This window comes from Nicotiana tabacum, chromosome 10, assembly GCF_000715075.1.
Source record: "Nicotiana tabacum cultivar K326 chromosome 10, ASM71507v2, whole genome shotgun sequence".
Taxonomy (NCBI): Eukaryota; Viridiplantae; Streptophyta; class Magnoliopsida; order Solanales; family Solanaceae; genus Nicotiana; species Nicotiana tabacum.
In genome coordinates this window covers 172,874,180-172,946,268 of record NC_134089.1, presented here as the reverse complement: position 1 = coordinate 172,946,268, position 72,089 = coordinate 172,874,180, and the positions used below count along the sequence as shown (strand labels likewise).

The window sequence follows — 72,089 nt, the reverse complement described above, 5'->3', positions numbered from 1 at the left end:
CAAGTGAAGTTTTGCCTGAGGCACTATTGCTCACTTACTACTATTGTGACGACCCAAAGGGTAATCACCGTAGTTCTTCCTTGTTCCGCGCTTTCGAGGCCTTGAAAACCTCGCTTTTAGTTGCCTCAATTTGCGTGCACAGTTCGGGCGCGTAGCCGGAAAGTTTTCATGTTAGAATATGTGAATTATGTGAAAAATTTGATGTCACAACCCGGATTTCCCACCATCGGGTGTCGAGATGGCGCCTACTATCGGAGCTAGGCAAGACAAATATTTAAAACACCTTTCCTGCTTTCTTTCAAACAATATAATAAACGAGACAAAATTTAAGCGGAAGATTTTAAATCTAAAGCAACTGAAAACCAAAAGTGCGGAAGTTTAATACACATCACTACCCAAGGTCTAGTGTCACTAGCTCACGGACTACTACAGAATACTACAAACAATGTCTGAAAGGAAATACATCATGTTTGTCTGATACAAGATGAACAAACGAAAAACATGGAAAGGGACTTTGGCCTGCGAACGCCAGCTAGGCTACCTCGAGAGTCCTTGGACTGAAGATAGCTCCCAGAAGTCCTACTGCTGTGGTCCGTAAGCTGCTCCCTGATCTGTGCACAAAAATGCACAAGTGTAGCATCAGCACAACCAACCCCATGTGCTGGTAAGTGCCTGGCCTAACCCCGGCGAAGTAGTGACATAAGTGGACGGCGTGCCACACGATCCCATAATATCATATAAAAGTGGACGGCGTGCCACACGATCCCATAATATCATATATAAGTGGAAGGCGTGCCACACGATCCCATAATATCATATATAAGTGGACAGAATGCCACACGATCCCATAATATCATATAAAAGTGGACGACGTGCTACACGATCCCATAATATCATATATAAGTGGACGGCTTGCCACACGATCCCATAATATCATATATAAATGGACGGCGTGCCACACGATCCCATAATATAATTCAAAACATCTGATTTTGTAAGGAGAGTCCCATTAGGGGAAAATCAACAACATATCACTCTAACTCGGCAAGGGTACAACTAATAGCCTAAAAATATCCCGACAAGGGAGAGTATATATATCGGTCTATACATCCCGGCAAGGGAGTAATCACAACACATTCTCTTTTTAAATCCCTTCTTCCTCAACTAACACATTCATGTTCGAGCTAACGCTCCAAAAGTACACCAATCACAATTTCACCTCAACCGTTCACATTATATGAAACTCATCAAATAAACAAGGAGATTGTGTCACGTTATTCGAATTAAAAGCAATTAAGACTCACGGTCATGCTAGACTCCGGTGCATAGATAACCGTCACCATGCCTATACACCGTACTCCACATTAGCAAGTAGAAAATAACATCCTAATCCTATTACCTCAAGCCAAAGTTAGAACAAACACTTACCTCGAATGATCCAAACTCAACTCACGCTTCTAGTATAGCTTTACTCTTGATTCCACCACCAATCCGCTCGAATCTAGTCATAAGTTACTTAATCACATTAATAATTACTAAATGAATAACTCCCCATGCATGAAAATAAATTTTACAAGGTTTTCCCCTAAAATGGTCAAAAACACCCCCGGACCCACGTGGTCAAAACTCGAGGTTCGGACCAAAACCCGGTTACCCATTCTCCCACGAATCCAATTATATGATTTGTTTTGAAATCGGACCTCAAATTGAGGTCCAACTTTTCAATTTGTAGAAAACCTAGGTTCTTCGCAAAACACCCAATTTCCCCCATTAAAATCTTTGATTTGAATTTGAAATCATGTTAAAAGATGTCAAGGAATAAAGAAATTAAGCTAGAAATCACTTACCAATTGTTTTGGAGAAGAAAAGTTGTTTGGAAAATCGCCTCTTAGGTTTTGGGTTTTTGAAAAGTGGAAAAATGACTGAAAATTCCGAATATATATATTTTTGCTGGGGGCTGGCACGGACCGCGCAGAAATGCACCGCGGCCGCGTGGCTGCCAGCGCGGAACGCGCGGAAATGTACTGCGGCCGCGCCGAGGGAGGGAAGAAGTGGGCTCTCTGAACCCACCCAGCGCGGACCGCAATGATTTGGTGCGCGGCCGCGCTGGTCGACGTGACTACCGACCCTCTGAACCCCCACCACACAGATCACACAGAAAAGCACCGCGGCCGCGTGGCTGCCAGCGCGGAAACGGCCGCGGTTGCGCTGGGCCTGCTACACCTGAACCTGCATTTATTTTTAAGTCTAAGACCTTCCGGGCCCCACTCAAAACTCACCCGAGCCCTTGGGGCTCCAAACCAAACATACATATGATCTTAAAAACATCTTACGGTCTCATTTGTGCAATCAAATCGCCAAAATAACATCATATACATAGAATCAAGCCTCAAAACACATGATTTTCTTTCAACTTTCATAAAACTCAAATTCCCCATCTTAAGTCCGAAACACGTCATATGACGTCCATTTTTAGCAAAACTTTATAGATAGTGCTTAAAACATATTTAGGACTCGTACCGGGCGTCGGAACCAAAATACGAGCCCAATACCACAGTTTTCTGATCAATTTCCTTCTTTATTTTCCTTAATTAATTTCAGAAAATAATTTCACACAAAAATTCATTTCTCGGGCTTGGGACCTCGGAATTTAATTCCGGGCATAGGCCCAAGTCCTATATTTTTCTACGGACCCTTTGGGACCGTCGAATCACAGGTCCGGGTCCGTTTACCCAAAATGTTGACCGAAGTCAATATTATGCATATTAATATCAAAATTCATCAAATGTTTCACATAATTCACATATTCTAACATAAAAACTTTCCGGCTACGCGCCCGAACTGCGCACGCAAAATCGAGGCAACTAAAAGCGAGGTTTTCAAGGCCTCGGAAGCGCGAAACAAGGAAGAACTACGGTGATGACCCTTTGGGTCGTCACATTCTCCACCTCTAAAACAACCGTTCGTCCTCGAACGGACAAAAGAAAAAAGTACCTGAGTCGGAAAATAAATGAGGATAACGGCCCCGCATATCATACTCGGACTCCCAGGTCGATGCCTTAGGAGGCTGACCTCTCCACTGAACATGCACTGAAGGAAAACTCTTCGACCTCAACTGTCGAACCTGCTAGTCTAGAATAGCCACCGGCTCCTCCTCATATGATAGATCCTTTTCCAATTGGACAGTGCTGAAATCTAACACGTGCAATGGATCTCTGCGATACTTCCGGAGCATAGATACATGAAACACGGGATGCACAACTGACAAGCTAGGTGTCAAGACAAGTCTATAAGCCACCTCTCCCACACGATCAAGAATCTCAAATGGACCAATGAACCTAGGGATGAGCTTGCCCTTCTTCCCAAATCTCATCACGCCCTTCATAGGCGATACACGGAGCAATACCCGCTCCCCAACCATGAAAGCAACATCTCTGACCTTGCGGTCTGCATAACTCTTTTGTCTGGACTGAGCTGTACGAAGTCTATCCTGAATAATCCTGACCTTGTCCAAGGCCTCCTAAACCAGATCCGTACCCAATAATCGAGCCTCTCCCGGCTCAAACCATCCAACTGGAGACTGACATCGCCTACCATATAACGCCTCATACGGAGCCATCTGAATGCTGGACTGGTAGCTGTTGTTGTAGGCGAACTCTGCTAAAGGCAAAAACTGGTCCCACGAGCCTCCAAAATCAATGACACAGGCTCAGAGCATGTCCTCAAGAATCTGAATAGTCCTCTCGGACTGACCGTCCATCTGGGGATGAAATGATGTACTCAACTCTACCTGGGTTCCCAACTCTTGCTGAACCGCTCTCCAGAAATGTGAGGTAAACTGCGTACCCCGATCCGAAATGATAAATAGCGGCACCCCATAAAGACGAACAATCTCCCTAATATAAATCTCGGCTAACCTTTCAGACGAATAGGTGGATGCAACAGGAACAAAATGCGCTGACTTGGTCGGCCTATCAACAATGACCCAAACTGCATCAAACTTCTTTCGAGTCATCAGAAGTCCAGTAACGAAATCCATCGTAATCCTCTCCCACTTCCACTCGGGAAGTGCAATCCTCTGAAATAGACCACTAGGTCTTTGATGCTCGTACTTAACCTGCTGATAATTCAAACACCGAGCCACATGCGCAACGATGTCTTTCTTCATCTTGTGCCACCAATAGTGGTGCCTCAGATCCCGATACATCTTCGTGGCGCCCGGGTGAATAGAATACCGAGAATTGTGGGCCTCTGCAAAGATCAACTCTCGAATCCCATCAATATTGGGCACACAAACTCGCCCCTGCAATCTCAATACGGCATCATCATCTAAGGTTACTTTCTTGGCACCTCCACGCTGCACCGTGTCTCTCAAGACACACAAATGGGGATCATCGAATTGCCGATCACGGATACGCTCCAATAACGAAGAACGAGCGACCGTGCAAGCTAATACTCGACTAGGCTCAGAAATGTCCAACCTCACAAACTGATTGGCCAAAGCCTGAACGTCCAAAGCAAGCGGTCTCTCACCGACCGGAATATAAGCAAGACTGCCCATACTGGCTGACTTCCTACTTAAGGCATCGGCCACCACATTGGCCTTTTCCGGGTGATATAATATAGTGATGTCATAATCTTTCAACAATTCCAACCACCTCCTCTGCCTCAAATTCAACTCCTTTTGCTTGAACAAATACTGAAGACTCTTATGATCCGTGAACACCTCACACGCCACACCATATAGATAGTGCCTCCAAATCTTCAATGCGTGAACAATGGTTGCCAACTCCAAATCATGCACTGAATAGTTCTTCTCATGAACCTTTAACTGCCTTGAAGCATAGGCAATGACCTTGCCATCCTGCATCAACACTGCACCAAGTCCAATACGAGATGCATCACAATAGACTGTATAGGGCCCTGAACCTGTGGGCAAAACCAACACTGGTGCTGTGGTCAGAGCTGCCTTGAGCCTCTGAAAGCTCGCCTCACACTCGTCTGACCATCTGAACAGGGCACCTTTCTGGGTCAATCTGGTCATAGGGGCTGCAATGGATGAAAACCCCTCCACGAACCGACGGTAGTAATCTGCTAACCCTAGGAAACTCCGAATCTCCTTAACTGAAGCTGGTCGAGGCCAGTTCTTGACTGCCTCTATCTTCTTCGGGTCTACCTGAATACCTACTGCTGATACGACATGACCCAGGAATGCGATCGAACTCAACCAAAACTCGCACTTCGAGAACTTAGCATACAACTGACTATCCTTCAGGGTGTGAAGAACCGCTCTGAGGTGCTGCTCATGCTCCTCCTGACTGCGGGAGTATATAAGAATATCGTCAATTAAGACTATCACGAACAAGTCCAAATAAGGTCTGAACACTCGGTTCATCAACTCCATGAACGCTGCTGGGGCATTAGTCAATCCAAATGACATGACTAAAAACTCATAGTGCCCATACCGAGTGCGAAATGCTGTCTTAGGGACATTAGACGCCCTAATCCTCAGCTGGTGTTAGCTAGATCTCAAATCTATCTTTGAAAACACCCTCGCACCCTGAAGCTGGTCCAATAAATCATCGATCCTCGGCAGTGGGTACTTGTTCTTAATCATCACCTGGTTTAATTGTCGGTAATCAATGCACATCCTCATCGAACCATCCTTTTTCTTCACAAATAGCACCGGTGCGCCTCAAGGCGAAACACTGGGTCTAATGAAACACTTCTCAAGCAAATCCTGAAGCTGACCCTTTAACTCTGTCAATTCTGGCAGTGCCATACGATACGGCGGAATGGAAATAGGTTGAGTGCCCGGAGCCAGATCAATACAAAAATCAATATTCCTGTCGGGCGGCATGCCCGGCAGGTCTGAAGGGAAGACCTCGGGAAACTCCCGAACAATAGGAACAGAATCAATAGACGGGACCTCAGTGTTGGCGTTGCGAACATAAGCCAGATAAGCTAGACACCCCTTCTCGACCATGCGTCGAGCCTTCACATAAGAAATAACGCTGCGAGAAGAATGACCAGGAGTCCCTCTCCATTCTAAACGGGGCAAATCCGGTAAGGCTAAGGTCACTGTCTTGGCATGACAATCCAAGATTGCATGATATGGGGACAACCAATCCATCCCTAATATGATGTCGAAATCCACCATATCTAAGAGCAATAAGTCAACACGGGTCTCAAGACCCCTGAATACCACAACACATGAACGATGAACCTGGTCCACCACTATAGAATCCCCCACTGGCGTAGACACATATACAGGAATACTCAAGGCCTGACTAGGCATAACCAAATAGGGTGCAAAATAGGACGACACATATGAATACGTAGATCCGGGATCAAATAACACATAAGCATCCCTATTACAGACCAGAATAGTACCTGTAATCACAGCATCTGATGACTCAGCCTCTAGCCTGGCTAGCAAGGCATAACAACGGGGCTGGGCCCCACCTTCCTGAATCATATCCCTGGGACGATCTACTGCTGGCTGACCCCTACCTCTAGCGGTCTGAGCTCCAGCTCTAAGATCTTTACCTCCACCTCTATGTCCTCTACCCCCGCCTCTAGCTGGCTGGGCAGGCTGTGGGGCAATTGGTGCCTGGATCATCGGGCGAGGACCCTGCTGCTGCGAGCTGCTAGAAGCTCGAGGGCAATATCTGGAAATGTGATTCACATCGCCGCAAGTATAACAAGCCCTCGGCTGCTGAGAATAACGAAGTGGTGGTACACTGATAGGTGCTGATGGTGAACTGAAGAGTTGCTGGTCAGAATACTGCGGCTGAGAACCACGATCACCTGGTGTACCATGAGAAGTCTGGAGAGTTGACTGAAAGGGCCTCGAAGGATGGCCTCTACCATAAGAATCCCTACCTCCAGACGAGGTACCACTGAATCTACCAGAATGACGGGGCCTCTTATCAAACCCATGACCACCTCCTTGAGCAAGTGCCATCTCTATCCGGCGGGCACCATTTGTCGCCTCCTAAAATGAAATCTCACTACCGGCACTCATGGCCATCTGAACACGGATCGGCTGGGCTAACCCATCAATAAACCTCCGCACCCTCTCTATATCGGTGGGGAGTATCACAATGGCATGAGAGCAAGATCAATGAACCAGGTCTCATACTGGGTGACCGTCATAGGACCCTGCTGGAGACGCTCAAACTGCCTGCGAAGAGCATCTTGCTGAGTAACTGGAAGAAACTTCCCCAGAAATAACTCTGAAAACTGATCCCAGGTCAATGATGGCGACCCTGCTGGCCTCGCTAAACAGAAATCCCTCCACCAAGTCTTGGCAGATCCTGCCAGGTAAAAAGTGGCGAAGTCGACCCCATTGGTCTCTACAATGACCATAGTCCGTAGAACCTAATGATAGTTGAATATGAAATCCTGAGCATCCTCTGAGAGGGTGCCACTATATGTGGTTGTGAAGAGCTTGGTGAAACGATCAAGCCTCCGCAAAGCATCCGCGGATATAGCCCCACCATCGTTGGACTGAGCCGCAATACCTGGCTGGACTGCCACGGCTGGCTGAACTGCTAGAACCTGAGCCTGAGGAGCTACCAGCTCTAGAGTACGAGTATCGGGAGTCTGAACTCCTCCCCCAGCCTGAGATGTGGCTGGAGCTACGGGAAGCACACCTGATCTAGAAATGCCCTCCATAAAGCCTACCAGTTGGACCAAAGCGTCCTGAAGCACGGGAGTGGCTATGAAACCCTCTAGGACTTGAGCTGGGCCCACCGGAGCTGCTGGAGCTGGAACTCCTTCATCGTAGTCAATATGAGGCTCCACCTCTGGGACTGCCGCTCGGGGCTGAGCTCTACCCCGGCCTCGGCCTCTGGCACGGCCTCAGCCTCGCCCCTACCCCTAATAAGAGCTCCTGCTGGGGGCTCGGGCTGCTGCGCGGTAGAAGAGGAAGCACGTGTCCTCGCCATCTGCGAAAGAACATAGTGGAAAGACAATCAGTACTTGAGAAACAGAATTGCACTACAAGAATGAACAAGGTGAAGTTTTCCTAACTCAGTAGCCTCTGCGGGATAAATATAGATGTCTCCGTACCGATCCCTCAGACTCTATCGAGCTGTCCGTGAGTTGTGAGACCTAAGTAACCCAGGGCTCTGATACCAACTTGTTACGACCGGGATTTCCCACCATCGAGTGTCGTGATGGCGCCTACTATCGGAGCTAGGCAAGCCAAATATTTAAAACACCTTTCCTGCTTTCTTTCAAACAATATAATAAACGAGACAAAATTTAAGTGGAAGACTTTAAATCTAAAGCAACTGAAAACCAAAAGTGCGGAAGTTTAATACACATCACTACCCAAGGTATGGTGTCACTAGCTCACGGACTACTACAGAATACTACAAACAATGTCTGAAAGGAAATACATCATGTTTGTTTGATACAAGATGAACAAACGAAAAACATGGAAAGGGACTTCGACCTGCGAATGCCAGCTAGGCTACCTCGAGAGTCCGTGGACTGAAGATAGCTCCCAGAAGTCCTACTGCTGTGGTCTGTAAGCTGCTCCCTGATCTGTGCACAAAAATGCACAGAGTGTAGCATCAGCACAACCGACCCCATGTGCTGGTAAGTGCCTGGCCTAACCCCGGCGAAGTAGTGACGAGGCTAGACAGGACGAACCACAATTAACCTGTACAGATATATATATATATACAAGTACAAGAAAATAATAACAAGATAATACAAAGTAAAGCTAGGAGGGGACATGCTATCGGGGAGTAACAGATAAAAATGAAATATCAGAAATAAACAAAAGAAACTCCGGTTCCCATGATATATATATATATATATATATATATATATATATATATATATATAGTGGACGGCGTGCCACACGATCCCATAATATCATATATAAGTGGACGACGTGCCACACGATCCCAATTTTCATATACCACGTGGTAGGCGTACCACTCGTTCCCATTTCATCTTTATCACAGTGCGCAATATGTCACCGGCAACGGAGGCCAATAACCAATAATCACTCTAATTTGTGGTAGGCGTACCACTCGATCCCATTTCGTAAAATCATACGTGGACGGCGTGCCACACGATCCCATAATATCATATATAAGTGGACGGCGTGCCACACGATCCCATAATATCATATAAAAGTGGACGGCGTGCCACACGATCCCATAATATAATATATAAGTGGAAGGCGTGCCACACGATCCCATAATATCATATATAAGTGGACGACGTGCCACACGATCCCATAATATCATATAAAAGTGGACGGCGTGCCACACGATCCCATAATATCATATATAAGTGGACGACATGCCACATGATCCCATAATATCATATATAAGTGGACGGCGTGTCACACGATCCCATAATATCATATATAAGTGGACGGCGTGCCACACGATCCCATAATATAATTCGAAATATCTGATTTTGTAAGGAGAGTCCCATTAGGGGAAAATCAACAACATATCACTCTAACCCATCAAGGGTACAACTAATAGCCCAAAAATATCGCGACAAGGGAAAGTATATATATCGGTCTACACATCCCGGCAATGGAGTAATCACAACACATTTTCTTTTTAAATCCCTTCTTCCTCAACTAACACATTCATGTTCGAGCTAACGCTCCAAAAGTACACCAATCACAATTTTACCTCAACCGTTCACATTATATGAAACTCATCAAATAAACAAGGAGATTGTGTCACGTTATTCGAATTAAAAGCAATTAAGACTCATGGTCATGCTAGACTCCGGTGCATAGATAACCGTCACCATGCCTATACACCGTACTCCACATTAGCAAGTAGCAAATAACATCCTAATCCTATTCCCTCAAGCCAAAGTTAGAACAAACACATACCTCGAATGCTCCAAACTCAACTCACGCTTCTAGTATAGCTTTACCTCTTGATTCCACCACCAATCCGCTCGAATCTAGTCATAAGTTACTTAATCACATTAATAATTACTAAATGAATCACTCCCCATGCATGAAAATAAATTTTACAAGGTTTTTTCCCAAAAATGGTCAAAGACACCCCCGGACCCACGTGGTCGAAACTCGAGGTTTGGACCAAAACCTGGTTACCCATTCTCCCACGAATCCAATAATATGATTTGTTTTGAAATCGGACCTCAAATTGAGGTCCAACTTCTCAATTTGTAGAAAACCTAGGTTCTACCCAAAACACCCAATTTCCCCCATGAAAATTTGAATTTGAAATCATGTTAAAAGATGTCAAAGAATAAAGAAATTAAGTTAGAAATCACTTACCAATCGTTTTGGAGAAGAAAAGTTGTTTGGAAAATCGCCTCTTAGGTTTTGGGTTTTTGAAAAGTGGAAAAATGACTGAAAATCCCGAATATATATATTTTTGCTGGGGGCTGGCATGGACCGCGCAGAAATGCACCGCGACCGCATGGCTACCAGCGCGGACCGCGCGGAAATGTACCGCGACCGCGCCGAGGGAGGGAAGAAGTGGGCTCTCTGAACCCACCCAGCGCGGACCACACTGATTTGGTGCGCGGCCGCGCTGGTCGACGTGGATACCGACCCTCTGATCCCCCACCATGCGGATCACACAGAAAAGCACCGCGGCCGCGTGACTGCCAGTGCGGACCGAGTGGAAATGGCCGCGGCCGCGCTGGGCCTGCAACACCTGAACCTGCATTTTTTTATTTATTTATTTAAGTCTAAGACCTCCCGGGCCCCACTCAAAACTCACCCGAGCCCTCGGGGCTCCAAACAAAACATACATATGATCTTAAAAATATTTTACGGTCTCATTTGTGCGATCAAATCGCCAAAATAACATCATATACATAGAATCACGCCTCAGAACACATGATTTTCTTTCAACTTTCATAAAACTCAAATTCCCCATCTTAAGTCCGAAACACATCATATGACGTCCGTTTTTAGCCAAACTTTACAAATAGTGCTTAAAACATATTTAAGACTCGTACCGGGCTTCAGAACCAAAATACGAGCCCGATACCACTGTTTTCTGATCAATTTCCTTCTTCATTTTCCTTAATTAATTTCCGAAAACAATTTCACACAAAAATTCATTTCTCGGGCTTGGGACCTCAGAATTTATTCCGGACACACGCCCAAGTCCCATATTTTTCTACGGACTCTCCGGGACCGTCGAATCACAGCTCCGGGTCCGTTTACCCAAAATGTTGACCGAAGTCAATAATATGCATATTAATATCAAAATTCATCAATTATTTCACATAATTCACATATTCTAACATAAAAACTTTCCGGCTACGCGCCCGAACTGTGCACGCAAATTGAGGCAACAAAAAGCGAGGTTTTTAAGGCCTCGGAAGTGCGGAACAAGGAAGAACTACGGTGATGACCCTTTGGGTCGTCACAACTATTTACACAAAAACAAAAAGAAAAACAGACTCAAACCCTTAAGAAGGTTGTCATGCAATCCATCACTGGGAAGAACCACCCGGTTCACACAAACTCCACCGTTGGAAAGAACCGTAGCATTAATAAAACTAAAGGCTTATTGATCATTGCAACTTGTAAAATAAGAAGCTACGAACCGAAAAAGAAGCTATTAAATGAAATAAGAAGCTATACTATTAAGGGAAATTGCAAAAGAATTTATGAAGTAAAATTCAGAAAGTAAAATAAATATGTACAATAAGGGATTTAGATGAATATACATAAGAGGGAATGAATATATACATGAGAGAGTGACTTTACATACAGACCAAGATTGAAAAATAGCGAAAAGGGAATTAATTTGTACAATTTTATACATACCAAAAGTGAAAAATAAGCATAAAAAAAATAGTATCATCATTATTAACCAACTACCAAATCATCAAAGTAGGACCACCCCTCAAATGAAAACTAGCATTGTCCTCAATGCTAACTGACCAAAAATAAGATCAAAAAGAAGGGTAGAGAGTAAAGAAAACTCCCTATGGGTCCTGTGGCTGCATGGGGTACTGTGGCTGGGTTCCTGGATCACCTGGCTCGGGGGCCTGTGGCTAGCCAGAGGCCCCCCTCAGTCTCCTCCAGCTCAATCTCTACATCATCAACCCGGGGCACCACTCTCCTCCTCCTAGGCTCTCCCCCAGTCTGCTGCTCCTGAACATGCTCTGTCTGAGCTACTAGAAGCTAGTCCTGTAATAGTAGCTCCAATGGCAAATCACCAGCTGACTTCATCTTCTCGACCTCTCCCCTAAATTGCTTCACCAACTCCTTTGAGGCCCGAGTCTTTTTCAGCTTCTTTGTCTGCTTGCTCAGCTCCTTAAGTGTTTTTCTTGAACTGCAAGAGCATCCATAATAAGCTTTTGGTTCTCCAGGAGATTCTTCTGGTTGTCCAGAAGCTCCTTGAAAGACTCATCTCCTGAAGCTGGGACCTGTGGTTATGCGGGAACTGACTGGGCTGCCACTAAACTGGATAGCATAGACAGCTTAGAAGTTGCTACCTATATCCAGTTGTTGAGGCTGGAGAGTATTTGCTTCAACCTGTGAGTAGTCAATGGGTTTGCTGAGGAAGATAGCAATGCGGACGACATGAAAGTAGATGGTACTGAGGCAAGATCCGGTATGGCAGTGGGAGGCTGTGAAGTTGTGACTACCACTACTGGCTCTTCAGATTGGCCAGTAGAAGTAGAAGATTTGCCCTTGGATCCCTTGGATTTGGGCTTGCCTGGCCCTTAAGGCTGTACCATGAAAAGGGCATCTTGGGCTTTACCTTGACATCAAAATTTCTTTTCTCCACCTCCTGATCCTCCAAGTACATGGTGAGGAAGTTCGGGAAGAGGTAAGATCTATCACTCTTGTTGACCACTCTGGTGATCACCCTAGACATGATATTCCCGACATTGATCGACAACCCCGCCATAATAGCTACCACTATAATTGCCCGGGAGACCGACAAGGTGTTGTTGTGAATAGTGGGGTCTAGCCTACTGCACACAAAGGTCTCCCAACCCTTTGCCTCAAAGTTCAGGGTGTTCCTCAAGATAGGAACCCCTGTTGCCAACCACGCTGGAGTAGTATCCGGGAGAGCCAGAAGTGATGCCAACCACATGCGGCCTGCCTCATCCATCACCACCTTCTCTAAGTACAATGTCTCATCTTCATCATTGAAGCCCAGGTAATCATTAATTGTTTTCCCATCAAACATGACCTTCAGGTTCCGCACCTTAGTCACTTATGTGTCCTTCTTGATGTGGGAGGCATTGGCGTAGAATTTCTTGACTAGGTGCTCATTAGCCTCTGACACCTTGCTAGTGAAGTACTCCCATCCTACTCGTTCATAGAAGTGCTACTTCACATTAGGGTTGTGAGGCAGAATATCCCGCTCTATGAATTGACGCTCGTGAATTAGGGACTTCTGAAGCCTCCATTCCATGAATTTATGATATGCCAGCTCACTGACAAATCTCTGTTGCCAAACCTCTGGGTTTCTTGTTCTCTCTACACCTCCGGTCTGGATGGAACTAACTCTCTCATCATCTGGTACCTCAACATCTAAATCTATGGGGTCTTGTGCTAGTGACGAAGATGTAGATGAGGCTGAAGCTGAGGACTCACCACTCTTTGTTGAGCCATCAGACGACTCAGAAGAAGCATGAGAAGTGGGAGAAGCTGGAGGTGTAGGATCATCTCTCAAACGAAATCTTCCGGGGAAGTTTGGAACACGTGCAGTCACTGAGTCAGTCTCTGAGGCCTCTCGGGAGGGCACATACTCACTCCCCTTGGAGTAGGAAGCAGCTCTGTCTGTAGTTCTGATGTTCTTCCTCATTTCCCCAATTGATTTCCGAATTGCTGGGGTCAACTTTATTTGTCATTGTCCCTTACCCCGAGAGGACTCTGCTCTACCCTTTTATTTCTCACCACCGCCTCTAGATTTAACCATTGTCTGCAAAGATAATCAGTGGCACATTGTTAGTTGCTAGAAGTAGTAAAGAAAAATAGCGGAACAATTCACAGTGCATGGAAAAAATGCAGACTGTGCACTGCAGAAAAAGGAGCGCGATCGCAGAGGCTACACCACAGACCGCAGAAAATGCATCGCGTCCACAGAGGTGTGGGAATCAAACTATCCACCCTCTAATTATATTGCACCGCTGAGTGCGATAAGTGAGTGCAGCCGCGGTGGTTGCACCGCTGTCCGTAAAAAATAGACCGTGGCCACGAACCCTTATTTATACCTCCCTAAAGTTGAGCACCGCGGAAAATTAATCGCGGCCGCGGAGAGGTACCGTTGTCAGTGAAATTGCCACCGCTAACCGCAGTTATCATGACTTCCAATTATTAGATAAAACATATGAACGCAGACCGCAGAAAATCAACCGCGGCCGCGGAAGTCAATATCGGGCTCAGCAAACCTAGGGTTTCAGTTGCTCATGCATTTAGCAATCTCCTCTACATTTTCAAACCCCACTATGTATTCATTAACAACTCCTAATTATTTTAAGCCTAACCTAATTAACATTAAACTGCATTTGGTGAAAATTAAAAGAAAAGAAGAAATAAAAACAAAACTAACAGTTAAAATAAAAAACAAGTTCAAAATTGAAGAATAATAAGGGAATGTATTTACTAGATATGAAATGTGCGATGAAAATGGACTCTAAGTCTTGTGTTTGTGCAGCTTAGGGCATGGATGAACAATGGTGATTTTAGTTTGAAAGTGAAATGGGCAAAAATGGTAAAAGGCCTTATGACCGCCTATTCATAGAAAACACCCAGGGGCCCACTAAAACTTACCTAGTGCGTCTGCGGTAAATCACTGCCGTCCACGCTTGTGAAGTACAAAAGGGCTGCATGATTGAAATGACTGCGGAGAGCAAAAACTCTATCGCGGCCGCGGTGAGGCACTGCTGACCGCAATAAAAGAACTGTGACACGGTGGAAACTTTACAGAAGTTTCATTTTTAAACTTTTCAATCATGCGTCTGCCATCAAATTCCGCCTCCGCGATTAGGCCACTACTGACCGCGAAAAATGGAGCGCTGTCAGCGGTCCAACTTCAGAGAGTGCCAAATTTTTCTAGCTTTGTCCTGCACTGCATCAAACATCCCTACACGCATCTCACAACCAGTTAGTTCAAAAACAAATCCTACACTAAGAAGAAAATCAAAAATAAGAAAAACACATGGGTTGCCTCCTAAGAAGTGCCTGATTTAACGTCGTGGCACGACGCAGGTTACCATCAATCACTTGAGATGGATTATTGCCACCACATGTCTATCATCAAACTTGCCAAGATAGTGCTTCACTCTGTACCCATTAACTCTAAAGATTTCACCATTTTTGTTTTTCAAATAAAGAGCACCAAACAGAGTCACAAGCACCACCTCAAAAGTTCCACTCCATTTTGACTTGAGCTTTCCCGGAAACAATCGTAACCGGGAGTTGAATAAGACAACTAGGTCACCTTCCTTGAATTCCTTGCTACGTGCATACTTGTCATGTAAGTACTTCATCTTGTCCTTATAAAATAGGCATGAAACCGAAACTCATCAAGCTCATTGAGTTGCTCCACCCGGAGATTTGCTGTAACATCCCATTCAAGATTCAACTTTCTCAAGGCCCACATAACCTTGTGCTCTAACTCAACCGGGAGATGGCAAGCTTTCCCAAACACCAACCGGTATAGAGACATACCAATCAGAGTCTTGTAAGCAGTGATGTAGGCCTACAAAGCATCATCTAGTTTCTTTGACTAGTCAGTCCTATTTGCATTAACCGTCTTTAACAATATGCTCTTAATCTCCCTGTTGGAGACCTCAACTTGCCCACTAGCCTGAGGATGGTAAGGGGTTGAGACCTTGTGATTAACATCATACTTTGCAAGCAAAGTGTCAAATGCCTTATTGCAGAAATGAGAACCCCCATCACTGATGATCGCTCTAGGAGTGCCAAACCTAGTAAAGATGTTCTTCTTGAGAAAATCCACCACACTCAGGGCCTCGTTGTTGGATAAAGCCACGGCCTCAACCCACTTGGAAACATAATCAACGGCCACCAGAATGTATGTGTTGCCACATGAACTCACAAAAGGTCTCATGAAATCAATGCCCCACACATCAAATATGTCAACCTCAAGAATAGTGGTGAGAGGCATCTCATCCTTCTTTGAGATTCCACCTGTTCTCTGACACTCATCACATCTCTTCACAAGTTCACTCACATCCTTGTACAATGTAGGCCAATAAAAACCACAGCTAAGCACCTTTGAAACTGTCCTCTCCCCACCATGATGAACACCGTATGGGAGAGGAATGACAAGCATCTAGAATACTCATTTGCTCATCTTCCTGAACACATCTCTGGATCACACCATCATTACAGATTTTGAACAAGTAGGGCTCATCCGAGTAGTAGTCCAAGCTATCCCGTTTAAGCTTCTTCCTTTGGTTAGAAGAGAGCTCACACGGAACAATACCGGTCACAAGAAAGTTGGCAACATCCGCGAACCAAGGCATTATATTCACAGATACGGAGAGGAGTTGCTCATCAGGGAATGAATCATTAATTTCGAGGCCATCACGGGGCCTCCCCTCCTCCTCCAAGTGGGACAAGTGGTCCGCCACTTGGTTTTCATACCCTTTTTGATCAACAATCTCAAGATCAAACTCTTGAATCAATAGAATCCATCTCATCAACCGAGCCTTTGAATCTTTCTTTGTCATCAAGTAGCGGAGTGCTGCATGGTTAGTATGAACTATCACCTTTGCACCCATGATATAAGGTCTAAAATTCTCCATTGAAAACACAATTTCTAGCAACTCTTTTTCCGTCACCGTGTAATTCACTTGAGCATCATTCATTGTTTTGCTTGCGTAATACACCAGATGAAACATCTTATTCACTCTTTGACCCAAAACCGCTTCTATCGCAACATCACTTGCGTCACACATGAGCTCAAAAGGTAAGCTCCAATTGGGTGCGGTAATAATGGGAGTGGTTGTCAATTTATACTTGAGAAGTTCAAAAACTTTCATACATTCCTCATTAAACACGAACTTGGCATCCTTTTTCAATAATTTGCACAAAGGACTCACTACCTTAGAAAAGTCTTTGATGAATCTTCGTTAGAACCCCGCATGCCCAAGAAAACTCCTAACCCCCTTGACTGAAGTAGGAGGAGGAAGCTTTGAGATCACTTCAATTTTAGCCTTGTCCACCTCTATATCATGATTTGAGATCTTATTTCCAAGGACAATGCCCTCCTCGACCATAAAGTGGCATTTTCCCAGTTAAGCACAAGATTGGTCTCTTCACATCGGGCCAACACCTTGTCAAGATTCTTCTAACATTCATCAAAAGAGTCACCCACAACACTGAAATCATCCATGAACACTTCCAAGAAGTCCTCCACTATGTCGGTAAATATAGCCATCATAGATCGCTGGAATGTGGCTGGTGCATTACATAAACCAAATGGCATCCTAGAAAATGCAAAGGTGCCATACAGACACGTGAAGATGGTTTTATCCTGATCTTTTGGAGCAACCAAAATCTGGTGTAACTTGAGTACCCATCCAAAAAATAGTAGAAGGCGCACCCAACAAGTCTATCTAGCATATGGTCAAGAACGGGCAATGAAAAATGATCCTTGTGGGTCACGTTATTCAACTTGCGGTAGTCCATGCACAACCTCCATCCGGTGACAATCCTGGTGGGAATAAACTCATTTTACTCATTGGTAACCACAGTCATACCACTCTTCTTTGGCACATATTGCACCGGTGAAGTCCAAGAACTATTCGAGATGGGGTACACAACCCCTGCATCTAACCACTTGATCACCTCCTTTTTGACAACCTCTTTCTTAGCCTCGTTCAACCTCCTTTGATGTTCTACGGAGGGCTTGACATCATCTTGTGCATGCAAAAGGCGGGGCTTATCCCCCGAATATCAGCTAGAGTCCATCCAATTGTCTTCTTCCATTTTTGGAGCACCATCAATGTGGCATCTACCTGCATGTTAGTAAGACAAGAGGAAAGAATAACATGCAAAGTTGAACTAGGGCCCAAGAATTCATACCTGAGGTGTGAGGGTAATGGCTTCAACTCCAACATGGGAGGTTCCTCAATTGAGGGCTTTGTTGGTGGAGTCTTTCTATTCTCAAGATCAAAAGAGAGCTTTCGAGGCTCATAGGAGTAAGAGCCCATTCCATGCAAAGCATTGACACATTCCACCCGACCTTCATCCTCATTTATATCAAGGTTCAACAATACCACTGCTAAAGGATCCTCCACATTGATCATTGCACCAGTATCATCAATTATCACCTATGTGACAAGATTCGCAAAAGAGCACACTTCAATACTATTCGGCTGCTTCATTGATTTACACACGTGAAAGACCACTTTTTCAACCCGGAAGGTGAACTCTCCTGCTTCCACATCAACCAATGCCTTCCCAGTTGCAAGGAAAGGGCTTCCAATATTATCAGAACCTCATAGTCGACCTCGCAGTCCAAAATCACAAAGTCAGCAGGCAAAATAAACTTGTCCACCCGAACAAGAACATCATCAATAATACTAAGCGGCCTCTTCATTGTTCTATCTGCCATTTGCAACCTCATTGAAGTAGCTCTCGGTTGACCAATTCCCAAACTTTTGAACATGTAGTAAGGCATAAAATTGATACTTGCTCCCAAATCACACAATGCCTTTGCAAAATCCGTACTCCCAATGGTACATGGAATGGTGAAAGCGCCGTGATCTTCAAGCTTTGGAGCTATCGAGTGCACAATTGCATTTACTTGATGAGTCATTTTGATGGTCTCACAATCCATGGATCTCTTTTTATCACCAAGTCTTTCATGAACTTGGCGTAACCCGGCATTTGCTCAAGAGCTTCCACCAAAGGAACATTGATTGACAAGCTTTTCATCATCTCAATAAACTTCTTAAATTTTTTTTCATTCTTTTGCTTCGCAAGACTTTGAGGGTACGGTGGAGGAGGCCTTGGCAAGGGAGCCTTAGCCTTGGGCACAACCATTTTGGCATGTCTATTACGTGTTCCCTAGACGGGTTCACATCATCTTGAATCTCCACCTCATTATCATGAACATCAATCCTCACTTCCGCATTCAAATTCTCTTCACTCACTTGCTCATCAACTATAGGAACATCATCATCTTGCACTTCAACCTCATCACTCACAATTTCGTTTTGCTTGGAGGTATTCACATCACCACCTTGTCCGCTTCTAGTAATCACCGCCATTACATGCCCAATGTTGTTCCCACCTTTCGAGTTTACTACCATATCACTAGGTAGAGCCCCCTTAGGGAGAGTATTCAAAGATTACGAAATCTGGCCAAGTTGAACCTCCAAATTTCGAATTGAACTATTGTGGGATGCCAACTGGGCATCAGAGTCGGTGTTCTTTTTCATCATTTGTTCAAATATCATCTCGATCCTTCCCATCTCATTGTTTGACGAGCTAGGACCTTGAGATGGAAATGGAGGTGGGTTGTTTGGTTGTTGATACATCGAAGGCCTTTGAAAGCCTTGCCCCCAATTCCCTTGATTGCTATTATTCCAACCCCCTAGGTTGTTGTTTCCTCCCTAATTGTTGTTGTTTCCACTCCAGTTTCCCTGGTGGTTCTGATTACCCCAATTTTGATTGTTGTTCCCCCAGTTGCTATTTCCTTGTTGGTTTTGATTCCCCCAGTTGATACGCTCAAATTACACTTTAATTAAATAGTGTAAGGCGGTCGATGTTAAATATAATAACCCAACAAGGTTGGGGTCGAATTCCACAGGGAATAGACGTGAAAAGGTTACTCAAGTAGTGTGTTACTTGACACAAGTCGTAATTCTATTTGGTTAATTGTTACAAGAGTATGATAAGATTGTGATTTGAAGAAATAACTAATTGTAACGTTGAGAATGTAAACAATTTGATTAAGGAAACCAAGGTTGTGTCCCCTTCAATGAAATGTAATGCTATCGGTGTTAATATGATATATTTCTAATGGAAGGTTCTTTAGATACGCAAATGATGTCTAAATGACTACCCAATATTTTCCAATAGTTGAGTAGTATTTCCTCTTTGTGATTAATCCAAATATAAAAGAGTTGCAATTAAGAACAATCAATATATGCCAAATAAAACCCACTTATTCCTAAGCGATTCTATTAAATAAGGTTTAAAGCCTTGAGTCTTTGATATTTACTTCTACCAAACTCTAACTCACTTTTCCAAGTAAAGAAAGATTTTAATGGCACTTGTTAATGTTTGCAACCACCAATAATAAATGAAGAATGAGAAATAAATATATATCAACCAACCATTATACATATATTCAATGTTAAACACCCATTAACATAACACCCATTTAGGGTTTACATCCTTAGTATTTAAAGTTAGTTACACATGCTAAAATACAAAAAGATGAGAATATTAAATGCCATAAAGCTTACAAAGTGCAAGATTCTTCACTGAAAAGCTTCCAAAAGAGAGGAATATTAAATACTTGTAATGTAGCTCAAAAACAAGACAAGATACCCCCACAAAACTCCAATAAATCTATTTATAGTGGGTCAAAACTCGGGACAAATTTCGGACAAACATACCCTTTCAGGTCAATTATGCAACTGCATATCTGTCACATAACAGACATGCGGTCCGCATTCTCTTCAAGGCCATCACATTTTCAAACCCTAGTTTCCAGGCATTCGTCACATTTAGGTTATACGGTTCGCATTGGTGATTTGTGATCATAATTGTCACTGCATTTTTCGCCTTCAACAACCTCTACAATGAGTTTGCGATCCATTATGCGGCCCGCAAACTTGTTATGCGGTCGCATATTGGACTGCATTTTTTGCACCTAACATTGGCCAGCAAACTGTTGGACTCTACGATTTCTTTGAGCATTATGCGGTCCACATGTTGGATTTGCGGCCCGCATCTTCACATCTGCAATCACATTTTGCTCTTTTCTTGTCCTTTTTTCGGTTTTTGATTTCATTTCCATGTTCTTAGGTTCATAAACCTCATACATTGCAAAAACATTAAAATTACATAAGTATAGAAGATAATTGCATTTAAAACAAGCTAAAATCTGAGCAATTTGTATTAAATGTGCCGAAATTCTCCGGCACATCAACACCCCAAACTTAAACTCTTGCTTGTCCTCAAGCAACTAAAACGACACTATCCTATTCTAGACTCCATCTAAACAATATGAAGCAATAGTGACCGCATACGGTGTTAGTTGTCAGTACTACAAGCATGCACTTTCGTTTATTTACCCAACCTAAACCATTATTGTTACTGACAGAGAAAACTAATCAACTTGTGAAACTTTGAGCCTCGACCAATTTGACAAAATGTTACTCTTAGCTGAGTGCAATTGCATTCGACTTCAAGAACTCAACTTCTGTCCAACCTTACAATTCATGTGCCCTCACTAGAAAGAAAGTCCCAAACTCACAATATTTACAATGACAACAAAAGGGACGGATTCACAAAGACACTCACTCTCAAAAAGAGTTTCAAGTGTTATAACATGCCATACCATAAGCTTGCCCTTATTTTAATTCATCACTTTATTCTAAGAACGTTTGGTTGGAGATCCCATAAGGACTTTTTTAAGCTTGTAATGTAGGTTTAGGAAAGGAGCATTTGGGTACAACTGACTACACCCTCCTGGAACACTACTCACATTTTTCTTTCTTGTTGCTCTTTGCTTCTTTTCAAACCACATAGTCGTTATTAGCTCCTGCTTTCCAACATTGAGCCACCTTAAATACCTCTCTAATTTTCTTCGAGACTCCATATTTATATATATACATACATCTCTTTTCTTCTTTTCTCTTGCAATTTTTTTTTCTTTGGGAGCTTGAATAGTTTCATATCTTGAGGTATACTCTTTACAACCTTGCCAATTTCCGGCTTGACACTACCCCCCAACTTAGGCTTTTAGCCTCATTCTCGATGTTCAAGGAGGGACGGGTTCAAAAGAGGGAATTATTTTACAAAAGGGGAATGGTTTGTAATGAGGTGGCCAAAGAAAAGATTAAAGGCTCAAGTGGGGTAACTAATGATAATATCTGTACAATGGGTAGCTTGAAAGGTTAACTGGTTCTCCAAAATCACAAAGACTGCCTATGGTCATTTCTCCAACCAAATATAATTATCCTAAGCATTGAAAGACCAACCGAGCAAGTTCTAGATAGCAGAAGTAAACACAAGAATTATTTATACAGAGACTCACACGCATGGCACACGAACTGTTTGACTCAACATAGTTTTATCCCTCGAGTCAACACTTGGCAAACTCGAAGGTTTCATCATATTTACATGTATAACTCTAGGTAAACATAGAGTCAAAGAGCGTGCCTCAAATTTATAGGGTTGATTTCTTTTTCTTTTTTTATATTAATGAAAGGGTATATGCTATTTACAGGCACACATGCTTGAAACTAGACAATTACACCAAACCGGTCAAAATGTTTCGTTCTACTGCCCTGGTTCTACTATTACACCCTTGGAAAAGAACCCGACGAAGAAAAACCAAAGGGGATTTATTGCTAATTACTAAACATGAACATACAACTATCTACTTGTTTTTATTTTTTTTATATACAAAGATAACCTATGTACAAAAACCACACAACACAAATATATACAGAATCACAACACAAGTATGTACAGAAACCACAGAAGTTATATAACACAAAAACATGTACAACAGTTTAATTCACACAAAAAAAACGTTTTTACAAGGCTATCCTACCCCCCCACTGAAAAGGATGCATTGTCCCCAATGCATAAGAATGTAAAACAGAGTCTAGGGGCTCCCTGAGGTGCACTAAGTTCTATGGGAGTCGGAAGCCGGCTAAATGATAGTAGGGTCACCCTCTGATGCTGATGCTGGGACCGATGAGATCTCGGCCGGAGGAGTGACCTCCACTGATGGAGGAGGGATCTCTGGTTGGCTCGACACTGGAGCTGGGGCTTGTGATCTGCTAGCCTCGCCTGCTCATAGCTAAGTAGTCGATAGATTGGCTTGGGCAACCATGTCTGCTAGCGAATGTTCTATTGCCTTCTAAACAACTGCTTGTTCCTCCTCTGCAACTGTAGGGACAGCAATCTGCTTGCCTTTCTCCTGAGGACTCTCATCCTCCTCAAACCATGACTCCTCATAAGTATCTCCCTCGTCTACCTCCCCACCTTCGGACTCTACAGAGTTTCCGGAATCTCCCTCAGAAGGAATTTCAATATGTGCAGGGGAAGCTGGAGGTTGGGAAGCCCCGACAATCTGAGGTACATGGGCTGCCATCAAAGTGGAGAAATCAAGGTCTTATTTGGCCATGGCCGTGCCTGCTCCCTGCTCTCCTTCCTTTGGCATGAAGGAGGATAGATCTAACTCCAGAGTTTGCATTTTGTGGAGCTTAGTCTTCATTGTGGCAACCTCATCACAGAGCTTTGGCAAGTCACCAACCTCACCCCACTCTATCTTTTCAACCCACACCTCAAGCTGCTTCAGGCGATCCCCATAAGATGTTTGTTGCTATTGAAGGGCCGTCACTGAGGATTGGACAGAGGTCAAAGCCTTCCTAATGAGTGTGGGGAGGTTCTTCAGAAGCTGGTCTACCTTAGTATTTGCATGCTGATCTAAGAGACCGAGCCTTGAAATGGTTGGCAGTGCAGTAGAAGGTTGTGCAATGGTGGTCTAAGAGGTGGCTGTGGAGGTAATAGTAGCCTGAGGAGAAATAGGAGTCTGGGAATCTGAGGGCTCTGTATCAGCAGGAATCTAGGTCTGAACCTCTGGGCGAGCAACATCTACTGCATCACTAATGCGCGTGATATCAATATCCTTCAGCACTTTCCCCGTCTTGTCAGTGTGTGGCATTGAAGGGACGTCCACAGCCTTACAAGGGATGTGATCAAGCACGGGAATGGAAGTGACTTAACTGTCTGGTTGGCCCAGATCCCTAACTCTCGTAAGATGAAGTCACCCACATCAATCTTTATCCCAGTCATAATGCATGCAATAAGAAGAGCTTTCTCAATGCTTATGTCAGTTTCATTGCGGGATGGTATCAATCGAGAGGTGACAAAACTGAGCTAGAATCGACCTTCTCGTGTGATATCTTCCTTGAAGATTTTATGCAGAGGGTCAATCCAAGTAGGGGTCCCCTTGGCTATCACTAACGCTATCCAACTACGCTTATTATCTCTGTTGGCCCATTTGGTGTCATATTCCGCTGTGCCTGATCTCCAGTTGGGGAAGTATAACTCATTTATGGTGTCACTACTACAAAACACCTGCTTCCCCCGAACCAAGACAGTATCACAGAAAACTTTGTTTATTGCGCTTGTGGTGAGGGGTCCTGGAGGCTCCATAGGATGCATAAAATTCACGGGAAATTATTTCATTGTAGTCATCCGAAAACTCAGTGAAGCATTCCAGTTTCTAGCTTTGATGTTCTCCAGTATGTGAGGGTACTGCTCTTGTAGCCCATTCAGACTCAGTAGTTTCTCGACAAGTATTTTTCGTTTTGTGAGCCCTTCTCTATACAGCTCCCTAGAGCCGTCGACCCCAAACCTGAGTTGGAAGTCATCTCCTCCTTTTCTTCTTGCCTCAGCTTGTAGGTCAACTGAAGGCAAGGTCTCCTCCTCGTCAGACTGGGAGGGAAGTGCAGCAGTAGGGTCCGGTCGTGAATATTTGGCTTGTTGTGCTTGGCGACTGGTGAAGGCCCTTTTTTGGAAGAAGATATATGTTTCTTAGGATCCATATCTACAAAGAAATGATGTGTGAGCAACATAGCAGACAACAGGAGAAAAAAATACAAAGAATTTCAAGTATGCGACACCGCATAACCACTATGCGGACCACAAACATGTCGCAAACTTTATGTCTACTGAAAGGATATAGTTATGCAATGTGTTATGCGATCACATATCCATTATGCGGTTCACATAACCATCGCATACTTAAATGCATAGAAAACATAATCACAAAATGCGATCGCAAAGTCCACCGCAAAGTTGGATATGCAATCATAGAATTGCCGCAAACAACATGCTACAAAAGCCAAGAAACTATTTCAATATACGTTGACTGTGCGGTCCGTATATCACTTATGCGATCACAAAGTCACTGCATTTGGTCATCTTCTTCAGGCCACCTAGGGTTCATTCTGCGTCAACAATGCGGACCGCAAATCGACTATGTGGTCCGCAGAACTCATCGTTCTCAACATTTTGAACTCAACCCTCAACAATGGCAAACCTAATTTCATTACCCAGCACCCAAACCTAACTACTTATCCAAGAACCCCCTCACATTATGAACAGATACCCACATACGAAGAGGAAAAAGGAATAAAAACTAAAGGAAACAAAAATAGGAAAAACACAACAAAATTTAAACTAAAATTTATAAGGATGGAATCGGGAAAGGAGAAAATACCAGTGATGGAGAAATGAGCACACTTGGGAGATGAAGTCAACATGTGTTGTTTACTCTCTTGATTCAACTAGCCGTTTTCCCTTCTCTTTTTTTCATTTTGTTTTGTGTTCTTTCAGATAAAAAAAATTCTTTTGTTTTACAAATGTTTGAATGCCGGTAATATGCGAGGGGTACTTACCTATGAAGATCGCGGTGGATAAGTCACCGGCGATTGCATAAGTATTATACGGTGGGTTCAACTTGAGTTGCTCGAGGACACAATGCGATGCACTTGTGCGATCGCATAATTGAAATGCGGTCCGCAAAGTGCACCTCCTCACCACATTTTACCACCAAATTTTGCCAAACAAACTGTCTAGGTCTGCGACCACTTTGTGGTCCGCATAGTTAAAATGCGACCGCATATGTGTAGCAGACTTCCCATGGTGACTATTCTTACCTCTCACATGCAATTTTACCCAGTGTTATGATCTTTTGAATCACCTGAACTCTAACACACACTTTAAATTGCTCAATTAAATCTATCTAACAAATGTTAAAATTTAAAGGACAAAAAGGCTATTACCACACATGAGTTGCCTCCCATGAAGCGCTTGATTTAACGTCGCAACACGACATAGTTGGCCTTTCTTTGGGTTCACTCATTGGTCGGGCACAAACCATCTTTGAGAGCCAACTGTTCCACCAAATGTTTTTCTCCATTTGTGCCCAAGTAGTGCTGGACTCGCTGGCCATTTACTTTGAAGGTTCGAAGCCCATCCTCCGATTCTAATTCCACAGCTCCAAAAGCGGATACATTGACCACCTTGAACAGACCAGACCATTTCGATTTGAGCTTGCCCAGATACAATTTGAGCCTTGAGTTGAAGAGCAAAACCCAGTCACCTGAGTTGAACTCCCTTTTCAAGATCTTTTTGTCTTAGACGAACTTCATCTTTTCTTTGTACACAGTTGCACTTTCATATGCATGGAAACGGAATTCCTCAATTTCATTGAGTTGTGTTAACCTCAAATTTGCAGCTTCTGCCCAGTCCAAGTTCAACCTTTTAAAGCCCACATGGCTTTGTGCTCAAGTTCTATGGGTAGATGACAAGCCTTGCCGAAGACTAACCGATAAGGAGAAGTGCCAATAGGGGTTTTGTACGCCATGCGGTATGCCCACAATGCGTCATCTAGCTTCCTTGACCAATCAGTCCTATTTGCATTAACAATCTTTGCTAGAATGTTCTTTATCTCCCGATTGGAAACTTCAACTTGGCCACTTCATTGGGGATGATAAGGTGTGGCCACCTTATGCTTGACGCCATATTTCTCTAGTATCCCCTTGAAAGCCTTGTTACAGAAATGAGACTCACCATCACTAAGAATGACTCTGGGAGTGCCAAACCGCGTGAATATGTTTTTCTTTAAGAATGTGGTCACACTCCTTGCCTCGTTTTTGGTAAGGAAATTGCTTCAACCCATTTGGACACATAATCCACAGCCACCAAGATATATTTCATACCATAAGAGCTTACAAAGGATCCCATAAAATCAATTCCCCACACATCAAAGATCTCTATCTCCATCACAAAGTGCATTGGCATTTCATGCCTCTTGGAGATTGATCCTTGACTTTGACATTAATCACAAGCCTTGACCATTTAATTGGCATCATGATAAATCGATGGCCAGTAATAACCACATTTAAGTACCTTTGCCGCCATACGATTGCCTCCATGGTGACCCCCGACTGGTGAGTCGTGGCATGCCTTTAGAATTGGCATAATCTCCTCTTCTGGAACACACCTTCTGATGATGTTATCAGCACAAACATAGAACAAGAATGGTTCTTCCTAATAGTATTGCCAACAATCTCTCAAAAACTTCTTCTTCTGATAAGATTCCAATCCATTCGGAATAAGGTCACTAACCAAGTAGTTAGCATTATCGGCATACCAAGGAGCAAAAGTGTTAGATAATGCCAATATGTGTTCATCCGGGAAAGCATCGTTGATTTCAAGATCTTCCTTTGGTCTCCCTGCCTCTTCAAGCCTTGATAAATGATCTGCCACTTGATTTTCCGTCCCTTTTCTATCATTGACTTCGAAGTCAAACTCTTGCAACAACAGGACCCACCGAATCAACCTAGGCTTTACATCCTTCTTTTCCATAAGATAGCGAAGAGCAGCATGATCTATGTACACTATCACATTAGATCCCAACAAGTAAGCCCGAAATTTCTCAAAGGCATAGACAATGGCAAGAAGTTCTTGCTCAGTCACCGTGTAATTCATTTTCACTCCATTGAGTGTCTTTATTGCATAATAGATCGGGTGAAGAACCTTGTTGTGACATTGGGAAAGTACTACTCCAATAGCTACACCACTGGCGTCACACATGAGTTCTAATGGAAGAGACCAATCGGGTATGACAATAATAGGTGCTGTGGTGAGCTTTTGTTTCAATTCCTCAAAGGCTTTGAGGTATTTCTCGTCAAACAAAATTTTTGCATCTTTCTCAAGGAGTTTGCACATGGGATTTGCAATCTTGGAAAAATCCTTGATGAAACACCTATAAAATTCGGCATTCGGACACCTTTAACTGAAGTAGGTGGAGGGAGTTTGGAAATGATCTCGATCTTTGCCCGGTCAAACTCTATGCCATGCTTTGAAATTTTATACCCCAATACAATGCCTTCATCCACCATGAAATTGCAATTTTCCCAGTTAAGCACAAGGTTGGTCTCCTCACATCTCTTAAGCACTTGTCTATGATTGTTAAGACAATGCTCAAAAGAGTTACCTACCACCGAAAAGTCTTCCATGAAAACCTCTAGAAAATCCTCCACCATGTCAGAGAAGATGGACATCATGCATCTTTGAAAAGTATCCGGAGCGTTGTACAAACCAAACAGCATCCAACTAAAGGCAAAAGTTCCATAAGAGCAAGTGATTTGTCTTCTCTTGGTCCTCCAATGCTATGTTGATTTGGTTGTAACCGGAATATCCATCAAGAAAGCAATAGAATGACCTTCCCGCTAGCCGATCAAGCATTTGATCAATAAAAGGCATAGGAAAATGGTCTTTGCACGTGGCACTATTGAGCTTCCGATAATCCATACACACCCTCAATCCGGTTACCGTTCTTGTTGGGATGAGCTTATTTTTTTCATTTTCAATCACGGTCATGCCTCCATTTTTTGGCACACATTGCACCGAGCTCACCTAAAAACTATCGGCAATGGGGTAGACTACCCCGACATCCAACCACTTGATGATTTCTTTCTTTACCACCTCTTGCATGGACGGGTTCAACCGTCGTTGGTGCTCCTCCACACTTGGTTTAGTCTCATTCTCCATTTGGATCTTGTGTTCGCAAATTCTGCCGGGAATCCCTCGGATGTCCGCAATTGTCCATCCAATAGCTTGCCTATGCTTCTTCAAGGCATCCAACAATTGTTCTACCTGCACATCATTCAACAAAGAAGAAATGATTACCGATAAAGTATCATTTGAGCCAAAAAATTTATACCTCAAGTGTGGTGGAAGTGGTTTGATCTCTAGTTGTGGTGGCTCAATAATAGAAGGCTTTGCGGGAGATCTATTCTCCAAGTCGAGAGAGAGCTTTGCCGGAGCATAAGTGTAGGACCCAAGCCCCTCCAATGCATTGACTGATTCCATATACCCCTCCATATCTTCACCATCGAAGTTCACCAAAATAGCCGCCAATGCCTCACCAAGGCATTGTTCTTCCATCTTCATTTCAACCGCATCTTCCACCTCATCAACAACATCAATCACTGAGATGCTTTCATATTCATGTGGTAGTTTCATACCCTTGTTTGCTTGGAATGTAACCTCTTCATTATTCACACATAATTTGATCTCATTTTGTTTCGAATCCATTAGTGCTCTTCCAGTGACAAGGAATAGTCTCCTCAAAGTGATAGGGGTCTCTCTGTCAACCGCACAATCAAGGATTACGAAATCGGCGGGTAAATGAAACTTTCCCACATTAACAAGCACATCATCGACAATTCCCAACGGTCTCTTCATGGAATGATCGGCCATTTGCAATCTCATACTTATGGGCCTTGGTATACCTAAACCTGCTTGCTTGTAAATGGCAAGAGGCATTAAGTTAATGCTAGCCCCATTATCACAAAGGGCTCTTGCAAAATCATGTGCCCCAATAGTACATGGAATAGTGAAAGCTCCTGGGTCTTCTTTCTTTTGAACGGTGGATGTTGAAATGATGGAACTAACTCGGTGAGTAACATTCATCTCTTCATTCTTGGTGGTTCTCTTCTTGGTAATCAATTCTTTCAAATATTTAGCAAAACCCGACATCTCTTGAAATACTTCCATAAATAGAATATTTACCGATAACTGCTTGAGAATGTCATAGAACTTTTCGAGTTTGCTATCATCAACCTTCCTACCAAGTCTTTGAGGGAATGGAGGAAGAGGTCTAGGAATAGGTGGTAGAGTTTTTGGTGTCTCTTTTACCTTTCCTTTATCTCTTCCTGGTTCTCTTCTTGCACTTTCAACTCTTCCGGAACCTTTTCAACTTCAAAAACACTTGGCTCTTCAACCTCAACCTCATGTTCGGACTCTTCTACTTCAACCACTTTTTCACTCCCTCCTTGTAGTACCTTCCCACTCCGAGTAGTAATTGGCATGATATGAGAAATTGGACCACTCCTACTACCCTTTGGGTTCGCAATTGTGTCACTTGGAAGTGTCCCTTTTTGCTTTGGATTTTGTTCCCTAGTGAGGTCTCCCATTTGCATCTCCAATTTTTGAATGGATGCGGTATGAGAGCCAACAAGTTCAGTCATATTCCTCATAGAAGTGTCGGACTTCTCTTGATTATGCAATACCCGTTCAAGCATGCTTTCCAACTTGGAATCACTTGAGGAAACTTGATTGGAATATTGACCCTTTGGAGGAACATACGGGTTTGAACTCTGATATGAGAAGTTGTTGTTGTGGTTATTCCAATTTCCTTGATTTGAGCCACCTTGGTCATTTCACCACTATTGGCTGCCTTGTCCTTGCGGGTTAGGCTTCCATTGATTTTGTTGTCCTTGACCTTGGTATTGATGCCTTTGATATCCTCCTTGAGAGTTGTTGACATAGTTTGCCTCCTCAAAGTCTTCACTTGATATGGGTTGCACATCTTCCACCATATTTACCTTCTTCATTTGTCTTTCAGTGAACATCTTTGTTAACACATTGACATTAGTGGCAAGACTTGCGATCACTTGATCTCTCTCTTGATTTTCCTTGATCATGGTGGTCAAGGAAGGAGAACCATATGCAATTCCACCTGTGGTGTCCTCTGAGTGCCAAGCTTGGTTATGTTTTGCCATTTCGTCAAGTATTTGTGTGACCCTTGCGAATGGTTTGTCCATAAAAGGTCCATCAGCTGCATTCTTGGCTATAGATTGGTTCATAGGATCTAAACCCATATAGAATTTCTCCAATAAGATAGAATCCGGAAAACCATGATTGGGAGACCTCACCAAATATAACTTGAATCAATCCCATGCCTCATGTAGGTGTTCTCCCGGTACTTGCTTGAAAAAGAAAATTTTATCCCGGAGCTCAGACTTCTTACTTTGCGGGAAACCTTTAGCTAAGAATGCTCGGACAAGTTCAGGCCAATAATGAATGGAGTTTGGTGGCATATTTTGAAGCCATTTCCTTGCGTACCCAGCTAGTGAGTACTTGAACACCCTCAACCTTAGGGAATCATTAGAGATGTTGTTCTACTTATGCATCACACACACACCCAAGAAGTTTATAAGATGTTGTGTCAGATCATCATCAGTGGAATTCCTGAAAAACCCCTCCACTTTGAGCATAAGGATTAAACCATGTTCCACCTTGAAAGTTGCAGCACCAACAACCGGAGGTACAATAACATTTGTATCCTCAATGTACTCATCTATGTCCGTGAAAGGATTTTCTTCCATTTGTTCCTCCATTTCTTTTTCATATTCGGCCATGTTTTCCTATCAACACCAAGCAAAACAAGCAAAGTGTGATGAAATAGAATAAGACGTAAAGTAAAGCACACACTAATTAGTAATTTCAAAACCGTATTCCCCAGCAACGGCGCCAAAATTTGATACGCTCAAATTACACTTTAATTAAATAGTGTAAGGTGGTCAGTGTCAAATATAATAGCCCAACAAGGTTGGGGTCGAATCCCACATGGAATATGCGTGAAAAGGTTACTCGAGTAGTGTGTTACTTGACTTAAGTCATAATTCTATTCGGTTAATTGTAACAAGAGTATGATAAGATTGTGATTTGAAAAAATAACTAATTCTAACGTTGAGAATGTAAATAATTTGATTAAGGAAACCAAGGTTGTGTCCCCTTTAATGAAATATAATGCTATTGGTGTTAATATGATATATTTCTAATGGAAGATTCTTTAGATATGCTAATGATGTCTAAATGACTACCCAATATTTTCCAATAGTTGAGTAGTATTTCCTCTTTATGATTTTTTCAAATATAAAGAGTTGCAATTAAGAACAATCAATATATGCCAAATAAAATCCACTTATTCCCAAGCGATTCTATTAAACAAGGTTTAAAGCCTTGAGTCTTTGATATTTACTTCTACCAAACTCTAACTCACTTTTCCAAGTAAAGAAAGATTTTAATGGCACTTGTTAATGTTTGCAACCACCAACAATAAATGAAGAATGATAAATAAACATATATCAACCAACCATTATACATATATTCAATGGTAAACACCCATTAACATAACACCCATTTATGGTCCATAACCTTAATATTTAAAGTTAGCTACACATGCTAAAATACAAAAGGATGAGAATATTAAATGCCATAAAGCTTACAAAGTGCAAGATTCTTCACTCAAAAGCTTCCAAAAGAGAGGAATATTAAAGACTTGGAATGTAGCACAAAAACAATACAAGATGCCCCCACAAAACTCCAATAAATCTATTAATAGTGGGTCAAAACTCAGGACAAATTTCGGATAAAAATACCCTTTCAGATCAATTATGCGACCGCATATCTGTCGCATAACAGACAGGCGGTCCGCATTCTCTTCAAGGCCATCACATTTTCAAACCCTAGTTTCCAAGCATTCGTCGCATTTAGGTTATGCGGTTCGCATTGGTAATTTGCGATCCTTTTTTATCATTGTATTTTCCGCCTTCAGCAACTTCTACAACGAGTTTGCGATCCATTATGCGGCTCGCAAACCTGTTATGCGGTCGCATATTGGACAACATTTTTTGTACCTAACTTTGGCCAGCATACTATTGGACTTCTGTGATTTCTTTGAGCATTATGCGGTCCGCATGTTGGATTTGCGGCCCGCATCTTCACATCTGCAATCACATTTTGCTCTTTTCTTGTCCTTTTTGGCTTTTTGATTTCATTTCCAGGTTCTTAGGTCCTTAAACCTCATACACTACAAAAACATTAAAATTACATAAGTATAGAAGATAATTGCATTTAAAACAAGCTAAAATCTAAGCAATTTGTAAATGTGCCAAAATTCTCCAACACATCACCAGTTTCCTTGGGATCTCCACTATTGTTGTTGGTTAGGATCATTGCCCCTTTGTCCTTGGTAATTGTTCACATACTGCATTTCTTCAATTTGCTCATCATAACCATCATCTTGATTGAAACCACCACTACCTTTCTCATATTGATCCAGACTACCTTGACCTTGTTGATCTCTTTGTCGCCTCTTGTTGACAAACATGTTGACACCTTCCATAGCATTTACTTGTCTCGCCGCTTGAACTTGTTGCAATTGAGCTTTTGCCAACTGGTTCATTGTTGTAGTTAACTTTGCTATTGCCTGTTCATGATCATGGAGCTCTTTGTGCAAATGGATGACAGTGGGGTCACCCTTTGGCACATTCGCTCGTCTTTGCCAAGCTGAGGAAGTATCTGCCATCTCATCCAATATATCACATGCCTCAGTATAAGGTGTGTTCATAAAATTTCCCCCTGCTAGCTGGTTCACTACACACTAATTGTTCGTATTAATGCCACGGTAGAATGTCTTCTGGATCATTGCTTCGACCATGTTATTATTCGGACATTCTTTCACCATTGTCTGATATCTCTCCCAGATCTCGTGAAGTGGTTCATTAGGTTCCTGTTTGAAGGCTAAAATCTCATCTCGCAAAGTCTCCATGTTCCTTGGCGAGAAAAACTTAGCTATAAATTTGTCTGCCAACTCATCCCACGTAGTAATGTAATGGTTGGGAAGCCTTTCGAGCCAGTCCAAAGCTTTCCCTCTAAGTGAAAAAGGGAATAATCTAAATCTCAATGCATCCTCCGACACATGGTCTGTTTGCTTCCCCAACAGGTATCCACAAAGCCTTTAAGATGTTTATATGCGTTCTGATGGGGAGAACTAGTGAAATACCCTCGCTGCTCTAATAAAGTCAACATCACATTTGTAATTTTGAAATTGCCCGCCCGGATCCGGGGTGGGACAATTCCACTAGTGTATCTTTCATTTGTAAGCACCCGAGGAGCCACTCTTGGAGGAGGTGGGGGAGGTTCTGGAATATTTTCATTGGCCTGGCGGCCTCTTCCTTGTCCTTGAAGTACTAGAGGCACCTCATCTTCACCATTATCGTCTACCTCCTCCCCTGGGATAACGTTTCCAAGAGGATCATTGTTTTCCATTTTGTACCTGAATTAACGACACACACAATTTAGTATCACAGAAGGAAAGAAAAACAACACGCAAAACTAGTTAGGTTGATAGCCAAAACCATTTAGCTTCCCTGGCAATAGCACCAAAAAGTGATCAGTTCCAACCCTACGCCACTATAGAGTGGCAAGAGCGAACGATGCAACTTTTACCCGAAAAGGTCGAGATCGAATCCACAAGGAGGTAAGATATGTTTGAAGTTTGATTCCTATCTAATCTAGCAATGTGCAGTGTTCTTGATTGCACTTCCAATCATTCTTTGTTTGTTCACTACTCTAATTTAATACTAATGATGTAGTAAATTAAACTAAGTATGATATTTTTGTATGAGATTTTCTTAATTAGTCTAAAGGCACTAGGGAAGTGACTTGCACCTAGGTGGGTATTACGTAAACTTAGGGAAAATTTGTTATAGTTGGGATCATGATATAGCCATTGCACGTAACTACTCACTCTATACCTCTCGGTAGTTTGAGTGACTTTGCCCTAATTGGATTTCTCAAGCCCAATTGGGTGTTCGAACAACAAGCAAAATTGGCTCAAGTCGAGTATTACTATCTATAGGTTTAACCCTTTAATTGGGGCTATCAATCTCTTGAATGCACCCCAATTCCTTGTTGGCTTGAATTTCTTAGACTTAGTCTCTCTTTCTCAAGAAGAGCCTAAGTCAAAAAGGCACAAATCAGTGTTTGCAACCACCAATTTAACATTTAAAGCATAAATCAGACCAAATTCAATCACCCATAAACATTTAAGCCCTAAAATAAAAGACCCATTAAATACCCACACTAGGGTTGAGCCACAACCCTAGATAATGGGTTTAGCTACCATAATCAAAGAAGAAATCATAGATTGAGATGAAATAGAAGCCATAAAAAATAATTATAAGATAAGAATCTAAGATTAACTATTAAAAAAGGTCTACAATTACTCAATAGGTAAAAAGAGGTGGTTCACGTGCTCAGCTAAACAACACATGACCTAAAAATCTGAAAAAGAACTATTTATATACAGCTAAAGTTTTCAGACAAAAATGCCCATACAGAGGTACCACTAACAGTAGAAAATGGACCGCTGCAGCGCTGAGACTACCGCGACCGCATAAAAACAAGCGGGGACCGCAGTCTTTAACTTTTAGCTCCATTCTTGGTCCTCTAAATCTGGCTTCCGCTGAGGGCGGTAAATGCACCGCGACCGCGTTGAAGCCACCGCTGCCGCGCAAAATCACCGCGAGCAGCAATGTCTTGTTAAGCCCCAAATTGTATCTCTCTGAACCTTGCCACCATGGACCGCGAGATCAAGACCGCCTCAGTGGTTGAACCCTTGCTTCCGCAGTTGATTTTCCGCTGTCAGCGGTCATTTGACCAAGCTTTGACTTGTGCAGGTTTCACTCCTTTTTGAGTTGGTTTTGACTTTCTTGTCTCTTTTTGAACAAACACTGCAAACAAGCACAATAAGTTAGCTTTTGGGAATACTTATACACACTTTTAATCCAAAACTTAAGCAAAAATGAGCATAAAGTAGACTAGAATCCCTAGTTATTAGACGCCCCTCAAGTCGTACTCTTTTTCCCTCACCCGGGTTTCTTCCCAATCGGGTTTTCTCGGGGAGGTTTTTAACGAGGCGACAAAGGGGACGTGTCAAAGTTCAAAGTATAATTCATTGCCCCGCCTGCCGACAACCTCTCCAGGCCGAATGATGAAGGGACTAGATACATGGAAACTTCTCCAACATATGTATGAAACAGATATGTATAGTACTCCAGTAAATGGAATAAAGCAGCATTTTGTACTCCATCAAGATACATTTTGTACTCCATCAAGTTATTCTCCAACGAAGTGAAATAAAGCAACATTTTATTCTCTATCATTCTTTTGCATCTTAACATTCGACCTCGCTCGAGTTACAACAGGTTAACATTTCGACCCTAACTCGAAATAACACTCCTACGGCCAAAGGCCATCGCCAAAAGAAAATATTCGACCTTGCTCGAGTTACAACAGGTTAACACTTCGACCCTAACTCGAAATAACACTCCTGCGGCCAAAGGTCATCACCAAAAGAAAACATTCAACCTCGATCGAATTAATTTGCTTAACATTCATCCTCGCTCGAATTGATTAATATTCGACCTCGCTCGAATTACTTAAACACTTGATCTCGCCTGGCAATCCCCTCACAACAAATAAATAACAATCTGGAAGTGCACGACAAAAAGGTAATCATTCCATTACAACTGTTGTATTACAAAAACATTTTACAAAGGGCTCAAAGACGCCCTCACAAAAACAGCAAAGCAAAACAAAATAAATACAACAGCCCTACGCCGCGTCATCCCCTGCGGCATACTCCTCGTTATACCAAGAATCGGAGCGAGCTTGTCCGCATCATCATCATCGACAATATCCCCGCCGGGTGTACCGGGATCATAACCACAGGCTTCACGGGCTGCACGTGCTTTAACACGAACAATCTCGAGCTCCGCCTTGGAAATCTTCCCTTAGCATACAAGGACTTGTACACATTAAGCTGGGCCTCGGCATGGACCCACATCTCATACAACTACCGCAACACGACGAGATCAACTGAAGTATGAGACGTGGAGGGTTGCGATTGCCGCTGCACCTCCTCCGCCATCAAAGAAACAACCTGTTCATTCAACATGGACAACTCCGCCTCTAGATCTTGGATCCATTCCTCTAACCTCGCTATCTTGAGCGCCGACGTCTCCATCTCATTGTCACACTCAAAATTATAAGCACGAAGGGCATCTTCCAGAGCTGCTGCCTCATATACGGCAGTCACCATGCCCTTTTCAGCACAAGCCAATTCATCAGCCTTAACGCTCAGTTCGCCCCTTAGATCGATAGCCTCCGCCTCTATTTGACCAAGCTCAGCAGTCAAGGTAACCAAATGCACCTAAAGGTCATCGTTCTCAGAAATCACCCCCTTGCCCACCTCAAACTCATCCTCCTTGGCCTTAAGAGCCGCCTCAAGTTCACTACATCAGCCAATGGCCTTCATCAGCTCTTCATCCTGCTCTTCAACCTTCTGCGCCAACTCTTTCTCCTTCTGCTTAAGCCCGTCATGAAACAACTGAAAATTGTTGTCTTGAGTGAAGACATCGGTCAATGCACGATGCTTGGTGTGGTACTCTTTGTACTTAGAGGCCACCTTCCCAAAAACAGTCATCCTTCGCCTATCCCTCCGGTCGCGCTCGATCTCTATGATGAGAGTCTGACATGCAAAGGAAAGAATGTCATCTTAAGTAGATTACGCATACAAAACAAATCCGAAAATGAAAAGAAGAGAGAAAACACTTACCCACAAAGCCATGCTAGAAATACTCCGCGATAGCTCCACGTCACTCATCGCCTGAAGCGCTATGCTCTCGGAAGAAGCGCACAAAGGGGCAAATGCCGACTCTGCATTCTCGGAGTTCGCCCAAAGATCGTAATCCAGGAGAATGACTACGTGTCATTAGGACCTCCGTCCTCACTTCCATGCAGGTATGTCAATCCAAGAAAGCTCGCATATCTTCGGGATCGATGTCTGAGCCTGAACCATCATCCTCCGCATGCATCGCTCTGTCTCCTCTAGTAGCAGATGACGCGCTGCCTTCAGCAGATCGTACAGGTTCCCTACCTTGACATACCTCTTCGGCCATAGGGGAACTCCCCGCCAAAATGGCGTCCGCCATAAAAATGGCCCATGTGCCTGACCTAGGTGAAGACGCCACTCTCAAAGCAACAATTTTTCTCTTTTCAAGATCGGTGGCAACGACCTTCCCAAGCTCCACCCTCCCCCTCTTTCTCGATGGCGATTCATCCCCGTTAGAAGACTTATCTACGAGATGGTAGGTAGGCCGAGAAGAGATCTCATCCCATACAGCGACGTCCTGAGGAGGATCCCTTGTTGGTACAGTCTGAGTACGACCTCAGCGGATGGACTGAGCTAGAGTAAAATGCATCCCCACCGATGCAACAGACTGGAGAAATGCCGGGACTGGAGCCTTATTTTTGGAAATCTGTTGACCTGTCACCACAAATAGGTCGTATCAATAGACAACAGCAAACAACCGAAGGTTAGAGCAAAAGAAACACTTACCAGACAGAACCTTCGGTCCAAAGCGTTTGAGGAAAGCAGCCCAATCTCGAGTCCCCACCATATGAGGTACACGAGCTACCCAACCCTCAATACCAACGACGGGAAAGGGTGCACGTCTCTCAGCTATACAGAAACGTCACAGGTGAATAAGAATCAGAGAGAACAAAAGCAGATAACAAGCGTACATCACCGACACATACGGTTATGATTCCACTGCTTTGGAAATCCAGCGAGGTTTGACACCAAGTGCTCCGTTTTGATGAAGAAATACTTGTGCCAAAACTTCCGGCTCGCTCTGTCATCCGTTCCAACCACAAATCCCCTAGTCCCGTGATGTCGCAGATGTAGCATGGTACACCTATGAAAGCTCAGAGAAAATAAATGCCAACCTCACACCCAGCCAACTCCGCATACTTCATCAGCACCAGAAAGATTTTATACAAGTACGGAGACAACTGTGCCGGGCAGACTTCGTAAAACCGATATAACTCATCCGCCAGCGGAAGAAGAGGGAGGGTATGACTAATCACAAAAGGATACACGTAAAAAGCACAATATCCTGGTCTGTGGACCTCCACGATATCCCTCCCAGCCAGAACCATCTCGACATGAGGAGGAATATTGTACATAGGTGGGAGTTCATTTATCTGAGACGGCCCAGTTTAAGAGATAACCTGAGTTGGAGAAGGAGCAGTTTCCTTGTGGAAATCATTACTGGACATAGGGTTTCTGGGGAATATCTCTTCTATGGTAGGGAAACTCTCACCCTCCTCAGCCACAATATCCTCACCACTGGAAGGAGGGGCCACTAAAAATGGAGTGGCGTCAGAAACTTCATCGTGTATATGGAAGGTTCAAGGCATCTTGGTAATAGAGGGTGTGCTAGTACACCTAAAAGGAGGAACAGTGACTGAATGGAAAGATGGGAACCAAATCATCGGAACAGAGCTAAAAATTGAAGAAGATGATCAAAGGAGAATAATGTATACACAAGGAAGGAAAAGGCAAAAAAATTCGGAAAAAATGAAACCCTCACCTATTTATAGGGCTGGGTGGTACGAGAATCGAAGTAGAAGACTGCCAATGGCACTAAAACCAAAGCGACAAGCACTCAAACATTTGGGAAGATGCGTAATAATGACACGTGTGTGAATGACATCACATATTGATAACCACATCAATCAGGATCGCGCAGGACGTGCCGCTCTCTCTATATTGGTCAACTCAGCAAAATTTAATATCCAAAATTCTTCCATAACAGAGACGAATGATGATCGCTTATCAAGGACGTGCAGGGCTACGACCTCAACAAGCGGAGGGACTAACTGTATAGGTCCAAATTTGGCAACTATAGTAGCAGACAAACATGATGTAGGGCGGGGTCGACCACGACGCAGCGGCTGACGGTCATCGTGATAAGGCCGACGACTAGGAGCGGGCAACTGAGATAAGATAATGGCGGTAACTTAAGCTTAGAAAGAGACATGAAGAATATTCCTTTAAATATTCTTTATGTTGTACTTTTTAGGATTTTTTGGGGAATGTCCCTTATAAATAGGAGGGGATAGTGAACTATGGGGGGATCTGCCTATTTGAGAAAAAAGAAACACATTGTAAAGTTAAGAGAAGAATATACGAAAGAGTTGTCTTACCCACTTTATTCAAGTATATGTTATTCAACCTTCATCCTTAAATCTAAAGATTCCATGTTCATATCAACTGCATACCGTTTCACGTCATCAGAGAGAAAAGGCACCCAATCACATAATCATTGGGTGACAGTTCCTCTACACTACAACCATTGTCGTTTCTTGCATCATTGCACATTTATGATATTACATATTTTGTCAATCTTAGTATATTGAATTCACTAATTAATGCTCCTAAGCTCTTCTCACTATACAAGAGTTTCGTCCTATTTGATTGTCATAACCCTAAACCGGACCCGGTGATGATGGCGCCTATCGTGAAACAAGGACAGCCGACACAAACCCTCAAACCAATTAAACAGTTATAATATTTCATTTTAAGTCATAAATAAAATATAAATCCCAAAATATAGAGTAAAATAGAACAATTGCGGAAACAACACAACCCAACATCGGGGTGACACCAGTCATGAGCATCTAAACATCTGTCTAAGAGTATGAAAAAGACTACACAGTCTATTACAGAGCTAGTACAAAGGAAAGTAAAGATAGGAAGGAGAAACATTGGGTTGCGAACGCCGAGCAGCTACCTAGTCAACTCCGTACAGCATGCTGGAAGCAATCAGACCTTGCTAGCGTGACCCGAGACTCCTGAATCCGCACACAGGCTGTAGGGAGTAATGTGAGTTCGCCAACTCATTAAGTAATAAAAGTAAAGGCAGTTGAGCAATAAGAAAAGACGTAAAACACAACAAAATGCTGCAACGAGGTAGTATAAAACTAGAACAAGGCAATAATCAGTAAAAACTCGTAGAAGCACCTTAGTTTAGTAAAAACTTCTTTAAAACATCTTTTAGCAGTTAAACGAGTGAATGAAAAGCAGTGAGAAAAGATAGACACATAAAATTAGCCCCTCAGGCAAAATACCAACAGAATCAGCTCCTCGGGCTATCTCACAATCACTCGTACTAGCCCCTCGGGCTATAATATGGAACAACATCAGCCCCTCGGGCTATATCACATCACAAATTGGGTACCCACGCTCACTGGGGATGTACAGACTCAGGGAGGGGAACCTTACAGCCCAAGCGCAATAACAAGCCATCTCATGGCTTAATCAAACAGGCTCTCGGCCTCATATCAAGCCACCTCGTGGTGTAACAAATCAGGCCCTCTGCCTCATAATCATGAATCAGTATAACACTGCTGCGGCGTGCAGCCCGATCCCATAATAACCTCATAACACAGGCCCTTGGCCCCACTCAGTCAGAAATCACTCAAAGCCACTCAGTCACAGTAAAATATGATGCTCAACCCAAAATATCATTTAAGATGTAAAAACAGAGTAAATATGGCTGAGTTGTGAAAACAGTAGAATACATCATGACTGAGTACAAATATAAAGTCAAAACAGTGAGGAATAGTAGTGAGAATCCCCTAAGGGTCCAAAACAGTTGGTACGAGGCCCAAGTATGACATTCAGCCCAAAACATGATGATAGCAAATAATTTTCAATCAAATACACGGTTAAATAGTCGTACGGGACGAACTAAGTCACAATCTCCAATGATGCGCGACCCCACACTCATCATCTAGCATGTCTGTCACCTCATAGCAACACAACAATGTGAATTCTGGGGTTTCATACCCTCATGACAGCATTTACAATCTTTACTTACCTCTATCCAGTCCAAACTCTAGCCCGCGATGCCCTTGCCTCTCGAATCGGCCTCCGGATGCTCCAAATCTAACCTAAATCAGTATATAATCATCAAAACATGCTAAGGGAACAACGCCCACTCAAAAATAATCAAATTACAATACAAATCCTGAAATTTACCAAACCCGACCCCCGGGCCCACGTCTCGAAATCTGACAAAATTTACATCAATGAAATCCTTATCACTCCACGAATTCTTTCATATCAAAAGCACCAAAATTCAACCACAAATGACCCCTCAAACCCTTACTCAAAGGTTTCCAATCTCAAGCCCTAGTTTCTTCAATAATTACCCACAAATTTCCATAAATTTCAAGCCTAATCAATGAAATAATAGCATAAGAACGAGTTTTATGTTTAAATATATTACCTCAAAGAATTTCCCTTGGATTCCCTCTTCAAAATCCCCCAAAAAGCTTCAAAATCAATTTAAAAATTGTGAAGAAAGGCTGAAAATCGCGAAGGAGGGTTTATATACTTTTTGGCCCCGCAAAACTGCATTTGTGGTTAAATGGTCGCACCTGCGTACCCGCACCTGGGTCCCAGGTACGCACCTGCGAAAATGACTTAAATCCTCAGGACCGCACCTGCGGTCACTCTCTCGCACCTGCGCCATCGCAGGTGCGCCCAAATGTGTGCTTTTGCGGGTCCGCCTGACCTTCCTCTTGGCCGCATCTGCGGCTTGCCTTCCGCTTCAGCGGGCATCCCACCTGCGGCCTTCCAACTACAGGTGCGGTTATGACAGCAATAATAAAATTCAGCTGCCAACCTCAACTCCAAAATCTCTCAACCATTCGAAATCACCCCGAGGCCCCCAGGACCTCAACCAAAAGCACAAATAAGTCATATACCACTATCCAAACTTATAGCAATCTTCAAACACCTCAAACAACATCGAATCAACCAAATAACATCAGATTCAGGCCTAAGGTTCCAAAAATCTTTCGAATTTCGCTTTTGATCAAAACGTCTAACAAACCACGTCCGAATGACCTGAAATTTTGCACACATATCCCAAATGACACAACGGACCTACTGCAACTCCCGAAATTCCATTCTGACCCCTATATAAAATCTCACCTACCAACCGGAAAAATGCCAAAACTCCAATTTCGCCAATTCAAGCCTAAATCCACTCTGGACCTCCAAAACACATTCCGATCACGCTCCTAAGTCCCAAATCACCTACCAAAGCTATCCGAAGTATCGAATATCACATCCGAGCCCTTTTTCACATAAGTCAATATCTGGTTGACTTTTCTAACTTAAGGTTACTCAAAAGAGACTAAGTGTCTCAAACCTTACTAAAACCTCTCCGAACCCGAGCCAACCAACCCGATAACACATAATACAACTGAACAGGACAATAAGAAGCAGAAATAAAGGAAACAGAGTGGCAATTCATGAAACGACCGACGAGTCATTACATCGATCTAGGATTTATTACGCTCAACTGAAATTCACCCCATTAACCTGTTACTAATTAGTTTAGCATATATTCGCTCAAACAGTTACCTTCTCCTTTATTTATCCAATTATAAATAGTCAATTAACCTTATTGGAACTAAGCAAAATCTTTTATATATATATATATATCTGGGTCTTGGCAAGGCTTATGTGGCATCCTCATAGATCAGGAACCATATTTATTTTTTCCCCTAATTTTTTGCCCTTTTTCGCAATATTTCATAATTTGACGAGCTTAAGAAAATTCAAAGGTCATGTCTCATAATAACCACTTTGTAACCTCCGTATCTTAATTGTATAGCGTCTGTTCCATTTCTTAGTGTCTATTTTTCCCTCTAATATATTAATCCTCCATGAAATTTGCTGGAGAGAACATCCCTCCGTACAACGCCGGCAGATACTCTCCTTTTACACCTGAGTTCATCGTTCAAGAACGCTATTTTCACTTGCATTTCGGGGAAGATGCATCGACTTGGGACCTACGTCAAGATGTGAACTCTATAAGAATGGTCTACCATGTCTTGATAAAGAACACCCAGGTGATATTATCCATAATATTTTAATGTTTTAGGTACTAATGTAACCCTCACTTTTGTTTAACCTCTTAATTAGGGATTCTTGTGTAAGATTTATGTTTTCAACTTCAATATTTTTTTATTTTTTCCTCATTTTTTGATTCGAAGTAGCACGGAAGTTTGCATCTCTTGGTTGTTTTGTTGTCATCGTGAATTTAATATTTTGTGTTGATATGATTCGTCTGCTTCTTAATTTTGCACAAGCCGTCAGATACGAATACAACAATGACTCTGGTTGTTTATAGTGAATTCCATGGTGGTGTAAAAATCAATTGAATTTATCTAAGAATTTAGTTACCTATTGTGTCTTATGTTTTGATTTCTCTGTAAATCGAGTGAAAGATTATCACTGATTTTTTCTATTTGGCGTAATCTGTTAGAAGGATTGACACACTGGTTGACGTCGATTTATAAAAAAATTGCTCTGGAGTTTGCTATGCCAGTCATTTTTCTCTAATCATCTTTGTTTTATTTTGATCCACTTATTTTGTTGGGCAAATGTTATTTAGCACTAATCCTTCTTCTCCAAGTGAACATAGAATTTCTTTTTAAAATATAAGTTTGTGAAATTATATATGGAGTTCTGCTGTTGTTTTCCTTCATCCATGTTTGTGAATTTATCATCTCATATTATGCACTTAGTTTATCTTTATAAATATAAATGACAATCTTATTTGTTTTGTTTCTATGACAGATATCGTGGATAGTCTATGATACGCACAATTAAGTAAGCGCTCCACTTATGATGAGTACATCCGAACTGTTATTTCCTTGTATCTGTTATCAACCTGTTCCTTTCTCTAATGATCTTTAAGACTGGTACCATTTAATAAAATATTTTTTTCATTTGAACTCGGAATCCTTGACTTGTATCTATTTTGGCATTCTAGGAAAGATGAGTTCTATTCCAATGCTTAGTTTCCACTACTTACTGCTCCAGAAAGGACTTCAAAACTAATCATATTTTTTCCAACTTATCTGGGTACAAGACTCGTGAAAATCTTCCTAAATGTGAAAATAGATGTATCCATTCAAATATATGAATTGATTCTTAGCATTGAGCAACAATTTATTACTGAAAAATAATGTTCCTTGCCACATTCAAATATATGAATTCTAAGATGATGAGGGATTTTTAGTAACTGCTATCATATTTGGGTGGTCATATCGAATTTGAATAATGGAATTCTTATTTTGAAGTTCTTAGTTTTTTCTTAATTCCTTTGTTTGAGTGTTTGGTAAATATTTGTTTTAATCAAAGTCATCCTTTTGATTCTCTGTGAGTAAATGACTTTTTATTTGCTCTTATTTGCTTCATATAGGCAAGTTATTATGCAGGTGAAAAGAATTAAAACCTTTTCCGTTCCTCCTATTAATTTATAGATTTTTTTTTGGATTGTTTGGTTTTTGGTCTGACTGCAAAATAATAGAAAGTTTCACTTCCTTCCGTCTCCCTTCGTTTTGTATTTCCTTTTAATAAATTCAATTTCTAATAGTGGGGCTATTGATGCCATCATCACTACTCTACTTGAAGAGGGAACTAATGTAAACACTACTCGATTGATTTGGATGGCTTATGTATGTAATCTTGCAAACAACTTTTCTTTTGGGTAGTTTTTCGATCAAATAAGGTATTAAAGAAAACTTCTATTTTCAGAATAAGTATCTAAAGTCTTGGTAGCTACATAACTGCAAACATCAAACATGTGTAACCATAAGTTACATGCTACCAAATACATCCATTTTATTGACAATAGGCATTAGTTTCCACACATTCAGAGGCGGAGCTAGCATACGTTTTAGAGTTCGACTGAACTCAATAGCTTTGGTCCAAACTATATATTTGTCTTAAATTTTTTACTGAATATGTACAAATTATTAATTTAGAATCCATTAACCTAAATAAACTACAATCCAGAAACCATAAACTTCAAATCCTGACTCTGCATCCGCAAATATCATAGTCACATACACAAGAAAAGAAAACTAAGCATTTTGAAGGGGAAAACACTGAACACAACAAAAATTCGGTAACAGATTAGTTATACAAACATTCGACTATAATTTATTATTTCTTAAATGGGTCCAAAAGGAAAAAGAAATCTCCTTTTCTTTTGCTCCAATGAAAAATTAAATACAAGCACACTACAAACTATAGAAATGCCACGGCCCCAAAACCAACCCGGTCGTGACGATGCCTATAGTGGGACTAGGCCAGCTGACACAATCCCAAAACCCATAAGTATTTTCATTCTTAGGATAAAATCAAAGCTATTTAACAATAGACGTTTATAAAGTGTTCAAAACAAAACAACACTGCGGAAAAAAAGCCTGACATCGAGGTGTCACTAGTCATGAGTATCTACTATAACTGTCTAACAACATTAAGACCAACATGGCCGAGAAAATCACAGAATACCCCTAAGGGAGAATAAGGAGGGCGGAAAGCAGGGATGCGATTGCCAGGCAGCTACCTTGCTAACCACGATGAACCTGCCACTGAGTAATGAACATCCGCCACCGAGTTCATAAATACCTAAATCTACACACAAGGTGCATGGAGTAATGTGAGTACGCCAACTCAGTAAGTAATAAAGGTAAATAAAGACTGAGTGCAGTGACGAGCATTTAAAAATCATATACATCTCATAACATAAAGCCTTTGTGGAAATAACTAGGTTCAAATCAACAGTTAAATTCCGAACATCTCGTAAAAATTTCAGTTTCAATGAAAGTTGTTTAAAATATTTGTTCAATATTTTCATTAGAGGTTCAGTGTAAAAGAAGAGTGAAAATAGTAATTTCATAAAAACAAGCCCCTCAAGCAAAGTATCACTCATATATATATTTAGCCCTTCGAGCAAGCCTCTCAGTCACTCGTGACTCAACTCTCATCAATCAGTGCTCACACTTAGCACTCACACTCAATAGGTACCTTATAATAACTGTTGCGCCGTGCAACCCGATCCATAAATATATGTTCAACTGCGCTTACTAGGGGTGTGCAGACTTTGAAAGGCTTCTACAGTCCGAGCACTATATCGCTGTAGCATGCAACTCGATCTAACATATCGCTGTGGCATGCAGCCCGATCCATATATCATTGCGGTATGCAGCCTGATCCATAATTATATAATCCTCACCAACAGGCCCTCGGTCTCTCTCAGTCATCAACCTCACAAGCCTCTCGGACATTTCAGTGAAAAATCAAGGAACTCAACACTTTTATATATTTAAAAACAGAGTAATGAAACTGAATCAGACAATAAACAGGTAAAAATCATGACTGAGAATATGCTTTCGAGTCAAAACAGTGTGAGGATAGTAGTAAAATACCCCTGAGGGTCCAAACAGTACGGCACAAGGCCCCAAACATGGCATTCAGCCTAAGTTAACAGAGTCATTTCTAAAACACATAGATATCATATAGAGTTTATCAAAACATGCAACTTTACAGTTGCTATGGGACGGACCGGGTCACAATCCCTACTGGTGCACGCCCACACGCCCGTCACCTAGCATGTGCGTCACCTCATTTATCAAAATAGTAAGAAATTTTGGGTTTTATACCCTCAGGACTAGATTTACAATCATTACTTACCTCAAACAGGACGAAAATCTAGATCGCGATGCTCTTGCCTCTCGACTCGGCCTCAAATCGCCCGAATCTATCCAAAATCAGAATCATATTATCAATACATGCCAAACGGAACAAAACCCACACGAAAATTATTAAATTAACTCAAAAATCCTGAAATTGGTCAAACCCGACTTCCGGGACCACATCTTGGAATCTGATAAAAATCACAAAACTAGAAACTCCTTTCACTCCCGAGTCTATACATACCAAAATCATCAAAATCGGACCTCAAATGGCCCCTTAAATCCCCAATTTAAACTCTCCAATTTCAAGCCCTAATCTCCCAATTTCTTCTCAACTTTTCCACTAATATCATGATTAAACAATGGAATAATCGCCATAAACACAAGATACAAGGCCCAAGTAGCTTACCTATCTGAAAACACTTGATTCCCTCTTGAAATCACAGCTTGAAGATCCAAAATCGACCAAACATGGTGGAAAATGGCCAAAATTCGCGAAGGGGAGTTTATATACTTTCTGCCCCAGGGATTTCGCGCCTGCGATCCCATAAGCGCACCTGCGCTTCTGCTTCTGCGGAAAATATCCGCTTTTGCGGATTTTACTTAACATCACAACCCTCACATCTGCGATTGCCTTACCGCTTTTGCGGCATGGCAGATGCAGTTTACCAAGCCGCATTTGTGGTCATCCATACACCTACGCCTCTTTTTCGCTCCTGCGGAGCTTGCACCTACGGTCCCCAATCCGTAGGTGCGGATATGACAATAGCAGCAACACCAGCTTCAATTTCTCAAGTTCCAACTTTCCGAAAACTATCCGAAATCATCCCGAGGCCCCCGAGACCTCAACAATAAATACAAACAAGTCACCTATCACCATTCAAACTTATTCCAACCTTCGGAACGCTCAATACAACATCAAAACACCAAATCACCCTCGAATTCAAGCCTAAGGATTTCCAAACTTCTGATTTCCGCAAACGATACAAAAATCCATCAAACCTCATCCGAATGACCTGAAATTTTGCACACACGTTACAAATGAAAAAATGGACCTACTCAAATTTCCGGAATTTCATCCCGACCCCGATATCTAGATTTCCACTGCCGACCGGAAAATACCAAAATTTCAATTTTGCCAATTCAAGCCTAATTCTACCATGAGCCTCCAATTTACTTTCCGAACACGCTCCTAAGTCCAAAATCACCCAACGGAGCTAACCAAATCATAAAAATTCAAATCCGAGATGGAATACTAAAAAGTCGAGACTGGGTCAAACCTTTCAAATTTAAAGCTTCAAGCTGAGAATCATTTTTCATATCTATTCCGATTAACCTGAAAATCAAAACCGACGATTTATATAAGTCATAATACATCATAAGGGACTAGTCATGCCCGAGAACTAGCGAGCGAAGTGCAAATGCTCAAAACGACCGATCAAGTCGTTACATCCTCCCCCACTCAAACATACGTTCGTCCTCGAATGTGCTCAGAGTTGTTCCAAATGCCAACAAATCACTGTATAACCTTACTATGCACATACCCAGGGGTGATCCCACATCACCCCATCCCATATAGGCCCAATAGCACAACATAACTGAAATTTCACAATCCAACCTAGCCCATTAGCCTTAGAACCAAATTTCGACTTCCGAAATTATCTATAAGGTTAGAACCTCACATATATACTCTGAATAAGTCCAAACCAGCTGTAACAAACCATATTTGTAACCCTAGATGTAATTACATGATATACCACATAACTCACACACTCGTAGTGATAACTTCTAATCACAGCAGCTGCTCAAAATAACCGAATACCGATAATAAACCTTTTATCAAATAAATCCTCATTCCAACACTATTTGTATACTGCCAATGCTGAATGAAACATGCAGAAATTATAACCATTCCTCAGATCAACCAGTCATGGAGTTCCCTCTCCTTCGGTATGAACCTTAGTAAATTTCTAAGCCAAAATCCAATATTATCCTTCCAGCATGCTGAAATCGAATCTGATAGTATTCATTCTAGATCCCAATGACCTTATCTCACCCAACACGACTACTCTAGTGACATAATACATCAATACAATCTAAAGCCACAACCCGTGCAATCCGCATGCCAACAAGCAACAATCCAAATGTACTCAAATCATGGAAAATAACTCAAATGAGAGCTATACCGCAAGCTCACCAACACCACCATAACACGATGCTAAGAACCCATCGCACACCATAGAACCAGAACATACGAATCTAACCCGAACGATCATACCTCCACATAACTTCGCTGCAATGCGTGACCCTATCCAAACACTGGTCCACATGAAACACCTCAAATCACCATGCCCAAAATCAACTACCACGCGCAATTTGATGTCTAGTACCAAAAGTGAATCACCATAATCACAGAGAAATAAATAACACAATGCCATACAAGTCCAAAAGACCATATCCAATGCGCAATCAATCATGCAACACCCAAATACCCGTCTCATTCAAATTCTGCTACAAAGCCCCAAATAGAACCCAATCACTTGCGCATAAAATCAACGAATCACAAATCATCGCAGCACGGAAAGGTAACCCATAGATCACTAATAAGCTCAATGACAATCGAATGACACATCCCTCAACAATAGCAATTCGGAATCAACAAAGCCGACTCGATACAAAACACACATCAATTTTGGCATACCAATGAACCTCTTATTAAGGAGTTCCTGAAGCTGCTCCTTCAAATCTTTTAACTCCGCCGGTGCCATACGATACAGTAGAATAGAAATGGCTGAGTGCCCAACACTAAATCAGTACCGAAATCAATATCCTTGTCCGGCGGCAGGCCTACAGGAAACACATCCGGAAAATCCCTCACCACCGGGACTGAAGCAATGGTAGGAGTATCTGTACTGGCACCCCTCAAAGGACAAATAAGAAAGACAACCCTTCCCAACCATCCACTGGGCCTTCAAAAATGAAATCACTCTACTGTGAACATAACTCATCAAACCTCGCCACTCAACCTGTGGCATCCCCGGCATAGCCAACGTTGTCGTCTTAGCATAACAATCCAGAATAACAGACACGGAGACAACTAGTCCATACCCAATATCACATCAAAATCTACCATACTAAGCAACAAAGATCCACTCGGGTCTCCAAACCCCCAATAGCCACCACACAAGACCGATATACACGGTCCACAACCATGACATAACCTATTTATGAGAACTCCTAGTCTCCAAATCCATAAAGCACTTGAATCACTATATTCGACCCCAACTCCACCGTCTGAACAGCTCACGTACCTCTAATACTCAATCATTCCATGAGGGATACTCCTATAATCATTTTGTGCCACTAAGCAACCTCGAATATCAGCCATCGATCAAACCAGAGAGTGCCAGAATACTAATGAAGTATCCTTAACTCAAACATATTGCCCTTTCTGAAAATATATACCCTCATCAAGCAACTCCAACTAGTAATATCTTTTACCTAGTCATCTAAAACTATCCATGCTGCCTAAGAATTCATGACCTTCCTTTCGGAACTGAACCGTGACCTTACACATGCAATTCTCAATCCTACACAACATACCGCATATACTATGCCATCCCATGATAAATATGAGAACTTCATAATCCATTTCGAGCCATAAGCAACTATGTACTCAACTATCCAAGAACTTTCCATTTGATCCCATCTAGAAGAAAATCACTATACATCACATGCTCCTTACGCTAGTAGAAAATATACATCTCTAGTCGTGGTAGAAACCATTAAGAACTCTTTGAATCCTATTTGCACAAAATCAAACCATCAGGGCTGAATCTTTTTAACTCAACCAAGTTACGCACGTCACCAAAAACCCAAGAGCATTGCCATGAAACACCTGTAGAAACTCATTACCTCATAAGCACCCAAAGAACTAATCATATCCCTTACCATGCCGATCCGACCTACTACAAAGCAATCCTATTTATCCAAGTTCCTTCTAAATTACCTTCAATTTGATACTTCTTCTCGCCATAATACCACAATCCTCAACTCAGACTCACCACATGGGACCCCATCATAAAACTACACCGTTTAAAGGCTCAAAAGTCGCTGAATACTCTCTTAAATATCCCCAAAACGGAACTACATCCAAAATACTTACTCTGAAGAGACTTCCTGTGAATCTAAAGCCATTACCTTCACCTTACTAATACTGATATGTAGAATCCATAATAATATAGAAATGCCACAAGTCTTGACATCCTCTATTTACCATAAAAATGGTAATAACAATTAAATTTATTGATGGGACTCTAAAAATATGTGATCTATTTATGGTAGTTGTTAGAGCAGTGGATGCTAGATATAAGAAGATAAAGGTGAAATGCGAGCTAAAATAGCGTTACAATCAAATCGATGAGTTAACTGTCCGGGCCTCGGGCTAACCGATAAAGGGCCTCGAGGTCGATGCATGGGACTCGGGCTTGAGCTATCGGGGTAACCGGGAAGGGACTAACAGTTAGAATATAATTAAAGGAGGCTCTTTACGCCGATATCTGGCAATACATGAAGAACAAGTGTGAAAGCAATAAATGAAAGAGGTAGTCTCGAGCGAGTAAGTTAGAGAGTAAAGAGAGAGAGTTGTTATTGATCTTGTGTAGAATAGTTGGAGCAACAACATCCCATTACAAAGTGATGAGGATCCCCTTTATATAGGAGGGGAATGCCATTATAGTACAAAATATATTAATTATAAAGGCATGGAGATGGGACGGCTAGACGTGACACCTTGATACAGGCTTCGGGTAGGTCGGCTTTGTCAGACTTAGCAGTGTGCCTTGGGAACCCCCTATTTTACTCTAGCCTCGATCTATATCCTCCTTAAGTCGGACCATGACGAGCTCTGAGGGAGGGAACTCGATCACAGCTTCATGTCCTCGAGGTCTCGAGGTGTTATTCTAAAGTGAATCCATAGCAAGAAATCAGACCTTCTGATTTTGCCACATACAGATAGTCTCCGCATTTCTCAGAGCGAAGCGATGGGAAATAATTATGATACCTGACTCCTCGGGCTTCCTGTGATGTTATCATACTGATAATGCAATCTATGGTGTAAATTTTTGAGATGAGCGGGACATTCCATGGACTTGTATTTTCGGTGCCATTCAATGCGCTACCGATTCCCATTCTTCAAAGTGGCAGTACCACCATCGATTTAGTTCTTCAAGAATGCAGTAATTGCGCCCGCTGGTAAGTCGTCCAAAGGCCTCGATGACCGTGTCATTATCTCCTATAAATGGGAGTGTTCTGGCATTATTTTTCTATCCAAGTGCCTTCATTTGCTCATTCATCCCTTTATTCTTGCTATCTTCCTCTATTGTTGATCACTATGTTTGAAGCTCACGGCCTTAAGGTTGTTTGGCAGCATTCCCATAGGCCGTGTTGTGGCATTTTGCTTGAGCTCCCCTTTATCGAACATGATTATACCGTTCTGTCGCTGTTGTTGTCGTTGTTACATATGCTATTGCTGTCCTTATTGGCTCGAGATGATGATATACAAGGGTTGACTTTCCTCGCTTTAGAAAATTATTTGGACTATATACCGCTGCTGTTGCTCCCAAATGCACACGCAAGTATACGTGGTCGACAAGTAATATAATGATAAGTGGAGTGTCGAACCCACAGAGACTTGTGTAAACTACTCACTAAATCACTAAATTTGTTATTCAATCCAGCTAAAATAAAAGTCCAATAATATGATTATATTATACTACAATTCTAAGTAATAACTAAGTTATAAAGTAACGAGTTGATTGTTGTGTATTCAGTAGAGATAAATATTCCAGGGTTATGATCGATTCACCATTCGTATTGTATTTTAATAAACTCTCCCTTTCTTATAATTCACTCAGGGTTGCTAATTAATCGATAAATACTCTCATAGCCTTCTCCCGAAGTACTACTCACCTATTCTCAATAGATTAACGCCTATATTCCTCTGAAATCAATCTATTAAGAACGCATTAAGATCGCGATATTTAATTAAACACGGTGACTAGGTATATTCCTATCCTAACCATAAATCCGCTCCCCCTAAGGGTTAAGATCATGCTCTCTTCAATTCTTCTCTAATCTAAACATGGCTTTCCCAAGCGTAGCATAGATAGTAAATAGAACCTAACTGCTGGCCAGACAATTAAGCAATTAGACACAGAATTGAAGAAACAACCATATATTGGTGAATTATAATCAAGGTCAAGTCAATGTTAAACAACAATATTCATGGCTAAATCACAACCCTAGAACAATGGGTGTTTAGCCACTCATGATGTAATCAAACAATTGCATATGTTTTGATTAATTGAAAAATACTAGAAAAGATGAAGAATTCTGAGATGTTCTTGCTCCTCAATGTTTCTTGTGTGTCTCCTTGCTCCAAGGTGCGTCTCCCCCCTCAAATATAGGTTTAGTCTTGCTTTTATACGTGTTGGGTAGGTCTAGGGCCGAAATAACCTTGTCCCGGGTGAAATATGAGAATTTTCACATCACCAGTGCCCAGCCCGGCGCCAGGCGCCCTCCATAGCGCCCCCAAATTTGTGCATACTATTTTCGGCGCCACAGGTGGCGCCAGGCGCTGCCTGTGGCGCCCAACTGGCTTCTATTTCCGATTTTGTTCGTTTTAGCTTCAAATCTTGCACGTTTCGCGCCCAATTGCTCCCGAATCATTCCTACACATAAAAACACATCAAATTAACACAAATCAACACATTTAACATCCCAAATTCACGAAACAAAAGTAAAATACAAGGCGATATACATAGAAATATATATGCTCTAAGCTAAACATCAACACCCCACACTTAGACTCCTGCTCATCCTCGAGCAATGGGACTATCTAATAAACCCCCCAACTACGTACAAGTATCAATTATAGAGGACCACTTTAACTTTTAACCACACACTATACCCTTGAGTATGATCAATACCGGCACACAAGAATGAACACACAAAAATTCACATTCTTCCTATTTAAGCATACCCAAGTATAATATTTCAATTCAATAAATTCCAACAACCTATTCGTCACCACCCAACCTCAACAATCGACTTGCATCCACTAAGCTCCCTCAATTCGTGCACTTACCCAACAAGAAAGTTTACAACATTACCAATCATTCATGAGATCATGTGCCCTTACCAACAAATAAAAGAGTGAATATAGTATTCCACACATTCAAATATACTTTTGAATATAGATTAAGGACATCGCACAATTGAACAAAATTCGCTCACTCTCACAAAGAATTCATATGCATCCCGTGGTCGTACCATAAGCTTGCCCGTAGTATACATCTCCACTAATTTAAGCTAGCCAAATCGAGGATCAATTAGGACATTTAGGTTGTAATGTAGGCTAAGGGACGAGTAGGATATATTTAGAAATAGTGACTCACCCTCCTAAGCACTTTAATACACTACATTTACAATCCAAGCTCATATTCTTCTCAACCAATTCACTTGCCCCATATAACATAGCCCTCTTTTCAATTAAGCACTTCTCTATTTTTCACTAGCACAAATCAATAAGAATTGGAGGTGTTTTATTTTCTACATACATTCACACTATCATTTTTCTTCTCTTTTCTCTTTTTTTCACACACTCCATACAATAAAGTTCATCGGCTAGTGACCTTTGATTTCAACTTTAGTGCACCAACATGCCCTTCTATGGTTCCACTCAAAAGATACTCCCCAATCTCTAACCTTACTCCTTTTAGCGACTAAGTGCCTTAGAAGGTAAAGGTTCAATCAATATCAAATTAAGAATCGAATAGGGTATGGCTTGTAATGTGGGTTCCAAAAGAAAGGTCTATAGGCTCAAAGGGGATAGAAACGGAAAACTTTACTTTTATGTGACAAGCACATCTATGATCAAGCAAGAAAATGCCTACGTCATCTCCTAGATATAGCACAACTTACAATTTTGCTTCAATTAACACACGGGGCAAGTTCTAGACTACACAGGATAGCAAAGAAAATCACAAATCCTCACACACATGTTGCACATGACTCAATCAAGATGGTTTTGTTCAACTCTCAAGTCAAGGAAGTACAATTAAATGAGAAATTTAAGCAACATTGCACTATGTGGTATACAAGTCAAACAACTGAGAAACGACGTCACAAAATAGGCTATTTACTTTACTTAGGCTTCACAAGTCAAACCAAATACACGGGAAAACAGAATGTATGTCATAGCCTAATGTGCCAGCATCAATCCATGTCAATGCGTATCTCAGAATGACTCAGTTTCTTCCTAAACTACTCTTAAAAAGAAATTAAAGTGCCCGGTTCGAGCTACATCCTTGGAAAAGAACCGGTGCCCAAAGAAAATCCAAGGAATACTACCTAGCTATTCAAAAAATTTTTTTTGGTGTTTTTAAATCGGACTTTAATCCCTCAAGAAAATTGTCCAAAAGATCCATCGTCGGGAAAAGTTCGATCTTTTTCAAATAATTTTTTTTACTTTTATTTTTTTATTTAAAGCAACTGATACTAAACTAGACTGACTACACTAGAACTACGGAAAGAAACGAAACAAAACAAGTTAATACAAAATATACAACTACAACACAAGTAGTATTCCTCCCACCCCACACTTGAACTATGCATAGCCCTCGATGCAAGTAAAAATAAAAAACAAAGTAGGGTGAAAATAAAAACTCCCTGTCAGTCAGAGTCCACTTACCCAGCAGTGCTGGGGTCATTATCATCCGGTCCGAAAGGCACCAAAGTCATGGGCCCCGTAGCACCATTGCCATCGTCATCCTCAATATTCGAGCCTTTTGCAGAGTTGATGTCCTCAGACGGGTGAACGGGGCTGCCCGGTGCAATCCCTAACATCTCCTTGGACGTGCTGGACAAGTCATCGCGTAAATGCATATGCTCCTCGTCTGTAATGCCAGCCCTGCTCATGAGCAAGTTCAAAGTGTTATAAATGTACATGTTGAAGTTCTCCTCTCGCTCTATCCGAGCAGCGAGGGTGAGTTTGGACGATGCCTCCACCACATATGTGATGTCCATAAGCCCTGACGGCACCTCCACCACCTCATCATGTCCGAGGTACTCTGGCACTCCGCAAAACATCATATACTGAGTAAGTAAATTGCCAAAGAAGAACCTCCAAATCTGTCGCCCAAACCTTGTGCGGGCCATCTCATTGAGCATGATGTCAGCTACATTAATTGGTCGGCCTATCATCAAGGAGAATATGAGACACACTCTAGCTCGAGTGCAGTCACTACTATGCTCCGCCGGTATTAGTCTCGCCTGCATAAAGTTCTTCCACACTTTGGCAGTGTTGTTGAAGTAGCGGACCATAGAGAGGTGAATGTTGCCTTGCTTCCGTATCCACTTAGCATTGGACTCTATGCCACAAAGAGTGTGACGGATTTACTCATATTTTGACTTTCGGATCAAGCATTGGAGTCTCCTCTGGTCTACATTCTCAACCCCCAAATAGTCACACAAATACTCCCTGCCCAGTGGCACATCCTTTCCTCGTACACGTGAAGTGTTTCTTCGATAATCCTAGTTAGCATACAGTTCTCGGACCATGCTCAAGTTTGCAAGCCCCGGGCATTCCAAGAACTTGTCCATCTTTAGAGATTGCAACCTGTCAAGTATCTCTGGGAATTTCTTCTCTATGGCTATGATATTAATCCCCATATCAGAAACGTACCGACCAGACGGCACGAAGTCTCTATGCCAAGCTATAGCAGCAGCATCAGCCAAGTCCAAACGAGGCCTCGGCCTCAATGGCACTTGCTGAGATCCCTCGACGACCTGTTTCCCCTTGGATTGCCGTGAAGACCTTTCTCCCTGCTTGCGCTTTTTGGTCGCCGTAGAGGTGGTGGAGGACTTTCTAATGCCTTTGCCTTTGCTAGTGCTATCACGAGCCATAGTATCTTGACCCCCAGCTGGGCACCTGGCGCCCTGCCTGGCGCTGGGGTTTACTAGGCACACTAGTTCGGGTGCCCCAGGCAGCGCTGGGCGCTGGCCTGGGCATTGTTCACGCTGTTTTTATTTTTTGTAAAACATCCCGATTCCCCGAGCCTTATATATACCCAATTTACACGTCCTACACCATTACATCTAAAGTTCTATACCTATAAAGAAATTGCAAAACTCTACCTATCTTAAAAAGAAAAAGTAAGAATTTAAACTAGGAAAGCAAATAAAAATTGGGTTGCCTCGCAACAAGCGCCTGAATTAACGTCGCGACACGACGTAGAGTCTCGCTTACTCATCAGCGAGTACAACCTTGGTCTTCTCACGATTAATCATTCCTCCCCAATAATGCTTCACTCTATGACCATTCACCAAGAATTCCTCTCACCATTTAAAGCTCGCAGCTCGATTGCACCATAGGGAATGACTCTTACCACCTCAAAAAGGACCTGACCATCTCGACTTTAGCTTCCCAGGGAATAGTCGTAGTCTAGAATTGAATAATAAGACCTATTGACCTGGCTCAAAGTGACACGGCTTGATATGCTTGTCATGCCATCTTTTTGTATTTTCTTTATATAACTTAACAATTTCATAAGAGTGCAGCCTGAACTCGTCTAACTCATTCAACTGCAAAAGTCTTGTCTCACCTGCGGCCTCAAGGTCCATGTTCATCTTCTTAATGGCCCAGTATGCCTTGTGTTCAAGCTCAACGGGCAAGTGACATGCCTTCCCATATACCCGCTTGTAAGGGGATGCTCCAATTGGCGTTTTATATGCAGTCCTATATGCCCATAGGGCATCATCCAACTTTGCAGCCCAATCCTTCCTATTCACATTCACTGTCTTCTCCAATATTTGCTTGATTTCTCTGTTTCACACCTCAGCTTACCTACTTGTTTGAGGATGATATGTTGTAGCAACTTTGTGGCAAACTCCATATTTAGCTAGAAGGTTATTCAACAATCTATTGCAAAAATGAGTCCCTTCATCACTAATTAAGGTACGTGGAGTCCCAAATCTCAAGAATATGTTCTTTTTCACAAAAGCAGTTACTACCATGGCATCATTCGTTGGCAAAGCAATTGCCTCCACCCATTTTGACACGTAGTCAACTGCTAGCAAAATGTATTTGTTTCCTCTGGACGGTGGAAATGACCCCATAAAATCTATCCCCCACACATAAAAAAATTTAACTTCTACAATGTTATTTAAAGGCATCTCATGTCTCCTTGTGATTGTACACATTCGCTGACATTGGTTACACTTCTTAACGAATGCATGGGCATCCTTGAATAAAGTCGGCCAAAAGAGACTGGATTATAGCACCTTTGCAGCTGTTCTATCTCCTCCATGATTGCCCCCATAAGGTGATGTGTAACAATCATGCAATACTAATTCCACCTCTTTTTCAGGAATGCATCTCCTCATCAACTGATCAGCACATTGCTTATACAAATAGGGCTCATCCCAGTAGTAGAAGTTCACATCATGTAAAAACCTCTTTCTAGCTTCAGATTGGATTTCTGGAGGAAGTACCCCACTCACAAGATAATTCACATAATCTGCGTATCATGGGGGAGGGTCTTGGGCTATAGCAAAAAGTTGCTCATCAGGAAATACTTCTTTAATTTGGCCACCCTCCTCCACGTGATCGTGATTTTCCAACCTTGACAGATGATCAACTACTTGGTTCTCTGTCCCTTTTCGATATCGTATTTCCACATCAAATTACTATAGAAATAAAACCCAGCACATCAATCTAGCCTTAGATTCTTTTTTTGTAAACAAATACCTGATTGCTGCATGATCGGTATGGACTATGACTTTCGTTCCCACCAAGTATGCCCGAAATTTCTCAAAGACCCACACTACAGCTAGCAACTCCTTTTCAGTGGTGGTGTAATTCAGTTGTGCATCATCAAGAGTCTTACTCGCATAGTAAATGGAATAAAACACTTTGTCCTTCCTCTGGCGTAGCACTGCCCCAATAGCAAGGTCACTCGCATCACACATAAGTTCAAATGGTAAAGACCAGTTAGGTGCCACAATAATGGGAGCAGTCACCAATTTCTTTTTAAGTTCTTCAAATGCCTTGAGGCAGGTATCATCAAAGTTGAAAGTTACATCTTTTTCAAGCAGCCTGCACAGAGGAGTAGCAATTTTCGAAAAATCTTTAATAAAGCGCCGATAGAAACTCGCGTGTCCCAAGAAACTCCGAACACCCTTCACTGAAACAGGTGGAGGTAATTTTTCAACCGCCTCCACCTTCGCCTTATCAACTTCAATTCTGCTCCTAGATACTCTGTGACCCAATACGATGCCTTCTTGTACCATAAAATGACACTTTTTCCAATTCAGTACCAGATTTGTTTCTTCACAACGGGCTAGCACCTTGTTTAAATTACTCAAGCAATCATCAAAAGAAGACCCAAAAACTGAAAAATCATCCATAAACACTTCCACGAATGTTCCCACCATGTCGGTAAAAATAACCATCATACACCTCTGGAAAGGGGCTGGTGCATTACAAAGACCAAACGACATTTGCTTGAAGGCGAAAGTGCCATAACGACAAGTAAAAATAGTCTTCTCCTGATCCTCTGGGCACATGACAATCTGATTGTATCCCGAATAACCATCAAGGAAGCAATAATATTCATGCCCGGCTAACCTGTCTAGCATTTGGTTGATTAATGGAAGTGGGAAGTGGTCCTTGCGAGTTTCCTTGTTGAGCCTTCTATAATCAATGCAGACTCTCCATCCCGTAATAGTGTGAGTGGGGATTAGCTCATTCTTCTCGTTCTCAACTACAGTCATACCTCCCTTTTTGGGCACACATTGAACCGGGCTTACTCAGTTGCTGTCAGAAATAGGGAAAATGATACCTGCATCGAGCAACTTGATTACTTCCTTTTTCACCACCTCCTTCATAATGGGATTTAATCTCCTTTGCTGCTATACACTAGGGCGGTGACCATCCTCTAAAAAGATTTTATGTCCAAAACGATGGACTGATACCCTTGATGTTAGCTATAGTCCACCCAATGGCCTTTTTATACTCATAGAGTACTCTGAGCAATTTTTCTTCTTGAGTGCTGGTCAAGCTGGACGAAATAATCACGGGCAATGTCTCAGAGTTCCCCAAATAAGCATAACGCAGATGTTCTGGGAGTGGCTTGAGTTCTAGCTTCGGAGATTCTTCAATAGATGGCCTGGGAAAGGTCAGAGTAGCAGGCCTATCCAACTCTTCAAATATTTTTAACCCATGTATGTAACTACAGGATATATCCAGTACTTTCTCAATTTCTCCTATTATTTCATCTTCACTATTTTCTACATCCCCAATCAACACTCGATCAACAGGATCTACAGGGCTCATATAGGGCACTAACGATGTGGCATCACTCTCCACCACAGAGATCATGGATAACTCTTCATAGTGGGCTGGTAACTTGAGTGCTCTATAAACATTGAAGACCTCCACTCGATCACCCACTCTCATTGTCATCCTTCCTTCGCAGACATCAATAATAGCTCGGCCCGTGGCTAAGAATGGATGCCCCAAAATAAATGGAACTTCCTGATCAGGCTTGTAATCCAGGATAATGAAATCGGTAGGGATAATGAAGGAACCCACTTGAACTAGCACATCTTCAATCACTCCCTCAGGATAAGCAAGGGAGAGATCAACTAACTATAAGATAACTATTTTTGGGCGTGGCTCACCCAACCCCAACTGTCTGAACACAGATAGCAGCATCAAATTGATGCTGGCTCCAAGATCACATAAAGCTCGCCCAACAACATGTTTACCAATCGAGATTTGGATAGTGAAACTACCCGGATCCTTCAATTTTTGAGGTAACTTGCCTTGAATTCTGGAGCTGCACTCCTCAGTGAGTGCCACAGTCTCGAACTCAGTTAGCCTCCTTTTATTTGCCACAATATCCTTGATGTACTTTGCATATTTGGGTACTTCTTGTAAGATGTCAACCAATGGAATATTAATCTGCACCTGCCTCAAGATATCAAGAAACTTTTTATATGCGGCATTGTCTCTTAATTTTTGCAATCTTTAAGGGAATGGAGGTGGTGGCCTAGTCTCAATTACTGGCTTGGGTCCTTTATCATCTTTCTCATTCCCCTCAACTAGCTTGGGAGCTAATTCTCCTTTAGGATGCTCTGTATTCTTCTTTTTCTTTGGAACTTCTTCTAGTGCTCTTCTATTTCTCAAGGTAACCGCATTGACTTGAGCTTTAGGATTGGGCTCAGTATCACTTGGAAGAGCTCCAGCTGGTCTAGTGTTTTGAGAACTGGCAAGCTGTCCCGTTTGAGGCTCCAAATTTCTCACTGTTGTGGCGAGGGCTTGCTGTTCAGCCATCACTTTCTGAGAGAGGGCTTGCTGTTCGACATCACTTTTTTCAACATGTCTTCAAGGTGACTTGTAGGACTCGCTTGTTATTCAACCTGAGGTGGTCTACATTGCTGTTGAGGTGCTTGAGGCCTGTATTGATTCTGAGTGCCCTAGTTTCCACCCCAAGAGAAGTTTGGGTGGTTCCTCCAGTTGGGATTGTAAGTGTTCCCATATTGGTTTGTTTGACCCCTATTTGAATTACCCACAAAGCAGACAGACTGTAGGTTTGCGGGGCATATGTTGCTCGTGTGCCCCTCTCCACATATTTCACAAAAAGTTTGAACCTATTGTACATGTTGCTTGTTGATACTCAAGTTCATCTGGTTGACTTGATTGGTCAGTGTAGAAATTTGTGCTGATAATGCTGAGACGACATCTAAATCAAGAACCCCTGTAGATTTTTGCATTGTGTGTCTGCCCATCTCTCCTTGCCAATCCAGATTTCTCTTGGAGAATTTTTTCAATAATGCATATATCTCGTCAAAGCTTTTCTCCAACACTTGACCCCCAGCTGCAGCATCCACCACAATCTTTGTTTCAGAATATTTCTATCACGACCCAAACCGAAGGGCCGCGACGGGCACCCGGTGCCTTACTCAACTGAGTACCAACGTAACATATCTTTCTTATCATGTTATCATGAGTAAATGAGCCAAAAAACCCGTCATGAGATAACAAGAATAAAACATAAGGGAATACTCAACATATGAAGACCCAACATGATATACAAACTAATATATGTGACATACGGGCCTATAAGGCCGACATAACCATTAGTAAACTCGAAACATAGGCCGACAAGGCCATACAATTATCCATACACCTGACATCTGTCTACAAGCCTCTAAGAGTACATAAAATCATAAAGGTCGGGACATGGCCCCATCATACCAATCAATACATATCTAAAGCATATTGACCAAATAGGCAATTCCGGAGCAAGTGGAGTGCACCAACACCTTCGCTGAGCTGATAGCCTACTAGGAGGACTGTCAATCGGGACCTGCGGGAATGAAATGCAGCGTCCCCAGGCAAAAGGGACGTCAGTACGAATGAAGTACCGAGTATGTTAGGCAGAAAAGCTTAAACAAGAACAGTAATGTAAAGAGAGAGATATAGGAGATACAACCTGTAACATCTGAGTGCCTCTGGGGGTTACTAATATGAAATGCATAATACATATATATACATAAACTTTTTAAAACATTCGCCTCTGTGGGCATCATCATATTGTACCCGACCTCAAAGAGGACTCGGTAAAAGCATACCGGATAATCATAAGGTTCGGTAGAATTGTACCCGGCCACGTGGAGCTCGGTAAACCCAACTGATCAGTGGTTGCACAATATGTGTCGTACCCGACCGACTATAGCACTGCTCGGTAGATTAAAATAGATACATATACATAATGCATGCTCGACTCATTGGAATCACATTCTAAACCTTTTGGAGTGACTTAAGAACATTATGGACATCCCTACCATCAATATGAACCTTAGTAGGATTTAAGGATCATACACACTTGTTTAGAATAATTTTATAAGGAAATAACAACATGGACAACCTTAGTTGCTAGGAGTAGAGTCATTATGAAGTAGCGTATTCATTTCATTTTAGATCATGCCAAAAGAAAGAAGAAAGTGCCTTAACATACCTTAAACCCGTTGAGTCCTTAATCACTTCCAAGCAACTCTTCAAACAAGTCAACTTAATCTATCATAGTATAAGGAGATTCAAAATCAGTGCTGAGCAAAGGCTAAGTCTATAACTTAAGCTAGTAGCCCGTTTACGTAAATTTTGGCAGCATCTCCCTTGTAACAAGGGCCTCCTCCAATACCATATACAAACAATAATGACCAGAGCAATCCATCAATACATAATTATCAATATCAAGACACCATATAACAACAACAAGTCACAACTACATTACGACGAGCGGCAAGCTCCGATTGGAATCCGTATACCCCTTATCAATCCTTATAGATTTCTTACTTCAACATAAAAGTATCATTAACATGATAATGAAGTCATTAGTCAATGATTCCAGCCTTAAACCATATATTTATAACAACGAAAATAATCCACAACTTCAACTATCCTCAATTAGCAACTTTATTCACTAGTTCATGTCTAGCCCATCCATTTAAATTAATCAACATCAAGATAACCTTAGGCACAAGTAATAACACAATATAAATACCTCCTACAATAACTTCAAGTCAAAATCCAAGTTATATTCAGTTTACAACAATCCTCAATAGCAATACAACACCATAGAAGTGACTTAAGCTAACCCAAGTATTATCTTGTAGTTTATCATCCTAACAACTTAACCAACATACAAGCAAGATTAAGCACAATTAGCAGGATGTTATACTCACCTTAGACAGCAGCAACAACTTGGAATTTCATCCAAATACAGCCCACAACAATCCTCAATGATAACACAACCTCAAAGAGGTGTTGTTCTTCACTAGAACTAAGTTTTGATGTTGAAATATGGTGTAATCACTTTGGAATCACTTCAAACCCTTGTGGTATATGTTTAGGAGGGTTATGAGAAGTTTGGAGACGAATATTAGTTGAAAAATGAGCAAAAATAGGCGTCCAAATCGTTTATAAATTGAAGTAGGTCAACCACCGCCTAAGTGGGCCCCGTTGGGAGCTGCTTGTGCGGTCTCGCGAAAACACGAATATCTCTCTACTTCGATGTCATATTGACAAACGGTTTAATGCGTTAGAAACTAGACTCATATATATTCAATTTGGTACGTAGAACACCCCATGATTCCAAGTATATTTGGAAAAATGCTCAGATACTTTTGACCTAAATTTCAGCAAATTTATGAATGTAACTTGTGATGACCTTTGCCAACTCTTGTTCCACAACTTGCTTGCCTTCAAAATGTAGAAAATGAATATCATACGACTAAAATAACTCATAGAATAACCTCATTATCATGTAAGAACCTTAGTCTCACCCCAAAGTCATGTTATAACATTTCAAACTTGTCGACTTTTGACGAAACTTATTTTCTTCAATTGGTTTAGCTTCTAAGATTTCCAACACTCTTGGTACTCGTTATTCATGATCTTAAATATTTGTAACCTCCAAGGTAACATGATTAACTTACTTTATTTTCTTCCAAATATAATCTCATTTCCGAGCTTACATCAATGACTTACGACGTACTCTCACGTATGAAAACTTGGGGTGTAACATCTTTTCCCCCTTTGGAACATTCGTCCTTGAATGTTGATTGATGCGCTTATCAGTTTCATAAGCTATAGCTCTTATGAATACTTTAATGCTCATATTTCCATCTAAGGCACTGTTTTGTGAATAAATCCAAACGCTTGCGTATTCCCCCCTTTTAGGCCTCTTTGTCACGCCATGACATGTGGTCGGAATTCTTCCAACATCGTAACATTTGCTACCTTATGTCATGAAGTATGTACAACTGTGTCCTTGTATGCGTGCCTAGCGACTCGTATTCTCTTTTTCCTCCATCTTTTATCCAATCTCTAAGCTTCACTTTATGAACATATACAGAATTATGACAAGCTGTCCCTCTTGGCATCTATAGGTGTACTGATGTCTTTCGCTTGGTACTTTATCGAACTTAAGACTATTTCTATCTCTTGTTTCATATCCTTGTATATATATCCTTATGGATTTACTACATCTAAGTAGGTTATACTATACCATAAAACTTACTTCGATTTATTATTACCGAGGTTTGCTACCCAACTCTAGGTTACTCTCTCGTTGCTTATCCTATATGTATAAATCTAAGTCCTTTAGTGCTTCCTCATTCTTATTCATCTAAGAATAACAAACAAATCTCATCTCGAACTTTGGAACTTGTACCCATCTAATGTTTATTCACCTTAATGTCAATCTATAATCTATCACTGATAACTTGCTACCTCTTACGTAATACACTGTCAGTAGGGTTCACATCTTATCGGGGAACATATGAAGTGATTTTCCTGATCCACCTAGGGATAATACTATACTTCAATAACCGTATTTCATTTCATCCCAATGCGATTTATCTTATGGGGGTATTCTAATCCTATGCAATTAATGAAATCCCTTTCTCGTTAAATCATTACTCAATCAAAGGCCTAAGCATCATCCTCTTATCTATCACAATTACACCCTTATTCTACTGCCAAGGCAGCATTCCATCTCTTCCAAATGCACCTAGTCTCAGACTCCTCTGTGTTCATTCAGGTTGTACCGAGCTTTTTATTACATATGGAAATCATTAGCTCCCTTGTTTTGATGGATTTAATCCCGAGGACATACATATTCTCGTCACCTTCTCACTCACCTTTTCATATCCTTACTCCTATCAACCTAAAACCTTGTTGCTCTACATTACTTTACCTTAGGACCTACACCGATCTATTTATACTACTTGCAACCTTCCTTTAACTTGCTAGCACCATAAATTTCCTTTCGTGCCTTCTCAGTTGTCCTTAAATGTAAGCAATTACTTTTGCTGGTCGTTCTATCACTTGTTGCATGAATACTTGGCTTGTCATTTTGCCACGAATACTATAATTTCTTGTACCTCATATGATCTCAAACATCACCTTTGATGCCTTTTTTTTACCATTCATTAGCCATGATAGGTGCCACTTTCTTATGGAGTGCATACAATATTGTAGTGAGACTGTTGTTACAGGATAATTTACTCTTTAGCTCACTATGCTTAGGTGAAAACCTTCTTCCTTATTTCCTCAGCTAGTCTTTCATTGTAGTACTTAGGGAGACCTTCTGGCTCTTTGTAAAGTTGCGAGCTTGATATATCGTACACCCGAAGGTAATTTTCGTTATTCTTACTCGCCTATAATAATCCTTAGTTATATAAATTTATGCCTTTGTGCTCGTAGGGTTACTTCTAAGATCAAATTTTTATTGTCTCCTTAGTGACACTCTCTCTTATTTTCATAAACCTTAAAAATGGTACCTTTAACTGCCTCAACTCCTATCTGAAATTTTTTTCAAATGATTGTGATCTCGTATCTGCGAGACTGAATTCACTATGCTGCGATTCACTACATTTATCTTGCATGATCTATTGATTTATCTGTGACCTCTTGTCTAGCCATAACTGGGCTCTTCCTGAATCAACTACTAATTACTCGTTGGTCCATTCTCATATATATATATATATACTTATTCTGCATAATCCCTCGTGGGATATATCCTTTGTCTTATATTCTGCATAATCCCTCTTGGGATATATCCTTTGTCGTAACTTATCTCTTGCCACTAGCTCCTGATGTATTAAGTATCCATTCACACTTATTTATTAATAAAATCCTGGCCGGAAACTTTTACTGCCTCTCCCCGGTGTCGTGCTTGTATAATGTTTTGGAATCGCAACATATCTGCAGGAACTGAATAAATGCAACATCATCCCTTTCTCCTTTTTACCACATTCGTTCTTTACCATTCCATAGTTAACTGAACCGCGTAATTCCGACTTAATATCATATCACACCATATTCCCCCCTTTATGGGAGTACTAAGATTTAGTACTATGACGATCTACCTATAGTTGTTTTACCTTTTCATATTCGACGTCTTTTCACATTATCAATGAACCTTAATCACCTTATGGTAACCTTCTGTACCAGGGATAACTAAATTTCTTACGCACGAAGGCGACACCTACTGTAACTGGAACACTTAGTCCCTTAAGATTAACTCTGCTTAGAGTGCTTGCTTTAGGTAAGCGACTTCCTAAATGGCTTTTAAAGGTTATTCGTCTGTTGTCTATTCTATTATTGTTGGAGCACGATTTTTGAAATTCTCACGATGTCGACCATTATCAAATCCTCCGGTCCCTAATTCATGTTCGGTTTTATCTTGTTCACCAGCCCATACTGATTTTTATTACTCTGGGGTGTAACCTTTCCTCCTGCTAATCACGTTAAAGTCACTATCTCATTTCTCAAAATAAGAATATGACTTTATGGCTTATACTCTTTTATTGCCTTAAGGCTTGTCAACTCTTGTATTTTTCCTTCACTTGACTATAGACTCTGTCATCGTGTCATATTTTGATTTACTGTTATCACCCATATATCACATCTTACTCATGATGCTTTATTTATTTTCTTCTTATTCTCCGGATCATATTTTTTTTGTCTATCACTTTATTCTGAAAACTTCAACAAAAAGTTCTTTCCCTATAAGCTCCCCTAGCTTCATCTCACTGGCTCTTGGGAATGCCTAACATTCTTTTTTTTACTCGGGGCTAGAGTCATACTAAGGTAAATATTTGTCCCTTCTAGGATCCCACTGCCTATCTTCTGAAATTTCTGAATATTCCAGTATTCGTATCTGATTGTACTACTCTAGAGTTCACCATCTGGGTGTCTTAGAAGGAGATCTATTACCACATTTGCACCATCTTTCGGAAACGTTAGTTAATGATAACAACCTATCCACAATTTTTGGGTTACTCTAACTCCAACTAGATCCTGATATCCCATCTTTCTCTTAAATAATATCTGTTAGCTCCCATAGAACATAACTGAGATGGGTGTGGCCAATTGTACTTACCTCTGTCATTGATGAAGGTACCAAAATGCTTATATTTCTCTGCCTAATTTGAAAATATTGATTATCTGGGTACCTCATACCCCTTTTCACCTTACTTCTTTTACTTGTTAAAACTTGTATCTAGCTTCTGAATTCCTCATAGATTTTCACCATATTCGTGAATAGATATTCATGCCTTAAGGCTCCTTATTAAGAAGCATACAGATCTTAGTACATACATGATCTGTTGAAGACCTCATATTTATTCATCATAAGCATGATGTGAAATCGAGTTCCTCTGACTCAACTCTTCCACATCCACATGCAATCTCTTACCAACTGTTTTTGTGGATGTAGATATCATTGTATTACGACTAAGGTCGAATTAAGGAGTTTGAATTCTTACAACTGAGCTCTACTACACGATCTAGAGTAAGAAGAAAGAGTGACAGACCAAAATGCCCTGTAACCTCCTGCTTATAAGTGTGGTGCACAACACACCCATAAACAAGACTCTACTAGACACCACTTGTGGACTCCCTAGGACAGAACTGCTCTGATACCACTTCTGTCACGACCCAAACCGAAGGGCCGCGACGGGCACCCGGTGCCTTACTCAACTGAGTACCAATGTAATATATCTTTCTTATCATGTTATCATGAGTAAATGCACCAGAAAACCGTCATGAGATAACAAGAATAAAACATAAGGGAATACTCATCATATGAAGACCCAACATGATATACAAACTAATATATGTGACATACGGGCCTATAAGGCCGACATAACCATTAGTAAACTCGAAACATAGGCCGACAAGGCCATACAATTATCCATACACCTGACATCTGTCTACAAGACTCTAAGAGTACATAAAATCATAAAGGTCGGGATAGGGCCCCGCCATACCAATCAACACATATCCAAAGCATACTGACCAAATAGGTAACTTCGGAGCAAGTGGAGTGCACCAGCACCTTCGCTGAGCTGATACCCTACTAGGAGGACTGCCAACCTATCAATCGGGACCTGCGGGAATGAAACGCAGACGTCCCCAGGCAAAAGGGACGTCAGTACGAATAAAGTACCAAGTATGTTAGGCAAGAAAGCTTAAACAAGAATAGTAATGTAAAGAGAGAGATATAAGAGATACAACCTGTAACATCTGAGTGCCTCTGGGGGTTACTAATATGAAATGCATAATACATATATATACATAAACTTTTTAATACATTCGCCTCTGTGGGCATCATCATCATCATATCGTACCCGGCCTCAAAGAGGACTCGGTAAAAGCGTACCCGACTATCATAAGGTTCGGTAGAATCGTACCCGGCCACATGGAGCTCGGTAAAACCCAACTGATCAGTGGTTGCACAATATGTGTCGTACCCGGCCGACTATAGCGCGGCTCGGTAGAGTAAAATAGATACATATACATAATGCATGCTCGACTCATGGAATCACATTCTAAACCTTTTGGAGTGACTTAAGAACATTATGGATATCCCTACCATCAATATGAACCTTAGTAGGATTTAAGGATCATACACACTTGTTTAGAATAATTTTATAAGGAAAGAACAACATGGACAACCTTAGTTGCTAGGAGTAGATCCGTTATGAAGTAGCGTATTCATTTCACTTTAGATCATGCCAAAAGAAAGAAGAAAGTGCCTTAACATACCTTAAACCCGTTGAGTCCTTAATCACTTCCAAGCAACTCTTCAAACAAGTCAACTCAATCTATCATAGTATAAGGAGATTCAAAATCAGTGCTGAGCAAAGGCTAAGTCTATAACTTAAGCTAGTAGCTCGTTTACGTAAATTTTGGCAGCATCTCCCTTGTAACAAGGGCCTCCTCCAATACCATATACAAACAACAATGACCATAGCAATCCATCAATACATAATTATCAATATCAAGACACCATATAACAACAACAAGTCACAACTACATTACGACGAGCGGCAAGCTCCGATTGGAATCCGTATACCCCTTATCAATCCTTATAGACTTCTTACTTCAACATAAAAGTATCATTAACATGATAATGAAGTCATTAATCAATGATTCCAGCCTTAAACCATATATTTATAACAACGAAAATAATCCACAACTTCAACTATCCTCAATTAGCAACTTTATTCACTAGTTCATGTCTAGCCCATCCATTTAACTTAATCAACATCAAGATAACCTTAGGCACAAGTAAGAACACAATATAAATACCTCCTACAGTAACTTCAAGTCAAAATCCAAGTTATATTCAGTTTACAACAACCCTCAATAGCAATACAACACCATAGAAGTGACTTAAGCTAACCCAAGTATTATCTTGTAGTTTATCATCCTAACAACTTAACCAACATACAAGAAAGATTAAGAACAATTAGTAGGTTGTTATACTCACCTTAGACAGCAGCAACAACTTGGAATTTCATCCAAATACAGCCCACAACAATCCTCAATGACAACACAACCTCAAAGAGGCATTGTTCTTCACTAGAACTAAGTTTTGATGTTGAAATATGGTGTAATCACTTTGGAATCACTTCAAATACTTGTGGAATATGTTTAGGAGAGTTAGTAGAAGTTTGGAGACGAATAGTAGTTGAAAAATGAGCAAAAATAGGCGTCCAAATCGTTTATAAATTGAAGTAGGTCAACCACCGCCTAAGTGGGTCCCGTTGGGAGCTGCTTGCGCGGTCTCTCGAAAACACGAATATCTCTCTACTCCGATGTCGTATTGATGAACGGTTTAATGAGTTAGAAACTAGACTCGTAGATATTTAATTTGGTAGCCAGAACACCCTATGATTCCAAGTATATTTGGAGAAATTCTCAGATACATTTGACCTAAAGTTCAGCAAATTTATGAATGTAACTTGTGATGACCTTTGCCAACTCTTGTTCCACAACTTGCTTGCCTTCAAAATGTAGAAAATGAATATCATACGACTAAAATAACTCATAGAATAACCTCCTTATCATGTAAGAACCCTAGTATCACCCCAAAGTACATGTTATAACATTCCAAACTTGTCGACTTTTGACGAAACTTATTTTCTTCAATTGGTTTAGCTTCTAAGATTTCCAACCCTCTTGGTACTCGTTATTCATGATCTTAAATATTTGTAACCTCCAAGGTAACATGATTAACTTACTTTATTTTCTTCCAAATATAATCACATTTCCGAGCTTACATCAGTGACTAACGACGTACTCTCACGTATGAAAACTTGAGGTGTAACAGTTTCCCTTTTATGAAAGTGTGAGCTAGCACTTCATTCGTCTGATTGTGATGAGGACAGTCTCTGAGTAGCCCCTTGAACCTTTCCCAAGCTGAGTATAAAGATTCTCCCGCTTTCTGTTTGAAGGCAACTATCTCACTTCTGATCTTTGCAGTTTTGCCTGAAGGGAAGAACCTTGACAGAAATTTTATTGCCAAATCATTCCATGTTGTAATTGAATTAGCTGGTTCTACTTTTAGCCATCGTTTTGCCTCTCCCAATAGAGAGAATGGAAAAAGTGTAAGCCTCACATAATCTAGAGTGACCCCGTTAGTGATGTAAGTATCACTAATCTCCAAGAAGTTTAGAATATGCTGTTGTGGATCCTCGTGTGCAAGACCCATAAATTGCCCATTTGCATGAAGCAGCTGGATCATGCTCTGTTTCAGCTCAAAGTGCCCAGTGATCCTGGGCTTCACTATACTGGAGGTGACATTAGCAATGCTGGGCATCGCCACCTCCTGAACAACCATGGGTTGCTCCTCTGCCATGTCCACAGGAA

General features: G+C 41.5%; 1 protein-coding gene, 1 long non-coding RNA gene and 1 other non-coding gene across 3 annotated transcripts; 2 read left to right on the top strand and 1 right to left on the bottom strand.

The window, feature by feature from the left end:
* Positions 1–23,087: 23,087 nt before the first annotated feature.
* On the bottom strand, positions 23,088–30,333 carry LOC142165532 (uncharacterized). Its single transcript, XM_075224068.1, has 7 exons — positions 29,948–30,333; positions 28,971–29,876; positions 28,121–28,360; positions 27,371–28,010; positions 27,152–27,292; positions 26,118–26,262; positions 23,088–23,314 (listed from the first exon to the last, which is right to left on the bottom strand). Exons 1-7 carry the CDS (start codon positions 30,331–30,333, stop codon positions 23,088–23,090), a joined length of 2,685 nt encoding a protein of 894 aa, XP_075080169.1.
* Positions 30,334–43,301: 12,968 nt separating this feature from the next.
* LOC142164950 (uncharacterized) lies at positions 43,302–45,140 on the top strand. The gene is made up of 2 exons (XR_012696040.1): positions 43,302–43,657; positions 44,388–45,140. It is a non-coding gene; the product is annotated as an uncharacterized LOC142164950 (long non-coding RNA).
* A 26,452-nt stretch (positions 45,141–71,592) lies between these two features.
* Positions 71,593–71,697, top strand: LOC142165673 (small nucleolar RNA R71). The gene has a single exon (XR_012696324.1). It is a non-coding gene; the product is annotated as a small nucleolar RNA R71 (small nucleolar RNA).
* The last annotated feature ends 392 nt before the right edge of the window (positions 71,698–72,089 follow it).

Coding starts and splice junctions, on each gene's coding strand:
- LOC142165532 (XM_075224068.1), bottom strand. CDS start 30,333: ATGCTTGAACGGGTATTGCATAATCAAGAGAAGTCCGACACTTCTATG. Junction 28,361..28,970: donor CCACTTCCACCACACTTGAG/GTATAAATTTTT, acceptor TTTTGCCTTTAG/TTGGATGCTGTTTGGTTTGT. Junction 27,293..27,370: donor CCGATAATGCTAACTACTTG/GTTAGTGACCTT, acceptor CAATACTATTAG/GAAGAACCATTCTTGTTCTA.